The sequence below is a fragment of the Cetorhinus maximus genome, unplaced genomic scaffold (assembly GCF_964194155.1).
Source record: "Cetorhinus maximus unplaced genomic scaffold, sCetMax3.hap1.1 HAP1_SCAFFOLD_193, whole genome shotgun sequence".
Lineage (NCBI taxonomy): Eukaryota > Metazoa > Chordata > Chondrichthyes > Lamniformes > Cetorhinidae > Cetorhinus > Cetorhinus maximus.
In genome coordinates this window covers 494-72,582 of record NW_027596172.1, presented here as the reverse complement: position 1 = coordinate 72,582, position 72,089 = coordinate 494, and positions in this window count along the sequence as shown.

Genomic DNA, 72,089 nt, shown 5'->3' with positions numbered 1-72,089 from the left:
CATTATAGGATGGATGAGATTGAACTTGAGGAGTTGAGAGGACATTCACCAGGATGTTGCCTCAGATTAAACATTTGAGGTATAAAGCGAGGCTGGATAGACTTGGGTTTTGTTATTTGGAGCAGAGAATACTGAGGGGCGACCTGATCAAGGTGTACAAGATCATGCGGGGCATGGGCTGGTTGGATAGGGAGAAGCTGTTCCGCTTAGTTGAAGGGTTAGTCACGAGGGGACAAAAGTTCAAGTTGAAGGGCAGGAGGTTAAGGGGGGATCTGAGGGAAAACTTTTCACCCAGAGAGGAGTGACGGTGTGGAATGCGCTGCCTGGGAGTGTGGTGAAGGCGGGTTGCCTGACATCCTTTAAAAATAATCTGGTTCAGCACTTGGCACGCGATAACATACAAGGCTATGGGCCATGTGCTAGTAAATGGGATTAGGGAGGTAGGTCAGGTATTTGTTACGTGCCGGTGCACGTGCAGACTCGATGGGCAGAATGGCCTCTTCTGCACTTCTGCGTGATCCTGTGACTCGGGCATTTGGCGTTGCCGAAGCATGTTGGATGTATAAACTGTCCAGGATAAACCTCGAATGTCTTATCTTGTGGAAAATGCTGAGAGGTTTCCTGAAATCAAGATGTCAAGTGTACTGCCTGATGATTATAAGGGCTGTTGCAGTCATGGGATTGTGATCTGCTGCTCTCTAAACAAACATTGCTGATGGTTACTGTTGAAATATTCACTCTCCACCATGCCGATTGCTTGTCATTTATGATGATCTCCATGTGGAAATGGAAAGAGAGTTGCAAACCGATTAAGATGCCTGCCCTGCTCTGGGCCGAGCGTTTGGCCAAAAGAGTATCTCTCCATCGGGGACTTAAGCCTGGGTCACCCTCTTGCTTAAAGACTATAGTAACGGGATGCACATTCCGAGGGCTTCCCAGCTTCCAATAGACATTTAGGTCCATCCTTACGCTTCAATAAAAGTTAATCAGATTCGCAGTTTTCTGCTAAAAATGAGAGGGGCGATTTGCAATTAAACACACAGGAAGTATCATCGTCGAATGTTATCGCTGAATCTTTTCATTTTTTTGCCTGTGTCCTGAAAAATATATCATTACATTCCCACAATTTGTACTTTTAATTGACTGGTTTCCATTGAAGACGCCCATTTGTGCAGCAGCCCCATACAATCTAACGACGCGCGAAGGGCTGAATTTCGATTTAAAGCATCAACAATATTCAAGTGGTCAGATTCGACACAACAGATTAAACAGAAAGCTGTGCTTTATTTTTATTCTTCACCTTTCACAAGCATGCTCTAACCAGCATTTATAATTCACGGGTTCTGGAAATATTTGGGCTTTTTCTTCACCCACATTGTTGTGGGCGCATCGAACCCCTTCTTGAAATGGTCATCGAATCAACAGCCTTCAAGTCATTGATGCTTATTTCTTACTTTTTTCTCCTGTGGGAAGTGGGCGTCACTGGTAAGGCCAACACTTGTTGCTCATCCCTAATAGCACTGGTTGGCTTGCTACAACATTTCATTGGGCAGTTCAGAGACAACCAGGTTGCCTTGTCTCTGGCGTAACATGTAAACCAGACCAGATAAGAACGACAGGCTTCGTTCCGCAAACGATATTCGTGAACCTGCTGTTTGTGCGTTATTTTTTCCAACAATTAATCTGACACAACATTTGGTAAAGGACGAGTTGTTTAAAACCAGATGGAAACTTGAAACAACTTTCATAACATTTATTTGATGAGATGTTTCTCTGAATTTTGGACCAAAACCACCAAGCCTGAAGAGACTATATTATGTAAATGAATTTAGATATTTATTGATTTAACTACAAAGTTGAGCACATACACGTTTTCACCAATTACTACGATAATAACTTTGAAAAAAGTCCCCTTGTTAATCGCACCCAGGTTAATCGTCAATAAGGCAACAACATCCGATAGAATTTAAACAGAACCAGGCAAATCAAATCTCACCTTACGAATTCAAAATGAGGTTCCGTTGCAGACAAATTTGCAGGGTTACAGCCTGGTTAGGCCTTAAATGCCTCTGACTGACAAACACAAACTCGTTTCTGTTTAAACCCAGCCCCACTTTGAATTTACTTTTTTGCACTGTATTACCAGGGTTTTGTTTTTAAGTTTACTTCTCCTATCAATAAACGTTTTATTCCACCAATTTTATCAGTTGTATTACCCGCATGGCACGGGTGCGGTGCGTGGTGCTGGGGCACGCAGCCTGGTGCAATGACTAGTGAAGGACGTCATGTCAGGAGCAGAACCAAACAGAGACCACAGACATGTGGTCTCATTCTGGTGAAGTTACAACACAGGATTACTTACATGTAAAACAGAGTCGGCAACATTCAATAGGCACAGACAAAGCGATCCCACAATCAACGGATCAGATATAACCGGTGCAGCCATTCGCTCCCAGTCACTGATAGAGCAGCAGGCAACTCAATATTGCTTATTACAGCATCTCAGTCCAGCAGTTAAAGCTGAGGAATTTGCAACATTCTTCAGACAGAAATGCTTTTCCTGGGATGTGGCAAGCTCGGGAGTTCAAGTCTTCAGCAGTATTGCCGGAATATTGTCAGTGCCCACAGCCTTTGCTGTATCCAGTCCCTTCAGCAGCATCCTGATTTCACCTCTGCTGAATCAAATTGGCTGAAGGTTGGTATCTGTGATGATTTGGACGCCGAATGAGGACGAAATGCTTCCTCCACTCGGGAAGTTTCGCTGAAGATTGCAGAACACATCACACACTGGAAACATTTAGGTGGAGGCACATAATGTAAACTCCATTTGAACCTTTCCAAATATACAGGAGGCGCCGTTGTGAGCAGCGAACACAGTGGCTGAATTTTGAGAAACTACAACAAATCACCGTTTCATCTGGAGTGGGTGTTCTGGATCCTGCTAAGTTGAATGGAGGGACCTAAAGACGCAGATGCTGCAGCTTCTAACCTTGCACATGGAAATAAAATGGGGAAGATGTGGGTGAGACTAAGAAGGGTAAACATGCCAAACTGGTAAATTTTGATTTAGTAGCATTTGGTAAACATGTAGTGCAGCTTTAACTTGGATAGTGATGGGCACTTGAAGCATTGTATTCACTGCAGTTAGTTAAAAGTATACAAATGCAATGTTGCCCTATAATGGAAATAAATGAGAACACTGTTTCTACCAGTTGCACAAGGTACCACTGCAATAACTGTACTAGTCTCTATCATTGTTGCATTAGTTAAAAGGTGTCATTAGATTAACTTAGATGAGTTGATTCCCAAATATGGGACATTTGCAGGATGCATAACCATTCACTTATTTAAAACCTCCGAAAACCTTGTGAACATTGTTGAGTTTTGAGAATTTGCTGAGTGATGATATTTCGAAATATGTTAACAACTCAAGTAATTGAACCTACTCTATACTTTAATACACCTTTAAAGCTCCCAGGATTGGTCAATGGTATATAGATGGGCAGTGCGAAGGGAGGAGCGGAGAATATATGAATGCTGGTGAATTTAGCAGTATGAGGGATAAACATTGTTGGATAATGCGTTGTATGGAGAGTCTGGCAAGATGGAAGGGGAAATTCATCATGATTCAAGCAGGAGGCATGAGGAGTGAAAAGGGTAAGACAGGAATTGAGATGAAAACTGTTGAGGAATGCTGTTAACCACTGTAGAAGGGAATATACACTGAGGAAGAATGAACACAAATTTAGAGGAACCGTTGCTGAAGGCAGCGTCATCCAAAGAAATGGAACAGAGGTGGAGATTTTGGGAAACATTGGAAGAGATATTCCCAGGAAGTAGGGAGGGAAGGAGCAAATTAAACGAGCTGCGGGTGTAAATGAAGTAATAGATATTGGTTCAAATTGAATTTGAATGGAGGGTTGAAGTGACTAGGAAGCGAAGCGAATATTCAGGGACAGTCCAAGCAAAGAGGAAGAGGAAGTTGAATTAAAAAGAATGTTGATGACATTTTAGTTCCAAGCAGAATAAGGAAAGAGCGCTGAAACATGCATTAAAATATCAGAATGCACCGACGCTGTCATAAAAGGCCCCAACAATAAATGCAGGATTTGAATAACGAATGGTCCACCAATCCTACATTGGCGGCAAAGGAAGCACACAGGCACGATTTGGCAGTGGAACAATTTCAATGTGTAATATACCAGAGTTTACACTTGATGTCCAGACAGCTATATTAACAACACGATACCTGCACAAATGTCAGGCTGAGGAAGCTGCGAGGGGTTTCACCCAATGCCAGAGCTGGTGAGGATGTCGGGTTTTCGACGAAAGTCAATAGTCAATGGAACTGAAGGAGCCAATTCCAATAAGGGTACTCGCAATGTCGTAGCAGGGGATGGTTGAGTGATTGTGGCCCAAAAACTACCTCATTGTATCTGCAAGGCAATATCCCACTGACAGTGCGTTCAATAATGAAACTGGGCTATTTTGGAAATGAGAACGACAGGCTGACAATGGCAGAAAAAATGAATGGATTTCCGGCGCAGAGCTCCAATACAAAATGTAACCTCATCGCTCGCTCTGTGGGACAGTCATGTCAGATTAAGCAATGCATGATGCCTCAGAAACTTAGGAAGCGAGAGCGGTCGTTGAGGGAGAGGGGGCGGGCGGGTGAAATGTTGGGGCTGGGGGCTGGCCTTGTTGGGGGTGTCGTGGGGGTGATGGGGAATAAACAGTTAATTAATGGAGATTAAATTCAGTCCATAAAATTCAACACATTGAAGGCAAACGTGTGATAATGTAATCGACGTAAGGGCAAAACCCTTGGTTTGAATGGACAAAATCCAGAAAAATAAAAATAATTATATAAAACGATAGGGAAAGCCAGATGAGGCACTATTATCTTATCATTAATAATCATAAGAGCCTCATCAAAGGTTTAAAATCCAGCTAATGCTTTTACTGAGTTTAAGACGGAAGATAAAATTTGTCAAAAGAACAATATATCAGTCAGTGGTAGGATAAACTATTGAAGTAAAAACAAAATGGAAAAAATATATCCATAAACACAAAACATGATGAGGAGCAGTCGGCACAAAATCATCTTTCAGGATTGTAATTGACCAACTTCATTGATTTTCATGAAATAACATCAGAAATTGTAGATTAGGTTAGTGGGATAGGTAGCAGGTGCATTCATTGCCTCAAATGGTTTCGGCAAATTGTAACGGAGCAGGACACATGACTAATTTCATAGCGAATGGAGTTATGAACAAGCAGCACAAAGGACATCCAGCTGGCTGCAATAAATAAACATGTAAATAAATAATCACAGAAAAAGGTCTAAAGGGATTTTTGAGATTGTTGGAAAATAGGAGGTGGTGTTCCATGAGGACCAAGAGTGTCATAACCCTCCCTCAACATTTACTTAAACAATATCGAATTGGAGGAGGAAAGTTATTTTCAAAAAATGCACACATATCCAAATTGAGAGAAAACAAAGGCTGAATACGACAACACACTTGAACAGGTTAATTATGATTACTAAAATTGCACAATTGACATTAAAATCGTAAATTAAGTTCACTTCAGGTAAGTGTTATGTACTATTTCTTTTTTTTTTGGTCTGAACAATGCGATTCCCAAATGCTGCTTGGAAAAGAAGTGACTGTATAGGGTCCAGGGTTTTAGGGGTTCAGGGGTACCAACTCTCAAATCATTTAACGCATTAACGGAAGTTAACAAAGCCAGTATAAATCGAAGCGAAGGACAGAAGTTCATTTCTACAGGTATGGAAGTGAAAACATACACACACGCTCACACACACACTCACACTCACACTCAGAAGATTAGAATACTAGAAGTGTGCTTTCGGGTTGTTTCAGTGCCAGGCAGTAGGTTGTATCTATTTCTATTTAGGAGTTGAATAGAAAAAATGGAAATATTGAGACATCTCACCTTACAGACTCATTGCCAAATATTTCCAACTAACTGTAAAATTGTTCCTGTTTTCAGTCCATTACATTGATATAAAACCGATGTAGCTCCATGGAATAGGTACATCAGACAATAATTAACATCATGATTTCAAAATACAGCCTAATTATTTCATTCAAGACAGTGAACCGCACTCTATGATACCACACACACATAGTCCGAGTAATACATGGTCACCGGGTTCAGGTATACCCACCTGGTTCGTGACTCACACTCAGCACAATTCTAAACTGTCGGATACTCCTCGTAATAAATGATGGCTGGAATAACGCATTCCACCCCACTTAGAAGTCCACTCTCCGTACCATTCTACACTGACAAGAGCACCCAGTAATACATGGTGACGGGGTCAGATGTTCCACTCTGTTTGGTGACCACACTCAGTGTGCTTTCAGCCTCACTCCCAATGGCTCCTTCCTTGTGAGGAGTTTCCTTTCCTTGCGGTCTGATTCAACATTAGACGGCATTCCACTAAATACCATAACATGATCATTCAGAGAGACTGAGTTATTCATCAGATCTATTATCGGTTCAAAAAAATAGATAACACCCGAAACATTCAGACATTTGCCTTAAGTAAATGATTTCAGCCATCGGTTGTCGGTATAATGGTGACCAAGGGGTAAGCATATAATATTGACATTCACTTTGTGAAACCAGAGGGAAGCTCACACACGGATTTACAAAACTGCAATGGTTACAGTCGCTTATCTGGGTCAGCATCTACAGCAAGATTGACATGGAATATTTTAGCGACCGTTTAATATGTTTCCCTCATTATCAATGTGAATTGCTGCGTCTTTTTGTGCTGACGACTGTCTCTCTGCTTCTAGCTTTGAGGTGATATTTTCACAAAGACATTAATTCACACCCTGTGGGACCTCCTCGGGGATATTGAGGTGGCAACATTGTTCAACATTTCTTTTTAAAGTAGAACAAACAGTTCACGACACCGATTTCTGTGTTGGAATATGTTGCATTTTTGTTTCTGAACGGGAGTTGCAAATTTCCAAAGCCAGGACATTTCTAATCAAATTAATCAACTACTAAGATGAGTATCGGCATTCTCCAACAATGTTGTTGTCCACTCAAACACCATCAGTCTTATCTCTAGATTTCATTCTCTTTCATTGATATCTTTTACGCGGATGCAAGCATTCAGTATGTTTCAGCATTTGGGGTGTTCTACTGCAATCTGGGATGTCGGTACTATCTTTAATGTGGACATCAGTTAAGTGATTAAAATGGGATATTGCTGACTATGCAGTGCAAAACTCAACATTTGAAATAACTAGGTCTAATTAAATACTACTGAAATCTTATCCATCTGATTTTGTGAAGCACCTCAAACAACAAAACACCTCAAAAGATACAGCGCCTAAAACAGATTACAACAATTTCAAACGATGATGCCGCAGGAACTAATAAAGCTTCAAAAGCTAATGCATTCACTTCCACCGATCCTGACCCTCCAATTTAGATAGGCCCACCAACGGATACGGAATCCCAGCTGATAGAAAGTATACAAATAATGCAGGGCCGCCAATTCGAGGTTTGCATGGGGTAATTCCATTGGAAGGGTGAAGTTTCCTCGGTAGTTTGGGGGCTGGGGCCACGGGAGGGGTGAGTGGTGGGGCGGGGCGGGGGGGGGGGTGGGTGGGGGGTGGGGGGGGGATGGGGGTGCGGGGGTGTGTGATTGGGCATATAAACAGAGCTTTCAAGTATTTTAATCAGAACGTCAGGATCACAGGAGTCGAACTGTTGGGATCCGATTTGATGAAGATCTATGATGTTGTCGTGGATTTTTGCTTTCTCTGCGTGTGAAGCAGAACAGAATAGGCCAAATACATTTTGGGGAATGAAGCAGCTGAATTGATCCTTCGGAGAGCCAGTGCAGAAACCTTGAGTAGAACTATCCCAATTCGGCCACAACAATTACATGATTCTGCCATTCAGTCATTTGTTTAAGCAGAGAGGGTTCAGAAGAAAATTCATAGATGTGTTCAAAATTATGATTGATTTTGACAGAGTAAATTTCAGCAGCAAAACAGGGTCTGCGGGATAGAGAACCACTGGAAAATGAGGAAATTTCATTGTTAACGGTGCCATGGGCCGGGTGGGGAGGATATTCGTATATGTACCGCGTTTTTGGGGTGCTGAATACAATAGCAAATACGGCTGTTGTCCTTTTCCTTCAAGTCTGAATATAGGAGTCAATAGAGAAGTGCATCAATAGGATAAAGAAAATGCAATTTGTAGTATAAGGGGAAGGAACGGAGCAATTGGAATAAATGAGGAATTATTTCAACGAGCACCACACATCTTAAACTTACTGAATTTCATCTGTGCTTGAGTGCCTGCAATGCTTATACCGTTCTGCCGTAGACTGTTAATAGTTCCTGAAACTTAATCAACCAAAATTTGACTCATTTGTTCACTTGCAAATATTGAAGCCGTCCATCTGCTTCAGTCAATTTGTGATGGTTTGAAATGCAGCCCACACCAAAGCCGGAGGAGCCGTCGATTCGCTTTCATTATAATCAATGCATCCATCTGCTAATGATTGTCTGCAGAAGACATTTGAGGGCCAAGAGTTAAATGTTAAGCATGGAATCCCCTCCCAGCGATGTACTCTAGATATCCCATTATTTTATTCAAAAAAATGTATTTCATTCAGTTCAAGCATCACTCTGGATGGAGTATGTGAGTGGGTGAGCAGGAGGAGTGTATGGCGTGGGGAATCGTTACTGAGGGTGCATGGGGTCGGATTGTCTTGAACGCATTATTCTGAAATATTTCGGCTGACAAAACAAAAGCCTTCTCCAGACACTTTCTACTGCGCATCAGTTCACCACCAACACCAACCTTCCAGGTCCTGTGGTTGCGTTTATAATTTCCAGGCAGAATGGTGCAAATTTATGTGCAACGACACAGAATGTAGGTCAAGTCACTGACGGAAATGTCATTGCCACAGGAATCCACGGAAAGATTTGGGCAGCGTATGAGTCCCCTCTGGAAGATTAAATGACAAAGACATACATCAGCCATGTGTCCTGTTGGAACATAGAATGGGTCCCGAAACACAAAACAGTGGAGAACATCTGAAATTTCCCCACTACTTTGGCGGTTCATGCGAATTGAGGTTCCTCGAACAATTTTGATCTGAATTAGTAACAATTTGATTCTCAACATCGCTCTGTGGGTCAATCGTTTACCACCGTGACTATCCACTTTGGGATCTACCCGTTGCTCGTTTAAATAAAGCCCCTTCAAATAAATTGACCGCACACATCATTCCAATGTTCGACGTTACACTTTGAAACGGTTCCTTTCACAAGGAGAGCGACTGACGTAGCCTGTTTGTTCAATGACTGAAACTAATTGATTTCTTTAGGGGACATGAATGCGCTCATGGGGATTTATCTGCTGCCTACATAACAGCTTCTCTGAATGTCACATTTCATGTTTTCCAACAGGCTCGGTGTATCTGTTTCAACAGGAGTTAGCGCTTCTCACCGAGGATATAATTTGCTAAACTTCATCAGATACGGGCCATTTACAAACCCATTCTCGAAGCTCTCATTTTCCGATGTACGTTTATTAACATGCTCTCGGACTAACAATATAAATTTCTGTCCTTCTTTCCATTCATGGATGAGGGCAACGCTGGTAAGGCCAGCATTTATTTCCCATCTCTAATTCCCCTTGTAAAGTGGGTGGTGAGCTGCTGCGGTCTTTGTGGTGTAGATACATCCACGCAATTGTTAGCGGGTGGGGTTCCATTATTTTGACACAGAGACAGTGAAGGAACGGCGATATTTTTTCCGAACCAGGGCGAAGAGTGGCTGGGAGAGGAACGTTCAGCTATTGGCGTTCCCATGTTCATGTTGCATTTGTCTTTCTAGATCTTACCGGCCGTGGGGTTGATTAGTTAACTAAAGGGCTTCATGTTAGCCAAAGATAACGGCATTTCGCTGTTCCCTGCTACGAATGTAGTCGTGCGAGTTTTACCCTGGTTCTCCAGATTAATTAACGTGGCATCTCGTTCCGAATCTCCTGTGAATTTAACGTGTTTCTCTTGTTTTCCTGTAATGAATTTAAAGAAGAGGATTTCTACGTTTCAGCTCACACGTTCATTCCATCTTGTGCATCCATCTCAGCAGAAAAGTCGTCTCCTCATAAAGATGGGAGAACTGATACTTCACGAGATAGAAGCCATTTACTACCCTATTCTCGCGGCTATTGGTGTTCCTGGTAAGAGTCCAAATAGAATCATTACCCGTATAAATGGATGTTGACGTTCTTCTCAAACGCTGGTTCCTATAACATGGAATCGTTTCTTTACTGTTGGGGAGTTATCAAAGCAGGAATGTATTTTTAACCATAACGTGAACAGATTTCTTCTTGTTCTGTATCTTTCACTCCGTGGTATCCACTGCTGACACCTTATTCTTGCTTTACGGAATGTCATGTAACAGGGTGGTCTCTGCAATAATTATCATAATCAAGTGCCAACCGAGTTTTAACTTGTAGAAAACACAATCTGTGTAAATCTGTGCAGAGGCAAATTCACATTCTGCAAAATTCTGCTTCATATCCTTGAAGCCTTTGCTAATGGTTTTCATCCATTTTCCAATCTTTAATGGAACGGAATCATTGTCAAATCACAGACTTATTACCACAGTGCTGCTTTTACAAATCTGTATGCAGAGAGGATATCCGGAAGTCTGGGTGAAACAGATTATTGTGCGTGCTGAATAAATTCCGATGTCTTAGTCACTTGTCTATTGGAATACATGCATTTCTAAAGTTTCAGTTATCGACCACCGTAATGTATTTACATGAAGTGTAGTCATTGAAATAACGCAAACGGTGACTGGAAATTTTTGGTCGGGAAGTTGCCACAAGCAGCAAGTTGACAATGACAAGATGATCCTTTAGGTGGGCTTTAGCAGAGGTTTAAATCGTGGTCAGGACGCAAGGGACTCCGACAATGTTGTTCGGCGAAGTAGTGGCATGGATTATTTGACGTTTACCCTGTGAATCGATTTGACAGCTGTTCTGAAAGTTATTACATCCGATAGTGCAGACCTACTTCAATACATCAATGGAGCATTAGCCGAGAATTTTGTTCTCAGGTACAGACGTCGGACGTAAGTAGTCAAACATCTATCTCAGCACGCAGATTACTAACTGAGACATAAGTGGTGAGATTTAGGAATACCTATGCTTCCCGTGTAGTTATCTGGTTCTCATTATTCTGCTCATTTCAATTTCTAACCCTGTACTTCCTGCTGTTGTGAAGCCTGCTTCCAAATGTAACTGGTTTACATTGAGAATTGGAGTGGATTAATATTAAGCATCGTCGGACTCCTCTTTGGCTTTGGGAAAATCATATTTTCACTTTACATGGTGGCGCTGGCAGAGGGACATAGGAACATAGATAATACGAGTAGAAGTTGAACATTTGGCCGCACGAGGGTGCTCCACTACTCAAGTCTATCATGGCTGAAATTATGCCTCCACGAAATTCTATGCACTATCTCATATCTTTGGATGCATTTAATATTGAGAAATCGGTTCATTGGCACTTCCAACAAACTCAATGACTGCCCATCTGCCGAGGGTGCAGTACATATTTTGAAACATTTACCCCTCCCTGAGTGATGGAATTCTTTCTCATCTCAGTTCTAAACGCAGACCTCTTATTCTGATATTGATTTTCCTGGTGTGAGAAACAACCGCCTGGGGAAATATCCATGAAAGGTCTACACCACCGAAACTTATAAGAACGGTGAATGCTTCAGTGAGATCACTTCTCATTTTCCAATGTTCCAGAAAGCAGAGAATGAGTCTCATCAATGTCTCCGCATAGGATAATCCCAATGAAATACCAGTAATCCAACAAGTAATCTGTTGAACATTACTTGTCGCAGAGCTAAAACAACCCCTAATAAAATCTACACCAAAGGAGCAAAGTAGAATGTTTAACCGGCACCACAAACATCACCATAAACACTCCACATGAAAAGTGCAGAGTTGGGGATACGCTGGGCTTGGGGTTACAAATAATGAATGTGCACAAATCAGCTCCAGCTGATAGCCCACAGTGCCTCGTGAATGCGCACTTTTGAGTTCTTGATCAACGTGAAACCTACCCCATTTAGCGCAATGGTTGTCTCACACATTACGATGGAGGGAAGCCCCAATGTGAAGGCGGAATTCGTCAGTACGAGGACCGTGCCCTGGTCAATCCTATCAATCATTGAATGGACAGATGCACATGTTGTGGGTAGGTTGGTGGAGCGAATTCAATTAGGTTTTAGTTCCTGTTGTTTCCCTGACCACCTACCAAAGACCCAGTCTAACATTTATCTTTATGACTCTGCCAGTTCGGCCATTAGTGGATCTACCGACCCTCTGTTGCTCACAGACATCGAGGTCCCCTGCATAAAGCACTTTTTTTTTTCTTGTCACTCCCCAAAACGTCGGCCATTAATGATCATTGATTCATCCGCTGAGGGGAACGGGAGGTGGTCATCAGGAGGGGATATTCATTGCCCATGTATTACGTGATGTCATGAGATTTCATTTAAGTACCACGTGCTCTGAAGGCTATGAAAAATGGTGCACATGAAAGTGTTGCAATATGGTATTTAGGAAAGCAGTAATGCAATTGAGCGATACCAAGAAATCGGATGGATAATTCAATTTTCCAGAAGATTATTTCACTCAGATGTTTGCTGATGATTCATATGAACTTTAAAAGCAGTAAGAGGAATTATTCAGATAAGGATAAACAGCTTGAATCATTAAGTTTACGGAATGATTGCAAATCAAGCAGTCTGATTTGTCCTGGATTAAGTCAATATGCTTCAATTCTATTGGAGCATAAATCATCTAGACAGGTGTAGCGCATCCCATCATCCTCCTGATTTGTGTATTTTAGATGGAGGAATGGTTTTGGAGAGTCAGGGTGTGCGTTGCTCACCACAGCATTCTCAGATTCTGACCTGCCCTTCTAGTCACAGTTCCTTGTCAATGGTTTGGCCAAGGATGTTGAAAATGGGGGCTTAAGGGATGGTAATGGTATTAAATGTCAATGGTATTTTGTTGGATATTCCTTTTGGTGCAGGTGGACATTGCCTGTTAATTGTGTGGGGCGAATATAACTTGTCATTTTGCAGCACAAGTCTGGCTATTGTCCAGGTCTTGATGCACATGGTGACGGATTTCATCAGCATCTGTTGAGTCGTGAATGGTGCTGAACTTTGAACAATGATCCGCGGACACAAGCCCCTCCCACTACCCCACCCCCTAGCCAGCACACCAAACCTACTTCTGTGTTTTAATTGGAGAGACGTTCATTGATGCAGCAGCTTTAGATGGTTGGGCTCAGGACACTGCCCTCAGGCTCTCGTCCAGTTTATCTCATGGGGCTGAGATTATTCACCTGCAAAACAAAAAAAAGTAAATTAAAAAAATATACTTTTTGCTTGGTATGACTCCAAGCAGTGGGGTATTGCCCATTATTCTTACTGACTACAATTCTCATAGCCCTCCTTGATACAATGTGTGACAAATGTTGTCTTGATATAAAACACAGCAGCTCGCTCCTCACCTCATGAGTGCAGCACTTTGACCACGATTAGACCAAGGCGAACCGAGGGCTGCAGCTCGCACGATGCAAAAAGTGAGCGTCAGTGAGCAGTTTGCTGCCGTGTACTTGGCGATTGAAAGCATTGTCCATGATAATTTATAATATGTGTAGGCAGATGGGGCTTTAATTAGATTGGTTGGACTTCCTTCTCATGTTTTTTTGTGGATAGGCATACCTGTGAAAATGCTCACATTTTCGCTTAGATACCATTACTTTAGATGCACCTTACCCGCTTCGATAGGAAGGCGTATTCAGCAGCACTGATCTCCCGTATTATTGGCATTATCTAAAAGTACCCATTGCCTCTGCATCATCCAGTTCCTTCAGCCATTCCTTAAATTCAAGTGCTGAGAATCACATTGTATGAAGACTGGCATCTGTGATGCTTGTCATCTGCAGGAGGAGGCCTGGGTGGTTCATCCACCCGTCACTTCAGGGTGAGTGTGGCTGCAAATTCTTCAGCCATGTATATGCACTGGTGCGCTGCGCTCCAAAATCATTGTCGATGCGGATGTTGGTGGAAGCCGCCCACGAGTGAGGTGCAGAACTTTCCACCACCATTCAAGGCGACTGTGGCTGGACTTCAGAGCTGAGCTATCGTTATTTGGTAGGGGGATCAAAGAGCCCTGTCTTTCTCATGCTGAATACGCTGTTTTGCTGGCAAGTAGCCCTGGAATGCAATTCACCAGGTTAAGCTGCGTTATTAGGTCTGATCGCTGCTGCTGTGGACATATTTGACCTCGAAAGCCTGAAAGGACAAGAGCAGAAGAGGCATGGGAACACTCTTAATTACACAATCCTTTCCAAGTCACACACCAAGCTGACCTGGAGATAGATCACCGTTCCCTGACTGTCACTGGATCAAAAACCTGGAAATCCATCGCTCGTAGCATTGTGTCTGCACCCGCTTCACATGGACAGCAACACTAGAAAACCCTTATTTTCAGGAAGAATTAGTGAAAACGAAAATAAAAGTGCTAATCTTGTCAATATATCCAAAGAAAAGAAAATGTTGCATGATGACGAATCTATGAATATTGATGTTGTTTTTGTATTGAAATGACGTTCCTGGCAGTTTCTTTTGTTCCAACTCAACAAAGATTAACAACAAAATGCGTGTTTAAATGTAAATTATTTCGGAGAAAACTGGCCCCTAACTGAGATCGTATATTTTGATTCACTTCTGAATATCTAAATATTTAACCAAAACGATTGGCTGGAATTTTCGTCCTCAAATCTCAGCCGCCACCCCTCCCCCACCAACCCTCACCCCCAAAACCCCCCTTCACCTCCCAAAACCCCCACTCCGCACCACCCACCCCCCTCAAAAATGCCGAATCCGCAAGAAGATCAATGACGTGCATCGGGTATAATGACGTCACGTACATCAATCTCCCACTTGCAGGTGGAGAACGGGCGGGCACACCTTTTACAAGTTAATAAAGAGCAAGTTATTGAGTTTGTGAACGGCACAATCGTATGTTTTCGTGATTCGTGCTTTGCACTTGCCGTGGCCCAGACGAGAGAAAAATAAAATGTTTCTAGGAAGCTACCATCAAATGACAATCGCGCGGAAGAGAGGTTCTGCCTCCGGGACCATGATTAAATGTAGCAACAGATTGTGCTGGGGATGGTGGCAGCGCCTTCATGTTTGTTTTTCACTTTTTTGTTTCTTGCCTGAGCATTAAACAAAAAGCTTTTTTGGAAAAACAGTTTCTGAGAAGAGGTAGTCTTGAGCTTGCAGCCATACCGACTTTCTGTTCACAGCATTACACTCTGCCGCACGATGTTCAGGGTTTCACTGCCGATTGGACGCGGATCCCATTTTGCATCACTCAATGGCTCCTCCCCGTGGGAATTTAATGAATTGTGGAACGGGAGGTGGTTTAAGGGAAGATGAGTAGGAGAAGGGATAATTTTACATTTCTCCAATCTCACGCTGCCGAAAAACGTAAAATCCAGGCAGCTGTCTACTTATTGTAATGATTTTTTATGATCTTAAATAACGATTAGCGTTTTGAACCTGCACCGGAGGATTTCTGTCACTTCTCTAGTGTAACTGCTGCTATCGAGCCTGCAGCAATGTGTCATAACCACAAACACTATTCAGTGCATCGCACTCGGTGCGTTCGCCACAACATTCACAAATTCGCCGAACTGAATGTACCCTTCAAGATCTGCTTTGCATCCAAAAGATGCCATAGAAAATTGTTATTTTGTACTTACATTGCGAATAGAACTTTGCTGTTAAAGTGATATGGATTTGGGACCGTGGAGGAAACTCCATCGGTCTGTAGTTCTTCAGAGTCGGGTGTTTGCAGTAACGACACCAAGAGGCACATAAAACAAAGTGCACTGCACCTGCTCCATGTTCCTTTTCCCAAAGAGCAAATCAATAACAGGTCAGAAGCAGATTGCAGTTGCAGAGAGCAATGGGTCCTTCTGTAGCATATTTTCATGTTCATTTCTCTAATTTATTTAGCAGGGAATAATGTTGATAATATATTTGTTGACTGTATACTTAATATGCTAACTAAATAGTGGATAATGGTTTGGATAGGTCACTATTTAATTAGGGAGATAATTGGGTGGTTCATTATTGCGGCATTTCAACGCTTAATTCGGAGGAAAATTCTGGCAATATACTGATAATTTATTGGATAATATTTTTGATAGTTAATTTGTTGAAACATTGGCTGTTCATCATATAATTGTTTGAATAACTGTATGTCTTAAACTGTTTCCTTATTTAAAGTACTGGCCAGTACAGTTTCAAGTGCTGATAATTTGGCTAACAGTCTTTGTATGATTTAGAATAGCGCACGGAGAATTATGCCTCTCAGTTTAAATGCATGTCATTGTAGGAATATAAATATTGGGTTTGCTCAAATAATAATAGGTATCGGGTAAATGAAGGTCAATTTTCATTTTTGACATTTATTTTAAGCTGCCATTCTGTCAACATAGCTTTGATTAATAATGCTTCCACTTTTTCCAGTGAATCCTACCTGGTCAACAGAAACTCAAACTTTAATTTTTATCCATTGCCTGGCGTGTTCAAGGCTGTTTTTGATTATCTTTGAGAGCTCCATTAATCAATCGATGTTTGATGCTTGCATTCGAGTTAGAGAATGGTGAATCGGAGACTGCCAACTGGGCTGTGTATGTAACGCGAATAGTTATTTTTTAAGTTTGTGTGGTCAAAGCTTGACAACTTGCATTCTGATCCAAAAATGTAAAAAGCTGTTTATCTTTATCCGACTAAAACGCCTTACTTCTTTCAAAGTTCATTTGAATCATTAACCAACAACTTACTGAAATAATATGATCCAAAATGTTAATTCACCACCACGTTTATAGACGTTCAATGCATTGTTGCTTCCCTGAGTTCAAGTTTGCGAAAAATCTACGTTCAGTCTGCACCATGTTGCATGGCTTTGAAACCAGTTGCTGCTTGAAATAACACTCTATCTGCTCATGCTATTATTTTGAGAATGTGCATCATCCATTCACTAATCTGTGCCTCCCAAATCTGACCGCAGATTTCAGTAGTAAAGTTATTCTGCACCCTTGCCAGAGCCATGACATCCTATCCTGTAGCATCGCCAGCAGAACTACAAACAAAATTTCGGCAGCGAGCCGATTACCTACTTTCAATAATAATTCAATCGAGGGTTATTTAACTTGCTTTGTAATGCCGAAAATAATCTAATAAACGTGCGCATCAAGTTAGTACATATCTGGCATCTACAAATTAGTTCAGTGAGATTCACTCAGAAAATATATTCTTCAAAATTCAAGTGGATGTTTACTACGTACACATCTGAAATCATAATGCAACCGTGATTATCTGAGGCTCACGTCAATTTCGCTTGACTTATATAGATCATTTAATTTCATCAGTAATCAGCATAAATGTCTGAAGTTAATCTTCTGTATAATAATGCAGCATTGAATAACTTCGCTAATTCTCTAAAAAGGTTCCTGCATTTTGAAAAAAAAGAAATATGCATTTTTATAAATAATGCTAAGATTCATGAGTTTTAAGAGCCTGGCCAATCTGAAATGAAATAAGATGAGGATGATGTTAATTTAAACTTCGGTGTGTTAGAAGTTAGGTCTTTATCATCTGGTAAACAAGAATTCGGAATTGCACTTTTCTGAACATATATTAATCTACAGTATCAAATCGATGTGCCCATCATGGTCAATTTTTATCGCAATCTTCTGCATTTGGTGCTCAGCAAAAATCAAATTTCAGCTTCAAATTTCAAATCACTTCGCACGGATGCTGTGCTTGAGTCGCAAGTGACTCCCTTCTGCCCTTTCAGCAACAAAGTGATTTGTTCTGCAGCCGATCAGTTAATGGGAACCCTGTCCTGTCTACTCGGAATCAAAATGCTAGTTATGACCTCACTAGAATCAGATAATCGAATTGTACATTCACTATGCTTTTCAAGAAAGGTGCCCCAAGTCCAATAAATATTGCTCACTTAATCTGATAGCAATGTCACCCTTCCGAGTCAGCCCTTAAACTGCCCTCTTGATCAGCACTGACTGCACCCATTCTGCACAGAAATGTTCAATCAGCGATGCATTCACCTGAAATAATCCTGCACAATGCCCAGCCAGCATATGAATCTCACATTACTCAGTCTGACTTAAAACACGTGACTGATCAGCTCTCATCCCTGAATAAAACTTCTCCATGGGAACCTGCATAAGAATGCAACGTTGTACTGATTGTCATTGTACCGCCATTGTGATAACTCCTCTGTAAACTTGCATTCGGCCTCATCTATGCTGGTCTTTTATGTAGCTCAGTGTCCATTTTCTGTTCCTGTGTTTTTACCATTCCATCTTTACCCTCACAAGCTTTCAGAGTACGTTCGTGCCCCTGGGCAATATTTTACCTTCAACTGTTAGTCCTGTAGCACAGTAATCATTCCCAGTACTTATCGCATCTATAGACCACACAGCACGCATTTCACCACTACCTCTTCCAGATTATAACTCTTTTTGGCCCAGATTATATTTTGCGCATTCATTTACAAATTCAGAATTTACCAACACACATGAATTGACACTTTACACCTCCCATTTACCTTTTAATATTCAGCATGCCCAGCCGTTTGTGAGCATTCAAATTGTCCAGGTCACATTTGCCCTCAGCAATCTCAATCGTTCTGGAACAATAGCTGTCCAGTCTACGGTGAAGATGTTCCTTTCAAAAGGCGAATTATCAACTGATGTTTTTCTTCCCTATCCACTTTGAGTAGGTCCAGTTTACATTTGGAACATATTCTCCTCGGAAAGCAGACTGTGCATATTTGGGTCAAATGCACGATCCTTTGCTGAAACAGGAAGAAAATTAATCATGTTCATCTGTGTCACCAACCTCCTGCTCTCTCTATCCCTCTCTTACAGCTAATGTTGCTGCTATTGTGATTCTTTCCCGAGGAAAGTGTGGCCTCTCCAAATGTGTCACGCACTATATGATCGCCATGGCTGCGGCGGATCTCCTGGTTGTTTGTGCTGAAGTCATGCTGAACAATACGCTGAATATGTATTTCCCTGTTTCATTCTTGACAATGAGCACGGTGTGCCATCTAACTGTGACACTGGCTTATGTAGTTACATCAGCCTCTATCTGGTTAACAGTGATGTTCACATTCGATCGTTTTGTGGTCATATGTTGTAAGAAGCTCCGAAAAAAATATTGCACAGAGATAACAGCGGTAGCTGTCATATCAGTGATGAGTGTGTTGAGTTGTTTGATAAACATTCCCTGGTACTTTGCATTAGAACCTGCGTTTATAATGGACAATGTAAATCGTGGTTGTGTCCTAAAACAGACATTTTTGGTTTCTGCTGAATGGGCCGCATTTGATTTGTTTAGCATTACCATGACCCCATGTGCTCCATTCATTCTAATTTTGTTGCTAAATGTTTTGACGGCTAGACGTATTTTTGCGGCCAGTAAAGTTCGCAGGGGTCTCCGCGGTTGCAGCAATGGAGAACATCTCAAGGATTCTGAAATAGAAAGCCGAAGAAAGTCCATTATTTTACTCTTCAGTATAACCGGCAGCTTTATATTGCTCTGGACAACTCCCGTTATATATTTTATCTCTCTGCGTGTAAAAATCATATTGAATTCTGGCACAATTGAGCTTGAGTCAGTTGGACGCATGCTTGGGGTCCTCAGTTGCTGCACAAATACATTCATTTATGTGCTGACACAGGCTAGGTTTAGGGAGGAGCTGAAGAGCGGAATGCAGTACCTCGTGAAACTGTGCGTAAAATTTGGCAAATTACAGCGGAAAACCCATTGACATTTACAAGAGAACATAAACTTTGTGCCCTGAAAGAACTCATGTTAGCAAAATGCTTGTAACAACGTTTAAGCACTCTGGATAAAATAATATCCTACTAAAAAAGCTCTTTTGTAATATAATGTCAAATTGAACTCCTTTTCACAGTATACTGTAAACAAATGTGAATAGTAAGTCGTAATAATAATAATAAATAATAATAATAAAAGTAATGAACAGACCCTGTTAGCCGTGCAGAGTTTGAAAGGGTGAATTGTGATGCCAGGTTCTGACAGCCTGGTGTTCATTGGAACAGTTGTTCTGATCAATAATAGAACACCCCAAACATCACCAGCTGGATAACGATAACTCGACAAATGTAACATAGACAAACGTCACAAATTTCCTACAACGTCTCTTCTGGGCCAAATAGTACATAGGGGGAATTTTCAGTACAAGTTTCATGAAGCCTGGGACCCTCCAATTATCGGACAGTTGCACAATGAGCTGCTTCTCAGAGTTCCACATACCTCACATGATAAAAACAAGGAAGGCCTGGTCATCACGTGTTTTGTGAAAGGACGGGCATTGGAGCAATTGATCACTCATTCCCACGATCCTTAGGGCTGAGAGACGACTCAAGACATTGGATTCAGAACTTTTAAATCCGATGTCCCTACGATTCATTTGAAAGCACGAATAGCACATACTTGTTTTTTCACACTTAATGGGCTACCGCCTCCCCACATGCTCAGTGACAAATCTCTCTGTTTCATGTTATCTGGTCCTTTCACATACACAGCCACGAAATGGCTGTCATCATAATTCTCGAATGTGTTAAAATGTTTAACTTGATATCCACTCTTCAATATAGCGAGTGACGCTTCAACCAGGTATCAGCACGAATTCCCAGCCAAGAAACTTGTGATCACACATGACCCTACCATCAACTTCCTTCTTCGTATACCTACGCATATTGAATGTGATAAAAATGTAATGCAATTCCTCTCGTCGCATATTCCTATAATTTACTTAACTTAAATACCGTTCGTAGAATGCAACCATAGACGGGCTGCAGCACAGAAGCAGACCATTTGGCCCGTCCTTTCCTTAATGGCGCTTTGAAGGAATTTGCAGCCGGCAGCCACTCCTCCGGCTTCTCGCTGTGATCTGGGTCATTCGCTTTTCTCAGATATTAATCCAAAATCGTCTTGACGATTCCTATTTAACCACCCTAATCACCCGGTAAAATGATTGGCCAGAACAACTGCCAATTAAAGTGGCATTAAACAGAAAACAACAACCTCTGTCCTTGAATAAATTAACATTAAAAACACGACAGGTTCGGTCATGGAATGAGGGGCATAGCTGGCAAGAAAAACAAATATTGCCAATCTTTAATTCCTCTTACAACAAATCATACGTGATCCGTCTTTTCGAGCATCTACAGCGTTTCTGATATCTTGGCATTGGCTGCTTAGGGCCTTATTACTAAATTACTAAATGCCCACACCGCCGGCTCAGCTACAACTCTTTCCTGAATGTTTGTTCCGGCTTTTGAGCGCCTGCACTTTCTAACTATCCACCCCGACTGCTCAGCTCCCAGTCATTTTAGTTACTGAGGGAACCTGAGTTCCTTAGGGTAGCGTCCGAGGCTCAACCATGTTTAGCTCCCTCATCAATGCCCTTCTCTCCATCTTAAGGTCGGAAATGGGGATGTTCGCTGATGATTGTGCAATTTTCAACACATTTCGTGACTCCTGAGGTAATGAGGTTGTCTATGGCCAAATGCACCATGTTCAGGCTCTTGCTAACAATTGGTAAAGGCCATTCACACCATACAAGTACCAGGCAATGACTATCTCCAAAAGAGAAAATCAAACCATCGCCCGTTAACATTCAATGGCATTACCATCGCCGAAAGTCGCACTATCAGCATTGTAACGGTTATCATTGACCAGAAACAGAACTGGGCTGGTCATATAAACACAATGTCTACAACTGCAGTTCAGAGGCAAGGAATCCTGCGGCGAGTAGCACACCTCCTGACTTCCCCAATTCCTTTCCACCATCTACATGGCACAAGATAGGATTGTAATGGTGCACTCTCCACTTGCTTCGGTGCGTTCAGCTCCAATAGCATTCAAGAAGCATGATAGCATCTGGGACAAATCAGCCGTTGTTTGACACCACATCAATAAACGTTGACTCCCTCCACCACCGACGAACAATAGCAGCAGTGTGTACTATCTGCAAGGTGTACTGCACGAATTCTCGAAGTCACCTTAGACATTACAGTCCAAACCCACGACCCCAACCATCTAGAAGGATAATGGGCAGCAGGTGCATGGGAACACAAAGATTTGGAAGTTCCCCTCCTAGCTATTCACCAGCCTGATTTGAAATGATATCCCTGTTGCTTCCTTGTCGTTGGGTTAAATTCCAGGAACTCTCTCCCTAACAGCACAATGGCTGTGGGGTTACCAGAGGGACTGCTGCGATTCAAGAAAGCAGCTCACCACCACCTTCTCAAAGGTACCTACGTCTAGTCAATAAATGCTGTGTAAACGATTGACGCCAACACCCCCTAAATGAATAATGATAAATTATCATTGTCTCTGTGTCCGCACAGCTACTGCGCTTCCCATTTCTCCAGTTTGACAGCTCTGATCAACTATAGCCAAATCACTGTCCTAGCTAATACTTCCTGCTTCTTACAGAACAATGTTCTCGCTATTTAGCTCCTGCACTTTTATAAATCTCTGCTCTGGGGGAAGAGAACATTTACTTTTCAATCTGTGTTTTGATTATCCAGCTCCCTCTATTTTTAACTCTGTTATGGGGGAGAAGTCCCTTTCTAATCTCTGCTTTGGCTATCTACGTCTAGCTCTTGTTAAATCTTTCTTCTGGCAGCTCAGCTCCCGCTCTTTTTGCCTTTCTACCCTGGCGCCTCAACTGACCCTCTTTTCAAAAAATATCACCTGTTCGTGCTCATCTCCCTGCTCTCTCCAAATCTCTGCTCTCACCGTTCAGCTGCAGCACTAAAGGAGTAATTAAACCTGCCCTGACTGCCAAGAGTCTAGCCGGGAATTGGAGACTGTTGAGTTTAATTAAAATGATCACTGGTTTGTAACTTCACGCCTTAAAATAAGAACATGCTTGAACAAACTGGTTGCATTTTGATATCACAACAGAGAAGATTACTGAATAGAATACATGGCGATTTGGATTTTCAGATATTAATTGACAGCTTATCGCAGATAAGGCTGCTTAAGAACATTTAGGATCATTAAAGAGGACAGAGGCGCGGTTTGTGGGAGGGGGAGGGGTCGCTTTCCAATTGCATCAATTTCGGTAATACGCACAAAACAGAAACTGTCTGCATTCGTTTTGTTTCAGTCTGGTTGATGGTAGCCAATTGTTTTCCCCACGGATCCGGGTTTGTTATATTTTTGCTCGATATACTCCAGTTGGATCTTGGAATACAGCACAACGCCTCAAAATGTGTTCGTGATGCACACATGGTGGGGTGGGAGTTAAACAAGTGAGGCTGATATGAATCATCTGCAACTTGAGATGGAGAGACGAGCAAAATAGGCAAGGGATTAGCAGATGCAATTTAATGTATTGCAATGTAAAATAACACAATTTGGCAGAAGGGGTAGTAAGGGGAAATAGAGATGGAATGTCACTGTCCTAAAGAATGTGATAGAATGGAGGGACCAAGGTGCATGTGCTTCGATGTTAGAGTTTGGCAGACAGAGCCGCGCCTCGGGTATGGAAAATTGTGGCGAATGGGCCTGGCACCGCGCTTTGGGGGCGGGATATGGAGTGCGCGGTGGTGACCTGTGATTGCGGGCAAACTTTCCGTTCTGGGTAAATTTGAATGTGTCTGTTTAAGTGACACAAATGAGCGGCGCTATTCGTATTAAGGATTTAATGGCTCGCTCGAGCAGAGACAGAGAAAATGGGGGAAATATTGCTAGGAAGCGGAGAAAATGCAGAAAAAAACGGGAAATGATAAGACCCTGAAATGTTCTCCGGAAAACTAGAAGGCTTTGAAAAGTTTTTCGACAAGTCTGTAAGATATTGAATTAATGCACTCCAGGGAATACACCACCAACTCTGAGGAAGAGGGCAAAATCTACAAAGGTTGATGAAATAGCGAATTCTTCCGACGCGCTTCCCACTGAAGAAGTAATATATGGCCCAGCAAATTCGCGGATTTATTCAACAAGAAGACGATGGACATTCCATTAAGGAGGGGGCCTGTGAAAATAATGGGCAATGCCTTTGTCTTTCCAAACGATGATGAGAACGAAACTTTTCAGGAGACTTAAACTCATTGGAAATGCCAAACGGGGAAAGGGTTGAAACAAATTGCCTGGTGTCCACGAAAAATCGCTTCTGAAGCTTTTTGATTTTGCTGCAAATTGTACGGCTCAGAAACCGCACGCAAATTATGCAAGGAATGCGGCAGTGCCAGGAATCATCTCAATGACAGATTGCAATGTCATCGAATTATCTAAGGAGCTTATTCAAAACGCAACAAAATGGATTGAAACAAAGCGAAGGTTCCCAGAAATGAAGGCACTGGATGAGTAAGCACAGAGATAAATAAACAAGGTGAAGAATAAATGACAAGCAAAGTTGACAGGCATTATAGCTGTCTTTCAGCTCTAGTTGATCATAACTCAGAATTTCGTTGAACACATGCAAGTCTTGATGAACACACTAATGAATCCTTTCTGGGATTAAATGCAATTAGAGCTAAATTCGACCCGACGATGCAAGGATATACGCCATGCATCAAAAACTAATACACTCTTCACCATTTTCTTGGACCTCATATTCAAAATGAGCTACTTTCGATGATGGCGGCGCAGGTGAAGAAAATAAATGTTATTATAAAGGTGAATGCTGCAATACACCTTGTGCTTATTCTTGTCAGTCCCCCTGGTCTGAGTGATGAAGATTCCTGGTGCTTCGTTAGGTTGATCTGACTTCTGAAGATGTGAATCGATTTGATTCGTTTCCTGCTGATTTAATACAAAATTTGGCAAGGCCTGTCTGATTCTCTCAATGATGCGCCAGATGCGCTTGGCCTTCACATCACCGACTGTAAGAGGCAGGGACACCACGAACGGGTAAACATTAAGGATCAGAAACGAGGCGTACAAGCCTGCCCCTTCATCACAACCTTCGAGGCTTGTTAAGTCCATGAGGCTGCCACCAGTTATCTCTGGTATTGGAAGATATGGAAAAGTGTAGTTATAAAACCATGACATTGTATTGGAGTTGTGCAGCGAAATAAAAGAATATTACAATTTTAAAAATAGATGACATATATTGAGAGCGGATGATTCCTGTCTAACGTTAAAGTCGTTGTCAGACTGTTGGTGGAATGTCTAGTGTAGAGTGGGAATGCAATCTGTTACCAAACAGTTGATATCAAGAAGGCATTGATTATAGTTGCTGAAGACAACCCAAACGTTAAAATTGAGGCTTAGTCCACGATCAACTACGAAGTCGAAGCTTTCGAATTTCGCTTTGCAATGGTTGAGTGTCACCACAGCATATTCGCCACAAGCATTGCGACGCAGAATATTCAATCCTTCGAAATGCAGCTTCGTGCGGCTTTAGCATTTCGGAGGGATAGGCGAAAATGAAAAGCAGGCCGCGTAGCGCTCTTAATAAGGGAAGATATTATTGGTAGGAGCGGATCTTTCATCAAACGATGTTGGGCCAATTTCTGAGGAGCTGGGAAACGGCAAGGGGATCAGATAGTTGTGGGAGTTGTTTTTCGGCCAGCAAACAACGGTGCTAAATCGGGGCACGGTATACATCAGGAAATTCGAGCTGAATGTAACATGGTTAAAGGAGGAAAATGGGAAACTTCAGTTTACAAAAAGACCGTGGTTAACCAAATCAGCACTAATAGCCTGGAAGAGAAACTCACTGAATGTATACGAGATTGGTTTCAGAACCAGTACGTTGAGGAGCCAACTAGGGATCGAGCTAGACAGGACTTAGTGCTATGTCAAGCGAAATTCTCAATGCCTTTCCATGCTCTCAAGTAGTCTTTGGGAAATAGTCAGGATAAAGTGATAAAACTTCGCAATATGTATGAGAGCGATATGCTGAATTCTAAAAATCGGTTCTTAAAACTGGAGAAAGAACATTATGAATCTAAGAGAGGGAAGTTGGCTATGATGGATTGCAAAATTATAGGAAAAGATTTGTCAGTGGACAGGCAATGGCGAATATTTAAGGACATAATGCACTGTCTACATCAGCCATGCATTCATCGAAAGCTCAAGCACACACAGGGAAATAAAACTCAATCGTTGTTCCCTAATGAAGTTAAATATTGCATTACATGAAATGAAATGATTTATCGTGGAGCAGGAAAAAAAGGGGTAATTCTGAGGGTTGGGGAAAATTTAGAAAACAGCAAATGAGGACCAAGGAACTGATTTAGAAATGGGAAGAGAATGGAATGCAATCCAGCGAGGAACATAAAGAGCAAATCTGGGCACTTTACATCTGAGTACGGGAATATTTAACGTGGAGAATAGGAAAACAGCACAGAAACGGAACAGTAACTTTTCGCCTGTCGTCACCGAAAAACATACAGAATATTTCCAAGATAAACTAGGCAACCAAAGGACTTGTGAAACGGGGGAGCGAAAAGAAATACATAGTTTTAGTGGAAAAGCTAGTACTTTAAATGTGAACTGGATTGAAGGTTAAATAATTCACTGGAGTAGAATTGCTTCTTCTCAAGAGTGCTGAAGGAGGAGGCTAAAGAAACAATGGATGCATTGGTTGTTTTCTTTCAAAATTCTTTAGCTTCTGGAAAGCCTCCAGCGGATTGCAAAGCATCAGATGTTGCATCACTATTTAAGAATGGAACAAGAGGGACGAGGGAAAACTGCAGAAATGTTAGTTTGACATAAGTGGTATGGGAAATGTCATAATCTATTAGTACGGATGCGGTAACTGGGTACTTAGTGTAGAATGGTTAAATTGCCCAGAGTTAACAAGGGTATATGAAAGGGAAATCATGTCAGAAAGACAATTAAACAACTCACTGCATAAAGAGGCTCCACAAATCTCCACATTTCCAATGCTGCGAGGGCCCAGCACATCAGTGGAAAATGTAAAGTTGAAGCATTCGCAAAAATCTTCCCCTAGAGGTACCGAGTGTATGAGCCATCTTGGCCTCCTCCATAGGTTCCCAAAATCAGAGATGATAGTCTTCAGCCAAGTGTCTTCATTCTCCGTGATAACAGGAAGCCGCTGAACCTCTGGATACTGCAAGACGTTGGGCACCGGGAATATCCCACCAATTGTACTGAGTGCTTGTGAACCCGATAGTGCCTGTGCCATACCCATGCTGCTCCAGTACAGATTCAACACTGCCATCTACCCAAATATGTGATAAATCGCCCAGGTATGTGATATAAAAACACGCAGCACAAACCCAACCCGTTTATTAACAGTCACATCAGCCTACATTTGATGATCAGGAAAGTAATGGAAGGGTGTATCAAGCGGCATCTGATCAGCAGTACTCTGCTCACTAAGGCTCAGTTTGTATTCCACAAGGTTCACTCTGTTCCCAATAGCATCACAGCCATGGTCCAAACATGGAGACAAGAGCAGAACTCCAGATGTGACGTGACAGTGACCACACTTAATATCAAGACAGCATGTAATCCGATGTGGCATCAAGGCGCCCTCAAATAACTGGAGTCAATGCGAATCAATGGGGGAAAACGCTCCGTCGATTGGAGTCATATCTGGCACAAATGAATATGGTTGTGGTAGTTGCAGGTCATTCATCTCAGTTCAAGGATGTCACTGCAGGAGATGCTCAGGATAGTGCCTAGTCCTCAGCACCTTCAGCCGCTTCATCTATCACCTTTCTTCCACCATAAGCTCAGAAGTGGGGATGTTCGATGACGATTGCTCAATGGGCAGAACATTTGCAACTCCTCAAATACTGAGCCGTCCATGCCCAACTCTAGGAATATCTGGACATTATCCAGGCTTGGGGAGAGAAGAGACAAGTAACGTTCCCGCCACATATGTACGAAGAAATGATTATCTCCAAAAATAATCTTACCATCGTCCCTTTTCATTCAATGATATTATGATTTCCGAAACCCCCGCTTTCTTCATCCTAGGAACAACCGTTGATCAGTAACTGAACTGGCCTCACCATACAAAAACTGTGGCAACAAGAGCTGGCCAGAGGCTAGGAAATCTGTGGTGAGTAACTCACGACCTGTCTCCCCAATGCTTTGCCACCATCGACAATGCCCAATTCAGGAGTTCCCGGATGAATGCTGCTCCAACAGCCCTCAGGAACCTCAAAACCATCGAAGAGAATGCTTGATTGGCAGCCCTTCAATAAGCGTGCGCTCCCTCCAGCACCGACAAATAGTGGCGGCAGTGCGCACCAGTTACAATATTTTCCTCAGGGGCACACCACTCTACCTTAGACAGTACATCCTAAATCCAGGAAAGCTGCCATTGAAAAGGAAAAGAACAGCAGGCACACGGGAACACCAGCACTTGCAGGTTTTCCTCCCCGCCACTCGCCATCCTGGCTTCGGACTATCACCGTTAATTCATTGTCGCTTGGTCAGACCCTGCATCTACCTAGCCTGCCTAGCCAGCGATGCCAACATTCTGTAAAAGAATAATAAAGATATAGACATGTTAATGAGGTTAGTATTTATTCTCCATTTTAGTCACTATGTGGCATTCTGTTAGTAAACAATGAAGTCTATGTCATGGAATTTTTTCAATGTAGAGTTAGAAAGATTTTTGGTAGAGCAGGGAATTATGGGTTATGGACCATGTAGGAGGTAGGAGTACAGAGAGCTTGCAGGTCAGTTTTGATTTTAATGAGCGGTGGAGCAGGATAGAAGTGCCTATTGACCTACTCCAGCCGCTAAGCACTATATTCAAATCTTACTTTCTCCCTAATAGTAAACAAAATATGTACTTATTTACTCCGGTGCTCCAAACCTTTTGCAAATAATTTCAACGTGTCATCTGCTCTCTTAATTGATTTCTTTATACGCAAGCCCTCGTGTTTCACACTTTTTAAATATTATACTCTGCTTTCATAATATTAGGGCGGAAGTCAAGGACTTCGCACTACGACACATGACTCTTCATCTTTCATCATATTGACAACTCAATTCATCATTCTATATCTCTCTACAACCTTTCTGTTCTCCCTCTCAGTTTACCTTTCTCCATAGGTCTGTATCATCAGCAAAGGTAGATACATAATTCTTTGTCTCTACTCTCGAGTCATTAAGATTGATTTAAAAGCCATTCAGCAACTTTCAGCCTTTTACACTGGAACAAGAAAAGGCCATTCTGAGCATCTGGTATTTTTGAATTGAAATGGAGTAGGTATTCAATGCCTCGAGCCAGTTACGCAGAAATAGAAGAAGGTTATTCAGTCCTTGTGTTTGTCACAGACGAGCAGGCGGAAGGCATTGAGCCTCTGTCGATCCTATTACACAGGGATCGGAGGGAACACAATTCATTCTATTTTAGACACTGCAAGACAGGAGAAGGGGGATGTCATTTAGCACCCACAGCCGGTTGCCGTGGAACTCTGAGGAACGACTGTATTGGAGCAATAAGCACGTCGTTGGAATGCTCAACACAGCCCCTAATGGAGTACACAAGTTTCAAAAACGATGCTTCTCTTGCAGAATTGCATATGTTGCGGGATATCGCTGTTAATGATTTATTTAAAAGCAAAAAACTGCGGATGCTGGAAATCCAAAACAAAAATAAAAACTAAAAATACCTGTAAAGACTCAGCAGGTCTGGCAGCATCTGCGGAGTGGAACACAGTTAACGTTACGAGTCCGTATGACTCTTCAACAGAACTAAGTAAAAATAGAAGAGACGTGAAATATAAGCTGGTTTTTGCGGGGGGTGGGACAAGTCGAGCTGGATAGAGGGTCTGCAGTGGCTGATAGTTAAGGAGGCATTTCATAATACTCAGAATAATTATATCTCTGCAGTAAAGGAAGATTCTTCAGGGAGGACCCACCATCCGCAGGTAACTAAAAAAGTTAGGGAAAACATCGAGCTGATGGAAAACGGAATAGACCGTGGAAAGTTTGCTGCCAGGTCAGATGATTGGCCAGATTAAAAGCGATATCAAGGAATGACTAAATGGTTAACAGGAATAAGAAATTAGAGTATTAGGGGAAACCAGCTTGAAATGTAAAACGGATAGAAACACTTTCAACAGAATTTTTGGAAACGAAAAGAGTAAGTAAAGAGAGTGATATTCCTATTCTGAGTTTAAAAAAGGGAGTCAATATTAGCTAATAAGGAAATGGCGAATGAAATGAAGCCATATTTTGCTTCTGTATTCAGTAAACCAGGAACACAAATGTTCCACTAATAGCTGTAACGCAAGAGAGGAAAGGGAGAGGGAAACTTGATGAAATTGCAATCACTAGGAAAGAGGTCGTGAACAAACTGATGGAGCTGCAGGCAGGCACGTCTCAGGGTCCTGAGGAACATCATCCTCGGAGCTTAGAAGTGGTGACTAATGAGGTAGTAGATGCGTTGGTGTTAAAATTATAATATTCCCTAGTTTCTGGAAACGTTCCATTCCACTGGGAGCACGAAAAAAACCTCAATATTCAAGAAGGAAGGGACATGGAAAACAGGAAACTATGGGCCAGTTATCTTGACATCTGCCATGCGGACGGAGTTAGAAACGATCAGGCAGGAGGTTATAGCTGGGCAATTAGATTAGATCCATGGTATTTTGAAAGGGAAATTTTGTTTAACCATTTAATTGGAGTTTCTTGAATGATTAACGTGCGTTGTGGATAAAGGGGTGCTTTTGCATGTGCTGTATTTCGGATTCTCGGAAGACATTTAATAAGATGCCGAATCAAAGTTTATTTTAGATGGAAAATGCTCGTGGCCTATGGGTTAACTTATTAGCATGGATAAAAGATTGGTTAGCTGGCAGATAACACAGACGATAACAGAGAGTGTAATGTGGGATAATGGGAAGTTTTCACTTCGGCAGGGACAATGAAAATAAAACTGGGTGATACTTAACCTGAGAAAGGCTGCAGGATTCCGAACTGCACAGGGATCAAGCTGGTCAAGTGCATGAGTCGGAAAAAGTGGCCATGCAGGTAGAGCATGTAATTCAGAAGGGTAAGGAAATGCTATTCTTTTTTTGTGAGGGTAATTGAACATAAAAGTAAGGATGTTATGCTTCATTTAAACAGATAATTGGTGAAATCTGGAATATGGTGTATGCTTTGAATTTCCATTTTTATGGAATGATCTGAATGATTGGAGGTGCTTCAGAGAAGGGTCACTTGGTTGTCACCGGGAATGAATTGGATGTTTTGTGAGGAAAGGTTGGGAAGATCGGACTTGCCTGCACAGCATTTTACAGGAGGGAGGGGTGAAATAATTGAAGTGTATGGGAACCTGAAAGCTTTTGACAAGGCGGTTGGAAATCATCTTTCATGTTTTGGGTGAGCCCTGAATTAGGAGGCATTTATTTATTTAATTTTTAAAAATGGTTGGTCCTTTTAGGACACAGTTTATGAGTTTGTGTTTGTTTTTTGTTTGTTTCTCCTCGAGGTTTATCTTACTTTGGAACTCTCTGCCTTAGAAGGCGGTGGAGGATCGATCAGTGAATCCTGTTAAGGTGGAGGTCAATATATTATTGCAAGGAAAATGAATCTAAGCTTATGGGGTTGGTTGGAAATTTTGCACTCGATACAAACAGATTACCCATGAACTATGTGAATGGTGGAGGAGGCTCGATGGGCCAAATAGCCTACTCTGCTCATATCTTCTGTGTTCGTATGTTCGTAATCGTGACGGCATGGACGAATTTGATCACAACAATATAAACTTTCATTTTTAGTTGTTGCCAGAGCGAAAGCGTTCATTGAGCACAAGGTGGGTGGATGAATGAGGTTTCTTGAGAGTTCGGATATAGGCAGCAGTGTTTGAGATGAGTTTTGATCATACAGATTTGTAACTAGGTGCTGCCAGGAAAATAATTAGAAAAGTTGAGCCTGGATTTCCCAAAAGGACAGGTGAGGCCTTGAGCAGCAGATCATCTGGAGTATATGTTCTGATATAATGTTGGGGATCGAGTGAAAAGCACTGGGTGAGTGTGATGATATGGAGGCCCATGTCAATCAGGGTCAAGTAGATCGCAGATGTTCCGACCTGTCTGGTTCAGCATCAGATAATGGCCAGACACTGGTTCAGGAACCGTTATTGCTGAGAAATGTGGAAAATATCTGGCATCTTCCCAATCTTGAGCATCACGGACCGTTATGCAATGAATCATGGATTTCATGCATAGCGTCTGGGTATAATGGTTAAACAGGAAGTGCGCCAAAGCAATGATGAGAGAGTGAGCTAACGAGATCATCAGTAAGTTAAGAATGGGTTGTGGAGTTAAAAACTGAACGCAGAGATTCAGAAAAAAAAATAAAAAACAGGGCAGATTAAATGGCTACAAGAGTGACAGCGTCAAAGATCGTTCATAAAATTGCTTACTGAGTAGAGTTTCTTACTGGGGCACAAACAATAGCCATGATACCTAAGATTTATGTTAAACCACTAGTCCGAAATGGATCCGTTTGGATTAGGTGTCGACTAATCACCTGCGGAAATAAGGTTCAAAATGTAAGATAATCCAGAGGGTGAGATGAACATTCAACTCTAGTGTTCCCAGATCGACTGCATTGTGGTAACATTCGAAACAATTGATCTCGGATTCAGATCCTTTTTTGCAAATCGATTATTCTCAGATTCAAATGCATTGTTGCATTATTTCATTCTGTTGTTCTCAGATTCAAATCCATTGTTGTAACATCCTAATCTATTGTTCTCAGATTCAGATCTGTACAGGCAAATTGGGTAAATGTTGCTAGAAAATGGAAATCCAACGGCAAAGTGTAGTCTCATTGACTCCCGTGGAATACAGCGGCAGGCCTGTTTTCCTCAGTATAGTGGTGAGTATCCCCACCTTCCACACGGGAGACCGGGGTAAAATTCACCGACGGGGTGAAAAGTCTTTGTTTGAATTGTGCACTGCGGAAGACGCGCTCACGCTTTTGATTAGCAAATCTATTTTCATTCCCGCATGATGATCGACCTAAAGAGCACCTCCTCATCAATTAGGACAGAAGGCAGATTTGCAAATATACATCATGGGTAAAATTCTGGAAGGATAATGATATCAAAATCCCCTGTGGGCAACGGCCCTTCAATCCATCATGCTGCGGGCTTCCATCTTGTAGACGTCGCAAAGTTTACCCAAAATAACACAGCCCAATGTTTACCCAGGCCGCTTTAAATTAAAAAAAAACATGCTTTAGAATAGACAACGGCACAAGTCGTACCAGACTTTACGATAACCGACGAGGTCAACGTAATTCACATCCCGACCACGATTGAGCATCCAGGGCGAACTGACGACAACAGGTTCCAGGCAGGATCACAGCTCCACGTCGCCTGTACCCGAAGCTGTTGAAGCCTGAAGTAAGGTTGAGATGGTCAGAGTGCCAACTGAAATGTACGCAATGCGTTTCGGTGAGGTTCAAATTGGCAAACTCAGTAAAGAAGGAACATTTGAAGGCAGGTAAATTTCCATTACCCACTCCACCCTTCTTTCACGTTATTCCTGTTTTTTTACATTACTTATGGTATGTGAACACTTCCCTTCAGCAAATAAAAATTCAAGCCAAAGGAAATAACAACCTTGCATGCAATCGCCTCAAAAGGCCAAGCTCATCATGAGTATAAACAAAGTTTCGCCAAGAATCCCCTGTTTCTCTCAACAAAGCATCAAATCTTTGCCACCTGTTAACTCGCCCTACTTCAACTAAAGTTCTGACTGCCAACTGAGCCTGGATTTTGAAAGCCGCTCAATAAACTCTTCAGAACACGCTGTGCTTGTAGGTGAGGTAAACTGTTCGATTTAAGCTTTGCCAGCAGCCCGTGTCATGCATGGCCTGTTCCTCCCAACTAAGAGGTTCTGTCCCAGGTGTCACGCCCAGATTTCGAAAATGTCCGCTGCAGAGAAACTCGGTCAATGTTCATGGAAACCCAAATTGTTGAAAAAACTCAGCGGGCCTGAAAGCATCTATGGGAATAAAGATAGTGTTTACTTTACGAGTCTGTGCGGCACTTCTTAAAAACGATCATTTGTAAACATTGTTCGGACGTGTTTGCATAAGTTGCCGTACGCAGGCTATCCTCGCCGCATTTCTGCACTCCTCTTTAGGCAGTTAACATCCAGTCTGAAATGAAAACTGCCTTGTGGAAATCCTATCCAATAGTATCGTAAACGAGTGCATCAAAAACAGGTTTTCCCCATGTAGCCTCTGCTCCCCTGACGTCATCACCCTCTGCTGGTCCTCACTTCTGCAACTACAGGTTTCAAGAATTTCCTGATTTTTAAAGCTTCGATCGAGCGCCTTGTTTTGTTTCTGCGCTGAACGCTGACCATGAGAATTCAAGCTTATTGTTATCCATTTTGCATGGCGACACTTCCGTACATGGATCCTGCCGCTGCACTAATCCTTTATGTCTGAAGAGGGACCAAGAAGGACTTAAAATCCAGAGAGCCACGGCCTGTGATTTGGAAACGTTGCATCTGACAAGTTTGCTTATATTGCTGAGTGTAAATGAATAAAGAAACGTCTTTCTTTACCGGTTACATTTGATGTTTTGTATCCGACACTATGACATGGTTTGTGTGGATTATGGAAATAGAGCAGGGAATTTGGCTGCAGGAGATAGGCGTCTGAAGCACTTGGCCAACTTGAATTCCTTGCGATTTTTTTGCGAGAATTTGCGAGTGACAAAATGAGGGAAACAGTCGAGGAAGAAGCATCTTTGCTTCTGTACAACCGGCAAAACTTTGGCCATGTAGCGATTGTCAAGAAAGAAGATGCCTCCCGTTTAAACCAATGGAAGGTAAATGTCTGCATTGTGCTGTCAAACTGTGTAACCATTGCTTCAAAATGAAAATCACACGGCAAACTCACTGTCTCCCTTGGAAAGCAGGAGCAGGCCTCTCCTCGTTAGTATAGTGATGAGTATCCTCGCCTGTCACGCGGGAGACGGGGGCTCGGTTCCCTGACGGGGAGACAAATCCTTGTTTGATTAGTGTGAGGTGGAACGCGTGCTCAAACTTTTGATTCGCAAACAGGTTTTCATTTCCACAAGGTGATCGACTGAAAGGGCATCTACACAGCAAATCGGACAGAAGGCAGAATGGCAAAAATGCACCATGAGCAAATTTTCTGGACAGTTCTGGTTCTCAATATCACCTGTGATCAATGGCTATTTCCACCATCATTCTGTCTTCTTCCACCATGTCAGCGTCGAAACGGTATCCCAAAATATCGCATCTCCATGTGTATCCAGGGCACTTTCCGAAAAATTCAAACGTAAGAGATGACGATGGCACAAGATTCAAAATATTTTGCGATAATCGCTGAGGCCGACGTACTTCACATCCCGTCCACGATTGAGCATCCAGGGCTAAATGGCGACGACAGCTTCCAGGCAGGTTCACAGCTCCACGTCGCCTGTACGCGATGCTGCTAAAGCCTGAAGTAGGCTTGTGATGGCCAGAGTGTCAACTGAAATGTACGAAATGCGTTTCGGTGAGCTCCACACTGGCAAACTCAGTAAACAAATAACATTTGAAGCCCCGTAAATTTCCATTGCTTGCAATAAATAGGAGAAATAATCTGTTAATTCAAGGGGTACTCATTCAATCGTATTCCACCCTTCTTTATCGTCATTCCTGAATTTGTACGTTACTTATGGTACGTGAGCACTTCCCTTCAGCACGTGAAAAATCAAGTTCAAAAATAGAGCAACATTGCATGCAATCGCCTCAAAAGGCCAAGGTAATCATGCCTAAAATCAAAGGTTCGCAAAAATACTCTGGTTATGTCAGCAACACATCAAATCTTTGCCGCCTGATAACTCGCTCTACTTCAACTGAAGTTCTGACTGCCAAATGAGCCTGGATTTTGAACGCCGCTCTATCACCTCTTCAGAACACGCTGTGCTTAAAGGTGAGATACACTATTCGATTGCAGCATTGGCAGCAGCCCGAGTCATGCATGGCTTGTTCCTGCCAACTAACTGGTTCTGTCGCAAGTGTGTCACGTAGATTTCAAAAATGCCCGCTGGGCTAGAAAAACGGTCAATTTTCAGAGAAACCGAAATTGTTGACAAACTCAGCGGGCCTGAAACCATCCGTGGGAAGAAACAAAGTGTTTACTTTACGAGTCCGTGGGCATTTCTTAAAAAGAATCATTTGTAAACTGTGTTCGGACGTGTTTGCATAAGTTGCCGTACGCAGACTATCCTCACCGCATTTCTGCACTCCTCTTTATGCAGTAAACATCCAGTCTGAAATGATAACAGCCTTGTGGATATCCTATCCAGATGTCTCGTAAACGACTGCATCACAACACGCTTTGCCCATGTAGCCTCTGTTCCCCCGACGACATCACCCTCTGCTGGTCCTCACTTCTGCAACGGCAGGTTTCAATAAATTCCTCATTTTTCACCCTTCGATCGATCGCCTTGTTTCATTTCTGTGCTGAAAGCTGACCATGAGAATTCAAGCTTTTTATTATCCACTTTGCATGGCGACGCTTTCGTACATGGATCCCGCCGCTGCACGAATCCTTTATATCTGAAGAAGGACCAAGAAGGACTTAAAATCCAAAGAACCACAGCCCGTGATTTGGAATCGTTGCAACTGACAAGTTTGCTTATGTTGCTGAGTGGAAATGAATAAAGAAACGTATTCCTATACCGGTTACATGTGATGTTTTGTATCCGACACGATGACATGGTTTGTGTGGATTATGGAAATAGAGCAGGGAGTGTGGCTGCAGGAGATAGGCGTCTGAAGCACTTGGCCAACTTGAGTTCCTTGCGATTTTTTTGCGAGAATTTGCGAATGACAAAATGAGGCAAGTAGCCGAGGAAGAAGCATATTTTCTTCTGTACAACGGGCAAAACTGTGACCATGTAGCGATTGTCCAGAAAGAAGATGCCTCCAGTTTAAACCAATGGTAGGTAAATATCTGCATTGTGCAGTCAAACTGTGTAACCATTGCTTCAAAATGGATATGCCAGGGCAAATTGGAAACTCACTGGCTCCCTTGGAAAGCAGGAGCAGGCCTCTCCTCGTTAGTTTAGTGATGAGTATCCCCGCCTGTCACGCCGGAGACCGGGGTTTAATTCCCCGACGGGGAGACAAATCCTTGTTTGATTAGTACTGGGTGGAACGCGCGCTTAAAATTTTGATTCGCAAACAGGTTTTCATTTCCACAAGGTGATCGACTGAAAGGGCATCTACACAGCAAATCGGACAGAAGGCAGAATGGCAAAAATACACCATGAGCAGATTTTCTTGACAGTTCTGGTTGTCTCTATCACCTGTGATCAACGGCCAATTCCGCCATCATTCTGTCTTCTTCGACCTTGTGAGCGTCGAAACGTTTTCCCAAAATAACTCATCTCCATCTGTATCCAGGGCACTTTACTTAAAAAAAAAACAAACGTTAGAGACGACGATGGCACAAGCTTCAAAAGATTTTGCGATAATCGCTGATACCGACGAACTTCACATCCCGCCCACGATTGAGCTTCCAGGGCTAACTGACGACGACACCTTCCAGGCAGGTTCACAGCTCCACGTCGCCTGTACCCGATGCTGCTAAAGCCTGAAGTAGGCTTGTGATGGCCAGAGTCTCAACCGAAATGTACGCAATGCGTTTCGGTGAGCTCCAAACTGGCAAACTCAATAAAGAAATAACATTTGAAGGCACAAAAATTTCCATTACTTGCAATAATATGAAAAATAACATCTTACTTCAAGAGGTACAAATTTAATCGCATTCCACCCTTCTTTATCGTCATTCCTGAATTTGTACGTTACATATGGTCAGTGAGCTCTTCCCTTCAGCACGTGAAACATCAAGTTCAAAAATAGAGCAACATTGCATGCAGTCGCCTCAAAAGGCCAAGGTAATCATGCGTAAAATCAATGGTTCGCAAAAATACTCTGGTTATGTCAGCAACACATCAAACCTTTGCAGCCAGATAACTCACTCTTCTTCAACTAAATTTCTGACTGCCAAATGAGCCTGGATTTTGAACGCCGCTCTTTCACCTCTTCAGAACACGCTGCACTTAATGGTGAGATATACTATTGGATTTCAGCTTTGCCAGCAGCCCTTGTCATGCATGGCTTGTTCCTCACAACTAAGAGGTTCTGTCTCAAGTGTGACGCGCAGATGTCAAAAATGCCCGCTGGGCTAGAAAACCGGTCAATTTTCACACAAACCCAAATTGTTGGAAAAACTCAGCGGGCCTGAAACCATCCGTGGGAAGAAAGACAGTGTTTTCTTTACTAGTCCGTGGGCACTTCTTAAACACGATCATTTGTAAACATTGTTCGGACGTGTTTGCATAAGTTGCCGTACGCAGGCTGTACTCACCGCATTTCTGCACTGCTCTTTAGGCAGTTAACATCCAGTCTGAAATGAAAACAGCCTTGTGGATATCCTATCCAATAGTCTCGTAAACGACTGCATCAAAACACGCTTTCCCCATGTAGCCTCTGCTTTCCTGACCTCATCACACTCTGCTGGTCTTCACTTCTGCAACTACAGGTTTCAAGAAATTCTTGATTTTTAACCCTTCGATCGAGCTTCTTGTTTTATTTCTGTGCTGTAAGCTGACCATGAGAATTCAAGCTTTATGTTATTCATTTTGCATGGCGCCGCTTTCGTACATGGATCCTGCCGCTGCAACAATCCTTTATCTCTGCAGAGGGACCAAGAAGGACTTAAAATCCAGAGAGCCACAGCCCTTGATTTGGAAACGTTGCATCTGACAAGTTTGCTTGTGTTGCTGAGTGTAAATGAATAAAGAAACGTCTTCCTATACCGGTTACATGTGATGTTTTGTATCCGACTCTATGACATGGTTTGTGTGGATTATGGAAATAGAGCAGGGAGTTTGGCTGCAGGAGATAGGCGTCTGAAGCACTTGGCCAACTTGAGTTCCTTGCGATTTTTTTGCGAGTGACAAAATGAGGGAAATAGCCGAGGAAGAAGCATCTTTGCTTCTGTACAACGGGCAAAGCTGAGGCCATGTAACGATTTTCAAGACAGAAGATGCCTCCCGCTTAAGCCAATGGAAGGTAAATATCTGCATTGTGCAGTCAAACTGTGTAACCATTTCTTCAAAATGACAATCACACGGTAAATTGGAAACTCACTGGCTCCCTTGGAAAGCAGGAGCAGGCCTCTCCTACTTAGTATAGTGATGAGTATCCCTGCCTGTCACGCGGGAGACCGGGGTTTAATTCCCCGACGGGGAGACAAATACTTGTTTGATTAGTATGAGGTGGAACGCGTGCTCAAACTTTTGATTCGCAAACAGGTTTTCATTTCCACAAGGTGATCGACTGAAAGGGCATCTACACAGCAAATCGGACAGAAACAGAATGGCAAAAATGCACCATGAGCAAATTTTCTGGACAGTTCTGGTTATCAATATCACCTGTGATCAACGGCCCTTTTCGCCATCATTCTGTCTTCTTCCACCTTGTGAGCGTCGAAATGTTTTCCCAAAATAACTCATCCCCATGTGTATCCAGGGCACTTTACTAAAAAAACAAACGTTAGAGACGAAGACGGCAGAACCTTCAAAAGATAATCGGCAATCGCTGAGGCCGAGGAACTTCACATCCCGCCCACGGTTGAGCATCCAGGGCTAAATGACGACGACGGTCGCGGAAATTGGAGCGAACACTCAGGCCCAGGAGGTTTGTCTCGGAAGCCTTTATTTAATCGTGATATCACGGAGAGCCCAGTTGCATACAAGGGAGCTAGCTGACACTCTGAGGAAGCATCAGAGTACACACATAGTTATTGTAAAAGTCGTACATATCAAAGAGCATGAAGGTGATAAACCTGCCTAACCTTCAATAATGAATTTCATTGAGAATCATTATATTTGACATGCAACACACAATTATTCTATTCTAGTTTATGACTACACAGGATATTAGGAGGAGTCCATCTTGTGATAAAAAGTGAGACAGAGAATAGATAACCATGCTTGACATATTCCTTAGTGCTGGGGGATGCACATTCGAGAGAACAGATAACCATTGCTTGATCCTGTCTTTGTGTTGAGGGCAGACATCCTAGCCTTGCCTCAAGGATTCTAGGAAATTTGTTTATGATACTCCTTTTCTCCTTTCCTGCTCAATTAGCTGGCAGCTGCAGGTGTGCCTGCTAGAACAAAAGAGGGAACTGTGCTGTAGTATTCCACTATGATTTTAACCGTTTAACCCTTAGTTTTCTTGTAGATGTATTTAATTCTTCCACCATCCCTCCTTGTTAATCTTTTAGATTAATACGAATGATGAATATTATCTTCATCATCATAAGGGGGCTCATAACCATAAGGAAAAGGCCGATCCCTGGCAGGGTAAACTTTTTCTCCCCACCATTGGGTTTCGCTGGGGCCAGTGCGTATCAATTGAGGAACGATTGGTGCTCTTCCTAATCCAGGGGTGCCTCTATTCATAGCTCCATTGACACATTGGACACAACAAATCCTCAAAGTAGCACATGCACAACACCCTATTACACCTATTAAAACTAACCCAATTAAAACATACAGCAGCCAACTTCCCCAACCGGAGAACCACCCCATTACTGTAGCCCACCAGGAATCCTTGTTATAAAAATTGCTCAATCTTTCCCCAGCTTTCTTTATTTCTTGCACTTTATCCATAACATGCTGTCCCAGGTTAGTAATATTCTTGGAAACATCAGGCACATAAGTGCAGCATTCTGAACCTATCATGGCACAAGTGCAACCCTTTTCAGCTAGAAGGAAATCAAGGGCCATTCTATTTTGCAGAGCTGTCAGGCGTAGAGCTATCATTTCAGTAGTGATGGCTGAAACCTGTTCCTGTGTCTCAATTAAAGTGTCAGTTGTTGAATTAGCAAACTTTTCAAGTGCAGCTGCTAGGTTAATAACCTCTCGGGAGTTACGATCTGTCCCGTAAGAGGGGAAGACAATCATCCATAATCGATCGGCTTCCGAGATGTCACAGCGATGCAGACGCAGATGCGGGTTAATATCTACTCTACTTATATAACGGAGGTATGGATTCAAATATGCTAGGTAGCAGCAACCACTCCAGGTGGGAGTGGTAGCGCCTTTGCCCAAATTATCGGCATCTTGATTAAAAAAGGAAGATAATTGCGGCATCCCAGGCAACCAGGGATATGCTTTTTCTCCACAAACCCAGCAAGTACCGTTTAGAGGATTTTGAGGGTCATAACTACCAGGGCTGGTAAATATGGTGGTTTGACAACTACTGTTTCCCAGGTTCTAGGTACCGGTTGCAAGGATCGAACACCAACAGGTTGCATTCATCGGTTCCGCAGGGGGCCTGATTTTTATCCCATGATTTCTGTAGTTCCACCCCTTAGCAGGTGGAGAGCGACGGAACCATCACCTAAATATATTGTGTTCTGCATCATCTGACTGGATATGGAAGATTGTGAGATCCTTTATTTCTTCCTCAGTCAGGGGTTTTGCTTGATAGGTGCTTGACTCACGTCCATGGTAGGGAATCTGGGCACATATCCAACAGGCGTCCTGTCCTACTTGTCCAGTATAGGTGCGGCATAAAGACAAAAATGTGTTGGGGTTGGAATCCTGTGAGTACACTCCATAACAAGCACCAAAAGGATAACATATAGCAAAAAGCAGTATCTGATTCATAATGCAAATTAATACACTATTAGCAATGGTTATAGGAATGCTGGACAGTGTTTCTTGCAACGAGTGGCGTGGATCCAATCTTCCTTCCCTTTTAACATCAGGGCCGTTCGAGTTGTCAGCAGTACCAGATAGGGTCCTTTCCTCCTAGGAGAAAGAATATCTTTGTTTATTTTTTTTTACATACACTTGATCACCCGGCTGAAAGGTGTGTATAGGTGTATCTCCCACGGTTGCCTGAGCCTGCCTGACCCTCTCATGTAGTTCAGCTGCTGTTTTACAAATTGCCTGGGCGTAAGCCAGGGACTGTTCATCATTCCAAATTAAGGCTAATTTCTCAGCACATACAGGAGGTTGGGCTGCGGTCGTCATGGGGCGTCCCATGAGGGCTTCATGGGGTGTTATTCCAGTAAATCTATTCTTTCGGTTTCGCATAGCGAAGACCACTACTGGGAGCGCTTCGGGCCACTAAAGATTAGTATCCTGACAAACCTAAGATAAGGTGTTCTTTAGTTCCCCATTTACCCTTTCAACTTTTCCTGAGGACTGTGGCTGGTAAGGAATATGCTACTTCCACTGAAAACCCATGATCTGCACTAAATCCTTCACTGTTTTCCCAGTGAAGTGAGTCCCTCGATCACTGTTCAATCCCATAGGTAATCCGTGCCTAGGTATCAGTTCTTTCCACAATATTCTCACTACTGTTTCCGCATCATCCCTTCGTGTAGGGTAGGCTTCAACCCATCGGGTCAACATATCTACTATTACCAATAAGTACTTATACCCTGAGGCCGGGGGCATATGTACAAAATCAATTTGCAAGTTTTCAAAAGGCATTTTAGGCATTGCTGCCGCTGTCCCTTTATTATTCTGCTGTCAAATCAGGCAAGATAGTGTGATTTTTTTGTATCGTTGGAGTGATACCAGGTGCAGACCATTGTTGGTTTATTGCATGATGCATCCCCTCTTTACCCATGTGTGCCTGTGCTTGCACTAGGCGACACAGGTACAAACACAGACTTTGAGCACAAAACAGTCGACCATCCGAATGGAACTAAAAAACGTTTTTATAACAGCATTGTGTTTTTTTCCCATGCCCGTGTTTCCTGCTTAGTACAGTTTTGTTGGGTTGCCTGCAACTCGGCAGAATCCAGAGCAGGAAGGGGGGCGCGATTTGGAAGACGGAGCGCTTGCAAAAGAGGGGTCTGCGCAGCTGCGACTTCTTTAGCTGCTTGGTCAGCGCGAGCATTCCCTACAGAGACATCATCAGACAGTTTTGTGTGTGCTTCACATTTAATGACCGCTAGACGTTTAGGCAATTGACTCTCATCTAGGAGGTTTTTGCACGCGCTGGGAATGCTTAATAGACCGACCTGCTGACGTAATAAAACCCCGATTTTTCCATATTTGACCGAAATCATGGACGACGCCAAACGCATATCGGGAATCGGTGTAACTATTGGCTGCTCGATCTCTAGCCAGGATACAAGCTCTGGTTAGGGCAAACAGTTCTGCTGCCTGTGCTGAAGTGCCAGGGGGTAATGCGTAAGCTTCCACGATGTGGTGTTGGCTCACAACAGCGTAACAGGCGCGGAGCAAGTAGTCTCTAGGACGATGAGAGGAGCCGTCGGTGTAAAAAGTAACGTCTGGGTCCTGAAGAGGATCCATCTGCAAATCCATTCTAGGAGAAGTGGATTGCTCGACCATGGCAACACAGTCATGCTCCACCTCTTCAGGGGACTCGGGAACAAAAGTGGCGGGGTTCATGGCCGGCGATCGGCGATAGGTGTAGTTGGGGTGCGATAATAAAATAATTTCATACCCCGTTCGTCGTGAGGCAGTAAAATGTTGTGTAGCAGCAAAATTTAGTAGCAGCATAACGGAATGGGGCACCCGTACCTCACAAGGGTGATCAAGGACTAACGGCAACGACTTTTCAACCATTGTGGCCGCGGTGGCAACAGCACAGATACACGCAGGCATCCCCATCACCACAGCGGGAAGAGCCATAGAATAATAAGCGGTCGGTCGCCTTCCTCCATTATGGACTTGAGTAAGAACTCCGGTGGCGAATCCCTTCTTTTCACAAGCGTGTAGCTGAAAGGGACGCTCATAGTTTGGTAACCCCAGAGCCGGGGCTGTGGTTACAGCTGCTTTGAGAGCTTTAAACGCTGCCTCCTGTATTGAGGTCCACCGGCCAATCGCAGGCGCTTCCTTCATCGTAGCTGCACGGAGCACAGGATCATGTAGACGGTAATTGGGAATCCACTGTCTGCAGTAGCCCACTATACCTAGGAAGGAAAGAATCTCTTTCTTTGTTTTAGGGGCAGGTATCCGCAGGATGGCTTGTACTCGTTCGGGTCCGGTCTGCCGAGTCCCTGTTTCTTAAGTGAATCCCAGGTACTGTACTAGTGGCTGGCAGAACTGCAGTTTACTTCTAGATACTCTACGGCCTCTCGTTGCTAGGAATCGAAGTAAAGTTACTGAGTCTTTCACACAGTCAGTCAGTGTGGGTGAGGCCACTAAAATATCAACGGCATTCTGTATAAGTGTGGAGTTCCCATTTAAATAACATTCGTCCAAGTCCCGTTTTGCTGCAGCAGCGTATACAGCAGGTCTTTCACCCTCGTCCAGGTATATTGTTGCCCTTTATAAGTAAAAGCGAACAAATATTGACTGTCGGGATAGAGGGGGATAGAATAGAAAGCGGAGCATAGGTATATCACGGTATAAGCCACGGCGGTAGTCTTGATAGAGGACAGGATTACATTTACATCGGGTACTACCGGTGCTATGGGGACCACAATGCTATTTACGGCTCGCAAGTCCTGTACAAAACGCCATTCGTTTGGACGTCCAATTTTAGGTATCGGTAATATGGGTGTGTTACAGGGGCTAATGGTGGGTTTAAGAACCCCTTGTTGGAGCAGAGCATTTACGATGGAAGCTATGGCTGCCTCAGCGTCAGGGGTTAACCGGTACTGCCGAACGCAGGGCAGGACAGCATTTGACGCAGCTTAACACAATGGTCTGGGGCGGAGAGCACTCGTCCGACATGATTTTTATGCAACGCCCACAGACCACCCTCAACTACATCAAATGCATAGGGACCGACAAAGTCAGATTGCTCGGGGGGCTGCTGTCGTTGAAATTTGGCTGGGGGGTCAATTACTTTACAGGAGACCCCGGAAATCCCTGGGAGATAGATCCTACCCTCAACAGATCCGAACCATCCCACTGATCCATTGCACACAGAGGTAGGGGTCTGTTGAAGTCTTTTTATCATGGGACCTATATGGTGTGACCAAAAGGGGGGCCGAATAACTCGGGTCAGATGGGGCACAGACTCAGAGTCTGCTTGAAACAGAGGCTGCTGCTCCATTGTCAATGTACCGGTCCGCCCAAGCCCACCTCGCCCAAGTAAAGGTAAGGATCAGGGCAGATGGGAGTAACGGTTCCTATGAGAGTGCTGACCGTTTGATGATATGCGGGGTTATCTTTCACTGTATGCCCTGCGGTACAATGGAGACGAGAGTACTTCAGCACTACCTGTAACCAGCTTTTTAGGGTTTTAACAGGCGGCGCGCTAGCTAATCTATCAAGTTCCTGCCACAATCGGCCCATCCCTGCCATGTAAGGATTATCTTCAAGTTGCCAGCAGTATAGAATTGGTTCAGACTTAGTCTCAGGGGCGTCGTCAGGGGCAAGGCGAAGGGACGTTAACTGGTGAGTTTGGGGTGTGGGCACTTCCAAGTACATGCCTTGTGGCGTGCAGTAAATAGTGGCCCCTAATTTACAGAGTTTGGCGTCCCAGCAAGGGTAAAGGAGTGGTTTTAGAAACTATCATAATCTCTTCCACATGGTTGTGTTCCAGTGACAAGGCAACCGGCTTAGATAAAGATTCCGACAGGGGAACGCCTGCCACTCCTACGGTTACTACGTTATTCCAACTAAGGGGTAATCCCAGGGAGGGAGGTCCAGAGGAAAGGGTAGCGCCAGTGTCCACAAAGGCTCGTAAATGTGTGTCTCCTATTCTAAGGGTTGCCATAGGTTGCGCTTCCGTGTCTTGGGAAAGTGATATAACTGCTCCCTGTACCATAGCCTCCCCTGGGCCCCCCTATTCTTGGGGAAAAGGGTTATTGTAAGTAAAGGGGGGAATCGCCACATTCAGCTGGCCATGGGACCGAACAGGTTTCCTAGGGGGACCCGATTGACATTCTCTAGCCCAGTGTCCCCTCTTTCCGCACTTGCGACAAGTGTCAAGGGATTTATCTCTTCTCTGGCTTCTTACTTTCCCTTACGTTTATTCTGATTCTGACGAAAAAGTTGCGTTCTCTGCTGTTTGGAGCCCTCTCCGTTGTTAACAAATAATCCCTCTCGGTCCATATTAACCAAAGCAGTGGTTATTTCAGTCCATTTCAAAGTTTACCAATTTAAGTTTCACATTTTGAATGACTGGCCATGTTGGGGCAGCATGCAATTCAGCAGTGTTTGTATGGCTAAGGGTCCGTTGCCTTCCAGGGGAACGCCCGCGTGTTCCTCCCAATTATTACAGAATCGGGCCAAAAAATCAGGGGTACTTTCCTCTTTCCTTTGCAGGCTCCGAGTTGCTTCCCCCATGTCCCCGTGTCTTTACGCTGCTGCCATAATAATAGTTATGCCCTTGTCTTGCAGCCAATGTTTTAAACTTTCATTCCCAGCCTCTGCTTGCTCATCGTCTTTCCGCCAGGCCTCGTTCTCCCCAGGCGGCACCGGAATGGTATTTTTTAAAGAGGCCCAGGAGCTACGATGAGCAAATAAGGCTCGCAAATCGCCCGGAAGGGGCTGGTAAATTTCAACCATCTGCTCCAGCCAATTTAAAAACGCAGCTGGGCATTTTATAGGATTGGGCACTTCAACTATCATAGTTCGAGCTTCCGCTGGAGTCCAGGGTTTGAGTAGAGCCGTGTCACCAATCTTTATTTTCGGGTTCTGAAGTACATGAGAGATAGTCTCAGCCGCTACCTTCCTAGAAGGATTTCTTGTGAACCTCAATGGAGGTTCGTCATTGCTCTGACTACCGACACCAGATTCCCTTGTGTGGGGGCTGAGATCAGGTTCGGTACTGTCTGGGACATCATTTGATGGTCCCGCTTCTGCTCCCTCCCCCAAACCGGCAGCGGCAGCCGCGGAAGCCCCATTGGATTGTCTCCAAGCCGCGGCTATTTCTATGAGTTCGTCCGTTAAAAGGTCGGGAAGGGTTGGCCAGTGACCGTTGCCAGATGCCGCGAGTCTTGGAAACAAGGTATCAGGTCCCATTGGGTCGGTGCCGAGGGGATATGGTGGAGGGGCAAATGCTGCAGCTGGAATCGCATCTATCAGCTTTTCACTACCTTCAGTCTGATTTTCCTTTTTATTCCTTACTTTGTGGGGTTGGTGGCATTTCTCCACCTCCATCCATTTACTAAAACAACCCATCATATAGTCCAAATCCCAGTTGGGATCTCCAGCTTAATTAGCTACCCCATCCCACCAGGCCTGGATAAGGGGCATTTTAAAACTTCCCCCATACGGCCATTCTCCCCGCGTCCACCCGTACAGGTCGCTGCTAAAAGGCACCGCAGACCGATCATCGCCCGTTTCTCGTATTATAACGTTGGCTGGCGACCCCGGAGGGACCAGCGCATCTCCTACCTACTGACGAGCTTTGGTTACCATTATCCTTCGTTTTTCCGTTTTCTTACCCATCTTTAAGGGTCCCGCTTTCAGTTCCGGTTTCGGTTTGTTCTTAGTACTTTCAGAGGTAGGGGGAGTGCAGAGCCCGCTCTGCTGCTGAGACCTCCCATTTATCTGAACAGGAAGCACAATTAGCAGCGCGGCGCGTTTCCTACCCTATGGGCTCACCGGTGTTTTATGAATTCCTTAACAAGTCCTCCGATTCTTTGGGTCACTTAAGTCTCTTTGGTCGGTAGCTACCCTTTTACTCACCGTCCCCTTCTCAGCTGGGACGCTGATTCACTGCAATCCCCTTTTCAGCTAGGATGCAGTTCGCACTCTCCCTAACTTAGGAGAGGTATTCCTCTCTTTTTGCCGCGAGGGTTCTTTTTTTTTAGAGATCCGACGGTCCAGGATTTCAATCAACTCTTCAACTTAAGAGGCTACTGGACTTCAGTCGGATCCCATCCTCATCGATAATTTGTCGCTGAAATCGGAGTGAACACTGAGTTCCAGGAGGTTTGTCTCGGAAGCCTTTATTAATCGTGATATCACGGAGAGCCCAGTAGCATACAATGGAGCTAGCTGACCATCTGAGGAAGCATTAGAGTACACACATAGTTATAGTAAAAGTCCTACATATCAAAGAGCTTGAAGGTGATAAAACTGCCTAACTTTCAATAATCAATTACTTTGAGAATCGTTATCTTTGGCATGCAACACATAATTAGTCTATTCTAGTTTATGTCTGCACAGGATATTTGGGGGAGTCCATCTGGTGACAAAATGTGAGAAAGAGAATAGATAACCATGCTTGACCTTATCTTTAGTGCTAGGGGGTGGACACTCTAGAGAACAGATGACCATTGCTTGATCCTGTCTCTTTGTGTTGGGGGCAGACATCCTAGCCTTGTCTCAAGGATTCTAGGAGGCTCTTTTATGATAGTCATTTTCTCCTTTCCTGCTCAATTAGCTGGCAGCTGCAGGTGTGCCTGCTAAAACAAAAGAGCGAACTGTGCTGTAGTATTCCACTGTGGTTTTAACCGTTTAACCCTTAGTTGCCCTATAGATGTATTTTATTCTTCTACAGTAAGTCACTCTTTCCTTCACTCATAACACGCACTCACAAATCCATCACTAATGCACAGGGCCCTCATTCACTGTCAGTGCAAGGGACCACAACATTGACTCTTCCACACACGCTGTTATTGTCCTTATCCCACCCACTGGGCCACTCACCACCCACAAATGTAAGACGCACTTGTCATCTGGCCCGGCAGGAATCGTGATACAGCCTCACATCTCTGTCCATGATGGAGAAACTGGATCACAACAGGGGGGCTAGTTCGCAGACAGGAACGGCTTGCTAGACATCAACATTCTGACAGAATTGGAAAACAGAGTCATCCATCTGCCCAGATATAAGTGGGACCACTCATGTGCTAACGATGAGGTCATTAATGATCTACCAAGTGAGGATCCAACGGTGCAGCATTCATCAGCCAACACTTCCGTGTGTGATGCGTCCTCTATCATATGCCGCTATCATACACTGATTATTTCCCCTTGATTTCACAGGTACACCTGACAAACAGCCGACAGATTGCATGATCCAGTGCCCCCAAACAAGCTCCGATGAAAAGTCTGAAGAGGAATCTGGAGGCAACCTGCCTAAAGTGCCGTCAGAGCGCTCACCCACACCCTCGACCAGCGGAGAGAACACGCCTCCGTGGGACGTGGCTTTAGAGGAGCCACGGGATCATAATCTGGAGATCACCTGCCCACTCCACAGCAAGTGGACGCACGGATTTCCCAGCTCCCCGCACACGAAGGTATTCTGTGTGCCAGAAAGTTGCTGAATATGACTCAGATGTTGAGCACCTGGACCTGGTCATCTCTCAGACGCTGCAGCACTAAAACCAAGCCAGCCAACATCAGAAAGTGATGTCGGCTGCACTCCTCAAATCATAATGCATGATGGAGGAGACCGTCCATCTTCAGGCTGAGATGGGAGCGCCTCCATTGCAGCATACCGAGCCCAACACTGTCATTATGGCGTTTGCCATGGTGACCTTGGTCCAGGTCATCCACTCATGCACTGCTGCATGGGATTAACTCCTTTGCTACTGCCATAGTTGGCCTGCAACAGAACGTACCTAAGATGGATCCTCGGATGCATGATCTCAATCCAGCTGCCGCTTCCACTCACCGAGTCACCCAGGGGCTTCTCGGGCACATATAGGGAGGAAGGTCAGCATGTGCACACTCCGGGGCCATACAACCAATTGAGACAGCGAATAACTGGCCCATGTGGCTTCCCGCTTCCTGTAGCCTACACAGATTCAGCTTCACAGGCCGAGGAGGATGCCACTGCCCCACAGCAGGGCGATGGAAACAGACTGGCGACCAGCAAATTTCGGCCTCTGAGAGGACCCACGCCACAGTCATCACAGGCAGGGCGTCACAGTCAGCAGGCAGCCTTTAACTCCGGTATCCTGCTCCTGATCTTGACTGACCACTCGCTCCTTCCTCCATCTTAAACGGTCTCTAGGCCATCAGGCGTACTGGTAGGTAACCAGGATCCATGATCCTGACATTGTCGTCCTGCACCACGAAAGAGTGCCACACGTGGTAATGATTTTTGGCCCTGTAGTAAAAACCCTTAATGCTTCCCGGAAAGTGCTGGTCACCCGTCGGACTGCCAGAGGAGATTGCTTACCATGGGTGCCGTGTCAACTTGCGGCAAGGGGAACACTGGTACAAACAATGATACTGAAAATGCAAGGAGCTGAGAGCAACTCCAGCAGTGACTACTACATGACCAGTCTTGGCGAAGAGATTATACAACGTGTGCAGTCCAACGGCCGTGCAGTGCAATGAAGTGGTGGCGGATTCGAAGCAAGTGCCGGTTTGTGTGGGGGTCGGCGGGGGGTGGTGGGGGTCGGGGGGCGGGGGGCGGGTGCGGGTAAGACATGGAGCGGTTGATGGCACTTTGGAGCCTCTTGGATGTTTGAAAGCGTGGGTAGGATAGGAACCTGAACCAAATCATATCACAGTCGCTGCACCTGATCTGCCTCAGTTGCAGAGACATGGTAACATTTTGCATGTCCCTTTCATGGTTGGCCATTTCCCTCACTTATCCTGCCCTCCACCTCTATTCACCATAAGTCAGATGCAGCAAATTCGACCCCCGCCCCCGCCAGCGCAGCATGTTACAGCACCACCGCGCCACGTCAGCAGTCGCCCCCTTTGGCTGGCAGCACATGCCCCAGACAACAACCACCACCCCTCAACAGTCACCTTCCTGGCTGGCCAGCACTTGCCCACAGACACATCCACCCCTCAGCCTTCGCCTGAAGAACCAGGCATCAATTTACCCAGACGTTGGCGCCATTGAGGACTGTAAAGAACAGGCGAGTAGTGGAGAACACTGCTGCTCAATCACCGCAGCTCACCCAAAGTGAAGTTGCGCAGTGCACGTCACCTGGGTGCTATTGTGAAACACATCGTTGTGCTATACTGATGAGATGGACAGGCGATACTGTGGGTTCGATACGCCTGGTGGGATGGCCTTTAAATTACATGCTAATCATTGCAATTAGCTTCCCGTGGACCGATGTTGGAAATCGCAGCCCGCTAATGGTGGGCAGGGCAGAAGATCACGACCTGCCTTCATGCCGTCGTGAAGTGGTACCCACCATATTTTCCATGCCCGCCAGATATCACGCCCGCCGCCAGTGGGCTCGGAAGACTACGTCCATAATTTATGATTAATAAATCACTTAGAGAGAGGAGAGGCTGCAGTGGGAGCATTGCATCAAATCACTAGCTAAGGAATTGATTTTATTTTGGGGTTTGACACGGCTGGTTCAAATACATTAGCCTCACCGAGAGTGTTATAACAACCATTGGAACTGAAAGTCGCTGAGGCGCGATTTGAGGAACAAGATGGGATGTTTCTCGACTGCTTCATGGCGAGATCTCAGGCCAAAAAAACGAAGCCATATAAGGAACTGAAGCAAAAGAATGAATGTAAAGAGAATGGGGATGACATTTCAGTCCATCTACTTTAGTAGAAATGCAACAGGCTGATCGTAAGTTGAGAGAATTTGATAAAACAGCCTATTCAGAGACTTAATCAGAATCAATACCTGAGCGTTATTATTTAAAAAGTGAAGTGCTAATGAGGAAAGGGAGTCCACATCAAATACGTGCCGAGCGGCAATGGGCACTAGTTCCTCAGGTGGACGTTCCATCACAAGTGGCTTACGGTGTTCCAATGGCAGTTCATGTGTGCTTTAGGAAAACACAGGTCAATATGCTGAAACATGTTTTATTGCGCATGGTTTCATAAAGATGTTGTTAATTTCTGTCAGATATGACATACATGCCAAGTCGTGGAGAAACCACAATCAGCAATTAAAGCACACCCTTTATTCGTTCCAATACCAGCTTGTACAGAACCGTTTAGCACTTCCTTACCAGATTGCTTTGGACCCCCAGCTGAAACAGAAGTGGGAAACAGTGTATTTCAAAAATTATGGTAGCTCTAACAAAATTTCCAGTGGCAGTGCATTTCTGGAAGACTATGCTGAAAATTGGAGTGGAGAAGCCAGTTATCTTCTTTACACTATATAGGTTGTCTCAGGAAAAACAATCAGATCAAGGCTCAAATTTTATGTCACAGATATTCAAATAAAAAATGAAAAGTTGTTGAAAGGAACAGAAAATATTTTCAGCCTTCAGCGTATTATCCATAATCATAAGGAACTTTAGCAAGATGAACTCAAACTTTAAAGCCCACGATTAAAGTATATTGTCAATGATGTTCCATTTTTGGAATAAAGTCCTTCCATTTGTTTTACTAAGGGTTGGCCAGAAGGAGTCCACAGCATTCAGTGTTTTTTACCTGATATTTGAGGAAGAGGGGGGAGATCCAGTGAAATTAATTAAAGGAAAAGTTATCAACCAAAGTTCGGAGACTTCATTTTTCACCAACGTGTCAAATAGCTGGGAAAGACTAACCACGGGCTGTGGGTCAGCCAAAAAAAATGTTTAAAAGTAGAAATGCTCCACAAACAATGGAAGCAAGAGCAGATATCAATTCCAAAGCTCCAAGTTCTCTTGCTGGAGGAAATGTGAGTATGGAGACCTTTCGCTAGTAAAAAGAGAAAAGCAAGGTTGACGGGCCTTTACCAAATCACAAAGAAACTCAATTCTGTGAATAATATAGTGAGCACTCCAAGCAGGGGGAAAATCAACTGAGAGTGTCGCGTTAATATGTTAAAGACATATAATGGCAGCAAAGGTAACCAGGGGAGGAAAGCATTTGCTTTAGTGAAAGGACAAAGGGGAGAACTTAAATTCTCAAACTATTTCAAGAATGAACCAGAAATCGGAAATTCTAAACTCGACCCTCCAGTAGTTATATTGAACAGTTCAGAGGTGGTTAAAAGTTAGATAAGTGCATAAGAAATAACAACAGGGGTAGAAGACTCGGTCCCTCGAACCTGCTCCGCCATTCAATAAGATAATGATTGATCTCCCAGTGTTTCGATTTCCAGTTACCCATGTAAACCGGATAACCTTTGATTATCCTGCCATATTACGCTAATTTCCAGAAAATAATTTCGAGATGTCTTATGAAAGTTATTACAAACTCATGAAACACAATGTACAGATCAACCAAGGAAAACCCCTTTGGACTTTTATGTTGCAATGTTGGGGATATCACCAAAAAACCAACATGGACTCAGGCTCAATCCAGGGACCTTAATCCAAGCGAGGGAAGCAATTAAGTTTATTATTCGAGGATGACATTATTAAACTGAGTCACAGCACATGGACATCACCTATTCTAAAAGCACCTAAACCAGCTGGGTCACAATGATTGTGTATAGTACATGGCAATGTTAATGCAGTGACATATGCGGATCCATATCTTACTCCACGACTGGAAAACTGTATTGAAAAGATTGGGCAAGCAAATTTCCTGATAAAAAATGATTTATTGTAGGGGCTTTGACAAGTCGCATTGACTTGGCCAAAGAAACACCAGATTTTGTAACCACGAATGGGCTTTTTCAACGTAATGTCATGGCTTTCGGAATGAAGAATGTGAGGAGGATAATCTTAATATAGTGCTGGCTGCACAACATGTGGAAGTCTACTCATCCAACAATTCTGCAGGAATTATTATTTTATAACGACCAGAATCCATTATCCTTCCTAGAAGCTGATACTATTTTGGTGGAGTTTAAGGGCCCTCAATTACCACTTAAAACTCAGCCATGGCGCTGGAAGTTACAATGTAACAGCAGATGCTTTATCAAGAGCAAACATGGAGGACGAAGAACGCCTTGATTAAAATGGACTTATATAGAATATGATTCTTATGGAAAAGACTTGCATATTTGATGTAAGTACATTGTTACAGCTATAGTAAAAGCTGTAAGATAACATAGATTTATTGATGAGAGGAGATGCTGACAGGAAAGGAAAATGCCTCTTAAAGTTACCTTTTCAATTCTGATCCTTGTGCGGGGTAGGTGATGGGAACTAGATTTAATTTTAGGCAAGATACAATTGTATTTGAAATGTGGAGCCTGGGTATCTTTTCATTTTGGGATTTTGTGACATTCAGCGGGCCAGCCTGGGGCACTGTTTGAATGTATACATTTTAATGAATGCTTTACGAATCTTGAAAGAAGAGATTGGTTACCAAAGTGTTTGGTGATTTAGGGAAGTCTAACCAAAAACAAGAAGTAGGAAATAACACAGTGTTGTTGAGCCGCAACTGGTGATCAGTGGGAGATGCAGAGTTACATAAAGACAAGGAGCCTATCAACTTGAAGAATCAGTTGGTATCAGAGTGCCAACGTGTCAAGGCCCGACGAAAAGGCCTCAGTCTCCCTTCATCTGGGCATGATGCCAGATTGTTAAGGAACTCGTGGATAATCCTCTAACACTAAAGGATAGATGAATTTAGTATGAGCGTTCTGGAAATCTCAAGGGAGATACCAATTGTGCAATTCTTTCTAGTGAATATTCAGAAGACCACTGAAAAATCAACTTCTTTATAATTGAACTAGCGTTATCCTTGGTCCATATATAATGGTGGCTGTTCGCTGTGATCCTGTCATAATAAGGGCATTAGTAGGCTGAACGGGGCAGCGTGAGTTTCTTCCACTTATTTCGTGGTCTCTGCATTGAAAACTTACCAAATATTACCTGCAGTAATATAATCATGATGATTTTTTTTTTTTGCGAGTCTTGCAAAGTCAAATCAGAACCTGTTTCAGTAAGGAACCCCACGCTTTAAAAGTAAATGATTTCTTAAAATAGGCCATCAATCTAGGTCAATCTGTTTCGTAACTCTGCTTTTATAAACAACGTGGAACACTGACAATCCTCCTGTCCTCGGATATCACCCCAAGGTGCATTTATATATCACGGTCAGTCGAGCATCTATTCGCAGCCATCCTTCCCTTCGCGACCCCCATACATCCCGTGCAGGCCATGAAAATGTTTTATTATGTTGTGATAAAACATTGTTGGCAAGCAAGGCGTTAACTGAACCGTTTTGTTCAGTCCCTGCAATTAACGTCAATCTCCTTGAATCCTAATTGTGTCACAGGAGGGTTTCACTCTGCTATTTATACGGGGCTCATTTCAAAGTACTTTCCCATATTGTCAGGGGGACAGTCGCATACAGCACTCGCAAGGATCAATGACTCCTGACAGGGGGAGAGAAAATATCAGAATCTGAGAATAATAGATTGGAACGTGACAACAATGAAACAGAATCTAAGAACAATATGTTCGAATTTTACAAAAATGGACAGGGGTTTATCCTCGGGGCTTTACTATCTTTCTCAAGATCGGATATCATTCGCTGATAGGATCGTGGGTGATATTTCGGTAATCCAAGTGGGTTACTATCCCATCCTGGCTCTTTTTGGTGTCACCGGTAAGAACCTATATGCAACAATGTGTTCTTCAAACCGCATCTGACTGCATTACTGTTAATGCCTTTTACATTTCAGGAAGATGGAAGTCATTTGCCACTTTTCCGTTTTAATGATCGTTCCCTATCCAGTCGCTCCACTCGCCTACCGCACCACTATGTAAGCCTCAACCAATGTGTATTCGACCTCCATGCTCCATTTGGCCCTGATCTTATTTCTGAGCCCATATCCTTTCCATCCTTAAGCCTGTCTTCATTCTGCTCTTTAACTTCGCCCACCATTCGCGCTGCATCAGCACAACACCCGAATGGTCCCTCAGCCGTGCATTTGTCAAAGCCAGATTCGGCTATCAAAATGTTAATCTGGCCAGACAATTGCAGTTACAAACCTTCTTAAAATATACTGCATATGGAACTCTTATTTCTGTAAACTAACACATGCCAAGTCTCATTCCACCATCATACCTGCGCTCAAGGGCCAACATTGCTTCCAGGTCATTCAGCTCGTCAATTTCAATATTCACGATCCTGCGATTTGATCACTCTTTAGTGTCACTTCTCCAATTAACCCCAAATGCAGAAACTTACACATGGTGACCCTTCTGTCGTGCAGGGCTTTTCAACATGTTTGAGACATGCCTTTGTAACAGTGTCTGTACCTGTCCACCGAAAGCCTGTGTTAATCAGTCTCAGCTAAATATTTGTTAAACAACACGAGGCGCCCTCTCCAGATTCATTGAAACGGGCCAGACATCTAACTGTCAGCTGAAGGGCTTTTCACTCACTTCAGTTATTGCGAAGTCCATTGAGGAGCTGCAGATGTTTTTCAGGGTGTTGTGCTGTGAGGGGCTGCATACATTGAGAGAGGAAAGAGGATTTATAGGCCCAACCTTGGAAGAGGTTTTGGGGCTGTAGTTACAGTGCATCTGGACCGGTGCCATGACCAGCGAAAGGAGCGGAGTGAAGAGGGAGGGGAACGCCAGTTAACATTTTTTTTTTTGGGGGGGGGGGGGGGGGGGGGGGGCACTGCCCTAAGAACCCCTGGATGTTCTGGAACACTTTACAAACCTATACCTAAAACAGGTGCAGAGACGGATATAACTCTGACAGAACAATGAGGTGTTACAGACCAGTGTCACCTCCTTTAGCAGGTCTGGGGCCGCACACCAGGGTGAGGGAGGTGCTGTCTTTGGACACTAAGTTTACAGGGTCATTGAAACCTCGATCGATTCAGAAGATTCCAGGCAGGAGCAGGTGATATATTCATTATCTCCCAGTCTTTTGTCTAACTATGTATTCACAAGCTGACAGAGTACATTTATGCTGGGTGACACGTTTGTAGTGTTGCTCCCTCAATGGTGAGAAGAAGAATGATCGCTCCCATGGTTTGCCAGGGCAGAGGGATTCTCGATGGCGTACGTGATTCTGCCGTTTCCCCATTAGAACGAGAGAGTTAAAGGCTCTGAACGAATTCTCACTGCATTGATGTGCAGTCGCTGTATGTCTATGCACAGTACATCATGTTGGTGATTATCCAATGACCCGACTAGAGCCACAATAACTTCATTATGAAGCACTCGGACGGTTCCAGCATCTTCGTAGCTCCATAGAGAACCACACAGTGGCTTTTTTGAGTTTAAGGCTGCCCCGTCGGTGCATGGTTCAAAAAAAAAAGACCTTCGCCATTCCCTACCTCCAACCAAGCAGGTGAACAAAGCATTTCAATTCCAAGAGCAATGGAGTCGCATAAAGCATTATTGATAAACATGCCAGAGTGGGAAAGAAACGCTTCTGATTCCTGAGCCGTTCGGAGTGTTCCCTCCAGTACACGCTGAAGCACTGGGTCATGTTCATAGTGTTCTGTTGCATCCTTCATATCATCACCATCATAAGGACACAGGCATTGTCACCAGGAATCTGGAGGACAATGCAGGAGAAGGAATAGGTTGTGGTAAGAAATATCCTGGATGCTTTTGCCCTTGACAGCTTGTCTACATGTGCCCGCTAAGAATCCAGTTTGCACACAGCTTCCTTTTCTGAAGTTGTTCACAACGTAAATTTTCCTGTTTGGACAATGGAAATCCAACACCAAATCAAAGGACTGGGAGACTGTTGCTGATAAAAGGAACACTTCAAAATAAGACTCGTTAAGAGACATTTGTCAAGATTTCAGGCATTAAAAGAGGCTGATAGGCTTTACATGTTAGTACAATTCTTCAATACAGAGGCTCCACCACACTGTAAACTAAAAGCCAGATATTTACAAACTCCATTTGTCTTCAATCACCGAGGAATGAACACTTCAGTCCTGCAACGTTTTCAACCAACACATTAAGCATTTTAAGGAATGACCTTTTCCTGTTCTACACTCGTAATAATTTAAGTATGTGCTACATTTCTACAAATCATCATGTTTTGTGTGAGGGTTTATGAGTGTTTGTGGGGTATGTGATCGTTATGATTTGCATTTCGTATTTTGTAAGAAAAGGACGTTTATCCTTTCATTTGAATTGATAATTGGCAAGAAAGCTCGCTTCGGATTTCTTATAATAACATCAGTGGACGGAGGAAACAGTCCCTCGCATAATTGCATAGCGTTCCTGTCAGAAGATATGTTGAGATCCAGAATAAATTACCCCATTTCTTTTCTTTGCCCTTAACGCAAACATCGCCTCTGGCTCCTCTCACTCAGACGCGTCTCCCCTCTCACTCATGAGTTCCACCATCACCAATGGGTACCTCCAGTAATTTTCACGCTCACCCGCCACTCCATGAGCCTCTATCACCGCTAAGTGTACCTATTGTCCCCCGATTCCTCCTTCGCTCCTTTGTCTCCCAAAATTTCCCGCTCACCCGCAACTCTCATCTCCACCCTATTCACACCTCCATTTTTTAACCATTCAATGTATCCTGCCTTTCACTGTATCACAGACATTTTTTTATATCTTCTTTCAGGACCAATCATTTCAATACACCGGAGGATGCTGTAAGACATCTCCATCACATATCAATCATACTGGCAACTTTGGTACCAGAGTGATATATCGTTTTGACATGTATTACCTTGCTTTGCAGTGAACCTAGTCACGATTGTGATCCTCGTCACGATTGTGATCCTCAGGCGCAGGAGGTGTGGCCTCTCCAATTGTGTTACCCGTTACCTGGTGGCCATGGCAGTGGCTGATCTACTGGTCATTATCCTGGACCTGATACTGAGGCATATTCCAATTGTGTTTGATAGGTATTTTTTTTTCCTGAAATCAGTCAACGTGTGTAATATCCACGCCGTCCTGCTTTATGCAGCCACTGACTGTTCTGTGTGGTACACTGTCACTTTTACCTTCGATCGATTTGTGGCCATGTGTTGCCCGAAGCTGAAAACTAAATATTGCAGCGAGAAAACGGCAGCTGCGATTCTGGGAACCGTGATGGCTCTGAGCTGTTCAAAGAACATTTTATGGTATTTTTTGCTCACAGGTCAGTACAGGCTGGTAAATTTCCCCTGGTTCTGTGGTAACACAGAAGAGGTTTTGGTCTCTCCTGTCTGGGTAACAATCGAGTTCACCCATCACATTCTAACACCTTGTGTCCCATTTGTGCTCATCCTGCTCATCAATATTTTGACCGTCGACTACATTTTATTGCCCAGCAGGGCCCGCAGAAGACTCCGGGCTCACAGGAGTGGGGAAACCCCAAGGACCCAGAGGTGCACAATCGAAAGAAAGCGATCATGTTACTGTTTTAGATTTCAGCCAATTTCATCATTTTATGGGGAATGTTAATGTTTTTTTACATATGGACCCGGATGTATGAATTAGGCTTTAATTCTCTGTATCTACATTTTTTTGTTCTGGAATTGGGCTTCATGCTGCAGCTGCTGAGTTGCTGCACAAACACTTGGATTTATGCTGTGACACAGACCAAGTTCAGGGAGCAGTTGTGGAAACTTTTGAAATATCCCTTCACTTAAATTCTTTAATTAGTTCAATGATTAGAGGAGCTGAATCACTGACATTCCCAGAACATAATTTCACATTTCCAGCAGGGGACATGGGTCTGTCGCTAGGCGGAATGAATCAAAGGGAACTTCCTGACTTTTCACACTTAACTGAAAGTTTTCAGCGGATGGTGGTGGGAGTTGGGTTGTTGTAGGTGTGAGTGGGTTCATTATCTGGGTGGATTAAATTACTGGAAGTTTCCTGAATTCTGTCATTGAATTTCATAACTCCAGCTGGCATGGGGTTGTGGAGGTGCGATGGGGCTGTGTAATGCGTTCAAGGGGTCCTTATGAAGGGAAACGAATCACTCAGCGCTTCCAATATTTTCTCATTTCATTGCTCATTTTCAATGGAGGAGAATTGCTCTCACTGGGGGAACAAAGACACCTAGATTTTCCAGAATTGCAGAATTTTCTCATACTTACAGCGGGGGAGGGGTAGGGGGTGGGGGTGGAGGCCGTGAATGTTCACACACTGAATAACTTCTCCCTTCCCATTTGCCGAGTGCAAAGCCCATCGTCCCCTCCCCGCACACAGGTAGGGCTGAAAACACAGCTCAAGCCATTTGCACACTTCCATTGCCCACAACGCATGTTCTTTAGTCTTCTGTATCGCACTGATTGAACAGAAAACTAAGCCACTGAAACCAATTTCCAAAAACGCTGGTGCAACTTTCCACTGCTTCCCAGTAATTGGACAGGAATCCTACTTCCAACACCGGATTGGAAGCCGAAGTGGAATGCCCAGAGGGAAATGTGGTGCGGTATTGTCAGAGGAGCTACGCTCGCAGCTTGGAATTATGGTAACCCACAACGGAAGTAAGATCACAAAGTGAAAGTGAGGTAGCAGAGGACACCAGTACATGGGCAGCAGACCAGCTCTCACTGGATGCTCGTGTTTCTAAAGGGAGTGGGAGTCAATTGAGATTCAGCCAGGGGGCGGAGTTGCAGGGGAGTTGGGGTGTGTGAGGGGCAAGGTGGCACAACTGCACCACAATCTCCTAAAATAGAGCCAGATTGACATAGTGAGAGATAGAGAGTATCCGGCGGGCTGTTTAACAGGCAGAGGAAGATAAGGAGGAGTTGAGAAAGAGATACAAAGTGTGAGAGAGGGGGAAAGATTGATAGCCTGAGATAGAGAGAGGTGTTGGCACAGTGAGAGATGAACATACTGGGATGGAGAGAGACAGAACGACGGAGAGAGAGAGAAAGAGATACAGAGAGATATAAAGGCTGGAAGAGAATGACAGTGAGAAAGGGAGAGACGGACAATAAGAGAGGGAGAGAGGGAGATATTGAGTGACAGGGGAGGGCGGGGCGAATTGGAGACAGGAGATGGATAGGATGGGAAAAGGACAGAGAGTGTGGGAGTGGCAGACAGACAAGGATGTTGAGAAAGAAACAAAGCCAAAAAGAGAGATAACAGGAAGGCAAGAGCAAGAGAGAGAGGGAGAGGCCGGGAAACATATAAACAGAAATGATCCTTCAGCGCTGACCCTGCAACAGTGCAGCACTCTCGCGGTTTTGAAATTTGACAGTGCAGAATTATTTCGTACTGACCCACCGACAGTGCAGTGCTCCCTCAGTTCGGCCCGCCTTTTTCTCTCACCCTCTCTCTTCCTCTCGCCTTCCTGTCACCTCTCTTTTTGTTTATTTTTTCTCAATACCTCTGCCTGTCACTCTCTCTCTCTCTGTGCCCTTTTGACACCCTGTCTCTCTCTTCAAAATTCCAACACTCTCTCAGTACTGATCCTTCAACAACGCAGCACTCGACCTGTGTCGACCATCCGGCAATTCAGCTCTGCTCCCGCATTGATGCTTCTGACGGTGTCCGGCTCCCTCAATACTGACTCCCAGGCAGCGCCGCAATTCCTCCGTAGTGAAAAAAGACATCACAGTACGATACAGTACTGGCAATCCAACAGCGCAGAAATCCATTCGTGCTGCATTGGAATGCAAATGAGTTACAGTATTCCACATAACTGTATTTTGTCAAAAGATTCATCACACAGTTAAGGTAATATGCCAAGAAACGTGCAATGTCAGAAGGATAAACTGTCTGGAAGTGCTTTAGGAGAAGTCACATGATTCACTGTAGTGAAAATTAAACAAAATACTGACCCTGTGCTGCTATTGTGAGGTTAAACATATTATACTGCTCGATCAGAGAGCTAGCTGGTAAATTTGGAAAGCTACATTGGAGCTGAGGTTTTGCTGTCAGGCGAGTTGGATTCGATTCCTTCATTCAGTCAGTTTAGGACCCTTTTTCACACCGCAATAGTCAGGAGAACAACGACACTCAATCAGACTATTAATCACTGTTACGCAATACAAAAAAACTAGGTTATTCTAGGAAAGGTGATCAACTACGAGAAGTTTGCTGTCCCCATGGCTAACTCAGAAAGGCAAGCGTCTTATACCTGGAAAGAAACGGCGTACAATGAAGCCAAGATGAGTATTAGGCCAGATTACTGAGATAATTTTGGCACATGCAAAACAGTTCCCAAAGACAATTCAGTTGGAGACGTTAGGACATGACTGGCAAGAAATTTGGAAACATACATACAGTCTTCAAACACTCATGAAGCAAAAGAACATCTAAATGTTAGTCACATAGTGGATGAGATTTGGGAATTAAGTAGGGGGTGGGGGTATGGAAATGGCAGCTGAATGTATTTTAAACGGCGCGAAATCCCAATCATTTATCACCAATCTGCTCAATGTATTTTAACCAACACTTATCAACACTCTGCTGAATGTATTTTAACAGGCAATAAATCCCACTCATATATTACTACATTGCTGAATTTAATTTAACCAGCACTAACTTCCCTTAATTTATGAATAACCTGCTGAATGTATTTTAAACAGCGCTAAATCCCATTCAATTATCACCACGCTGTAGAATGTATTTTAGCCAGCGCAAAATCCACTCACATGTTACCACTCTGCTGCATGTATTTTAACCAGCTGTGAATTCCATTCACTTATCAACAATCTGCTGAATGTATATTAACCAACAATAAATCAAATTCCTGGTCGGGGAATCTTATAAAATTCGTAAAGGATAAAATTAGAGAATTAGTTTACTAAACATAACCTGAATATCTGTAAACGTGCCGAATTTATGCTGATGAATTAAAGTCGCTGCACAAACACGTTAATTTATGCGGTGAGTCAGTCCAAGATCAGACAGCAGTTAATGACTTTGGTGAAGTATCTGTTACGCACAGCATTCAGAGACTCAGCCAATCGGGGAGCTCCGCCCGCTGTCTGACAGGCAGCACAACCAATCCGGAGCTTCACCCAGTGACTCAATCAATCACTACCCCAAACCCCCATCTCCACAGCCATTCAATTAATTCACACACCCCGTTATTGAAAGCCACCTCATCCAATCGGAAAGCTTCACCAGGTGACCCACGATTCACTCAGCCTATTAGGTATTTCGTTGATATTCGACTGACATAATCAGAGAAATCCGCCCGGTGACAGACACCTACCTCAGCCAATGAGGGAGCATCATTTGATGGATAAAGGACGCACCAGCCAATCTGGGAATTCATTTGGTAACTCGGGGCCGCCTTCCCCAATCAGGCAGCTGTTTCCAGTGCTTCACGGTCGCTACAGTTGATCAGCAAGTTTGAAATACAGGCAGACATAGATAAGGCACTCTTGGCTGCATGGATGACCTTATCTGCAGATTTTGACACCCGTTTAACGCGCTTGAGAAGCGGGTTTTGGAGCTAAACCGTCGGCTGGATGCACAGTGGTCCTTTTCTGAGGCGGAGATTTATACAGATAGCATATTTTTTTTTTTTAACACGCAGTGCAAGCGAAGTGCAGGCAGAGAAGGATTGGGTAACCACAGTCAGAAGAACGGATACAAGCAGGTATTCAGAAAAGGCATAGAGTACGTCTCATTTATAAACAGTTTCTTATTCTGTGTTGGAAAATGGTGAAAGTGTTTATTCCTATGGGGAATGCAGCCAGACCCCAGCTGCACAATCTGGGGGGGGGTGGAGAAAGCGAGGAACAACAATAATGTAGGAGGCCAAAAGTGTAGGTCAGAGTCAGGCGTATCAGCGGCCATAGGTGTGACTCCAGGACTGTGTGTTGCTTCCCTGGAGCCAGGGTCAAGACAGGGTCATTGACCTGCTGCATGGAATTCTGAATTGGGAGGGCGAGAAGCCAAATGTCGTGGTTCACATTCGTCCTAACGGCATTTGTACAAAGAGTGATGCGGACCTGCAACAAGAATCTGGGGAGCAAGGTAGCAGCTTGAAAGGCAGGTCGTCGAAGATTGTAATTTCTGGCTTAATTCCGATGCCACGTGCTATTGTGAAGAGGAATAGGCGGATAGAGGAAATGCATGTGTGACTGAAGATTTGGTGCAGGAGGACTGCTGTAGGTTCCTGGGTCACTGAGTCTGTTTCTCGTAGAGGTGGAATGTGGGGAAGTCCGGGAAGTTTTATCTGAACCGGAAATGAAGCACAATTATTTTTTGGTGGGGCAGGTACTCGGGGTGGTGAGGGGGTGGGGGCGAGGTGGGGAAGCTGGCTAGTGGAGGTTTACTGTTGCTCTTAGTGCGTGTTTAAACTAATTTGGGAATCGCATAGGATATGCAGTGGAGGTAAAGTAGGATGTGGTTTACAGGCAAGTATAGAAGATAAACCAATTCAGCCGGGAAGACAGAGAGTATATCATCAAGTTAAGGCACAAGGGAGCTTGGCAAGGATGGATGGGACTTATTTTAATAGAAGGAGTCCTGTGAGTCGGGCAGATGAAGTGAGGGTGTTGATTAACACCGGGGAATATGTTACTTTTCCTCCCACAGAGATCTGGTGAAGGAAAGGGCAGGGCTGGCAGCTCAATATTCTGGGTATGGAATCCACAGTTGAGACGAGGCCGGCGTTGGGGGAAGGGAGGCCGGAATAGAGGAGTTGGTAACACAACATGGATCAATGAGTCAATTGCTGCAAAGAGGAAGGATGATACCTTAGAAGGTTCCTCAGATGAGGCCATATTGTTCGCCCTTCGATTCAAAAAGGGGCCAATAACCTTGCCACCCCCAAACAGCCAGAGATATAGAAAGGCAGATATGTAGGCAAATCTCAGGGAAGTGTAAAAATAACAGTTTAAAAATAGTCGGAGGTTTCCAGTTCCCCCTATTAACCAGGATATGCAAAGTGTGGAAGGCTTAGCGGAGGCAGAATTTTCAAAATGTACCCAGGGGAGTTTTTTAGCGCGAAAGTATGAATCCCAGAAGAAAGGGAGCACTGCTGGGCCTATCATTTGGGAACAAAGCTGGGCTAATGTTGGAAGTTTTAACAGGGGAGAATTTCGCTGATTATGTCCATAATTCAGTAAGATTTAAGGTAGATATTCATAAGGATAAAATGTAGCAGATATAAAGCTCCTGAATTTGGGTCAGGCGGTTTTTAATATTTTAATACATGACCCTGGCCAAGTTGAGTGGGAGCATCCACTTGTCCAAAAACCAGCATCAGAGCAGAGGGAGTCTTGCAGAAATGAAATAGTCGGAGTGCGGGGACAAAATATTCCAGAGAGCCCTGGATTTAGAGGAATGTACTGGATTGGATAAGGATAAACAGGAAGCTTCCCGTGGATGCCGAGGGCACAAAATAGCGAAAGTCCTAAAGGAATATGGAAAGTGTGTGTGGTTAGTTAAATAAAAAAAAAATAGGAGAACGAAGCTGGGGCATTGGAAAACATTGGCAGGTAATTCAAATTAATGCTTAAAGGCGTTTTATAAGTATGTTATGGTCCAGAGGATAACCAGGGAAAGAGCAGCGCGCATTAGGGACAAAATTGGTCATTTGGGTGCGGACTTGGGAGACGTGGATTGGAATTTAAATGTGCACGTTGCATCTGTATTTAGTGTAGAGAAGGGTGATATAGGTATAGGAATCAGGGACGGGGACTGTGATGCACTTGAACAAATTACGAGTGTGAGGGAGGAGATATTAGATGTTTTAGCTGGCTTTGAAGTAGATAAACCCCCAGAGGCAGATGAGATGTTTTCCAGGCTGCTGTGGAAGGCAAGGAAGGAGATTGTAGGGGCCCTGGCATTAATTTCAATATCCAGCCTCGCCACAGGAGAGTTCCTGATGACTGAATGCCAGCGAATGTGGTATCATTATTCAAAATAATTGTCGATAAACCAGGGAGCTCTAAGCTAGTGGATCTAAAATCAGTGGTAGGGAAACTTTCGGAAAAAAATTCAGTGGGACAACAGGCTAAACCTCCGCTTGGAGAAGCACTGATTATTCAGGGATAATCTGCATTATTAATCTGGATTGCCATTGACATTTTTCGCAGTTAGTCTAAATATTCTGGTTCAGTGAATCCATACAAGGTCTCTTGTAGAATGTTGATCCAGTTTGTACACTTCATTTCCAAGAATGAGGTCCCGGCAGTGCATCATTTCTCTTGGAACTGGAAACACACTGCAGTAGAAATGTTTCCTCAGCACAATTTAGGAACTGCTACTATCACTGTCTACATTCGAGAAATTGAAATCCCTCATTTTAAGTATTCTACAATCTTTGCAACTCACTTTAATTTCCTTGCCAAATTCTTCCCCCAATTCACTCCCAATGATTGGTGACCTATAGACCACACCAAGAAATGTAATCACACCGATTTTGTTCCTTAGCTCTAGACAAATAGATTGTGCCCTTGCCCCATTGGGTTTTCCTCTCTCTCCTGCAATGCAACACTCTCTTTAAACAGTTCCACCAACCATCCTCCATTTCTTGCTAAACTACTTTTCCTGAATATTTTGAATGCAGGAATATTCCAGACACAGTACAGACCTTCATTCAACCAGGCCCTTGTCATGTCCACAAAATCATACTTCCACATGGAAACCTGCTTTTGTAATTCACCAACCTTAGTTACCACAGCCAGAACATTCACGCTAAAATGCCATAGCCCAGAATTAGACTTTATTACTTTCTGCTTAATGTGGTCATACCTATTAATTTTCTATTCCATACACAGGTGCCATGTATCCCTCACAATTTTCTGTATTCATCGTTTTTAATCTATGACATTGTTTCGTGGTTCCAACTTCACAATTCACGTTAGTTCAAACGCACCCCAGTAGCACAGCTAGAACACCCACAAGAAGCTCTATACAGTTGCAAATATACCGGCCTGTTCTGAACCCTTCTCCTCCAGAGCCAGCCTCAATGACATAAGAATCTAAAGTCCTTTCTCAGTTTGCATCTTCCTCGAAATACATTCAGTTTTTTTGATCCTTCTATTTCGATACTCCCTTGGATGTGACACTTGGATTAATCTAGAGATTAAAATATTTTAGGCCCTGCTTGCGAATTTCCAATCTGGATCCCTAAATTCAGACTGCAGGGCCACAGCGCTCCTCCTACCGACACCATTGGAACAGTTGTATTTTCTGCTGTTGAAAGCTTCCCCTTCAGAATGCATTTGTAGCCGATCACGGACATCGATCTTCGCGCCCGGGAGGGAACACAACAGCCTGGACTGAAAGGGCCACAGCAATGATTAACTACTCCCTAACGTTCGGAACAACTAACACTAATGCTCTTCTGTGCTTCATTTTTAACCCCATTTATAAATAAGACAACAAATGATGCCATTGCCCTCCCTCCTGTTGCGCTCCCCAGTGAAACCAGATTGTCATTATTATTCAGATCTGAATTCTCATTGTGGAATATGTGGCATGCAGACTGCCTGCCACCTACCTTTCCTTATCTGAATGGTTGTTGGACATCTATTCCCAACGTAAACGCAAAGACATAAGCTGCAAGGTGACCACATCTATCAGTGAAAAGCCCACAAATCTGACAAAAACCTGGATTAAGATCATTGATGCCAGCTGCCGATGAAATTCCTAAACCTAGAGCTTAATATGCTGCCTTCGATGGCACTGCATGCAGAAATTATTATCCAGGACACAGGGGACATTTTGGAGTTCCCACAATGCTCATAACGTACACTCCATAGGTTGGAGAAGTCTGCAATTCTTCCGTGTCTTCGTTAAGCTCACTGACGCAAATAAACCTACCCAACACGAATAAAACTTACTAATACTAATAGATCGTTCCGCTATGAATAAAGCTTACTGATACTGCTAAATACAGATGATACTTAACACACCTTACTTGATAATAAAATATTAGCCTCAGAGGTTATTCACTAGTTACTCATTGTTAATGCATAATAGTTTCACCGCTTTGAGGCTGCAAGTTGTTTTGGGTTAAGTCCCTAAACTTCAATACTCATCGGCCTGGCAAATTACTCATGCCCTTCGGTTTCACACCTTGCGATTTTCCTCTGAACATTCGCTCCACGTAATTGCCAGTAAATGACCATCTCCAAGTGGAGAGAACGGCATTATCTCCACTTGGAATACCACGACGTTACTGTCTCTGAATCCCCAACTATCAACATCCTGAAGGTTACATTGACCGGAATTGAACTGAACTAGCCAGATAAATACTATGGAATTCAGGCCAGTAAGGAGGTTGGAATTCTGCAGAGAGTAACTCAGCCCCTCACACCACAAAGCTGTCCACAATTTACAAAGCACAAGTCAGGATTGTCTTGGAATAACCTCCAATTGCCTGCATGACTGCAGCTCCAACAGCACTCAAGAAGCTGTACGCCGTCCAGGAGAAATAATCCCTCTTGATTGGTACCACATCCACTACCTTTAGAATTCGCTCCCTCATACACAGAAGCACAATGTCAGCAGTTTATTCATCAACGATCTGCACGTCATCAACTCACAAAATGTCCTACTACTTCCTCGGCCTCGAATACGCATCAGCACAAGAACAGCAGGTACATGAGAACAGCACCGCCAGAAAGTTCACACCCAAGTCACTCACCATCCATACCTGGAAATACATCGTCGCCTCTGCACTGTCCCTGGGTTGAAGTCATGAAATCCCAACAATACTGAGAGTACACTTGCACCACATGGACTTCGGCCGTTCAAGAAAGCAGCCCCTGTTGGGTAATAAAAATGTTGGTCTAGCTAGCGATTTGCATGTACATGATAGAAAAATTAAACATAATGCCCCAGCCAACACTCTCAGAGAAGCACCAACAATGTATTTTATACAGAACAATTGTTTCTCTCCAGTAGCCACATGCAGGAAAGTTTCATCACGGGGTTACATACACAGAAAACGACCCTGTAAAATTTTTCTGATGAACAATCACAGGAGAAGTAAAGCATTGGGAGAGTCACAGAGCAAAACTCCCCCTGCACTGCCCCCATCAATCATTCCCTGGACGGTAACGCCACAGGCTAAATGCAACCCAAATCTTTCTCTATACTGTCCCAAATACTCACCACCAGGACAGTTGTTGCACTGGGTTTGATGCGGAGTAAAGCTCCCTGTACAATGTCCCCATCAAACAATTCCAGGAGAGGGCAGGGTCCCTGACAAAAGTCTTGCTGTAGCTGCATCTCAGCGCTAGTAGTATAGCATTTTAATGCAGTGATATTTGGCAGTGGAAGAGATGGTGTGTTACTAGAGAATAGTAGCTCCTAGTAATGCCGGTATGATGAATGCTGTCACATTACTTTGGGTTGGAGTCCGGACAGAGTTATTATTAAGGCAGCCCACATGCATGGCAGTATCTCGGGTATGAAAGTAGTTATTAGCAATAAACAGTTCATGTACAAGCATACAAGCCTCTACGGCTCCTCCGGGAGTCGCCTGCTAAGAATTTACAACATCGTGGCAGCTAAATGAATGATGCCAGAATCCCAAATAGCTGGAAAACGTCCAGGTATTGCCGTGGTGTGACCGGAAGTATCTTATCAACATTGCTGGGGGAGTTAGAGATAGTTTTACAAAACGAAAACAGAAGACACAGCAGAAGTTTACTAAGTTATGAAGCTTCCTTTGAGACGTAGTGGGCGAAGGACTGCAATTGGGCATGTGGAAGTCCGTTGCCAGGCTGCTCAAAAGTGCAGAATAGATGAACATGTGCTGTTCAGAAAAATTTCACAAACAAACAGAAGAAATGATAAAGGATGACAGATCTATCCATTTTAGGGGAAATCCACTTTGATGAGGAGAAACACCTGAGTGAGGCAGAATCCCTAGACCTGGCCAAATCACTAAAGGCTGAGCAAGATACAAAATAAAGCTGTAGGTATGATTTAAAGTAGGCGGCAGACTCATGGCTTAGCACATCAAGCGGGCACCTGCAGGAAAGCTGTAACAGCAGCTGGCAGCGTTCAACCAGGTGGCGCAGTTTTATTTATACAATTAATGCACTTAATTTAAACGACAGGCAGAGTAGAGGGAAACCTGAAGCATTTTTTTTTAAATGGTCCTTTCATTAGAACCCTGTGTTCTTGCTTTAAAAAAAATGAACGTTGGTTTAACAGGCCTAACCTTTTGACAAAAATGCAAAGGACACAGAGCAATACCGCCAAATACTAAAAAGTGTGGAAATTCACAGCAGGGTAACTAACAGCTGCAAAGCCATCCTGAAGTGGACAAAAAATTGATGTGGCACGGACAGCCTTAAATGCGCAACGGCATTTAAAATAATGAAATCAGGAAATGAAAACGAAATGGCCTTGGATAGGAAATTCCAACAGAGCCCCATTTTTGCTTCTGCAAGGGCTGAAATGATATTGTTCTTTATGTAAATTATTGGATGGATCAGGTCTAAGCACAATATCTGGAGACGTCCAGGCCAGCACTACCTTTACACTCATTTGCTGAACTTTCACGCCCCGTAATCCCAATGTAGTTCATTGATAAGTTCTCAACCATCATCAAATGAAACATTAAATGCCGCTCACGAATCTTTGAAACATCAAGTTGAGGACTCTGTAGAGCCTTACAAGATGCTTTGAACACCCTTAGTAAATTAACAAACGGCAAAATGACGTCCTTGAACACGATATATGAGGCACCAGAAAGGTCAAAACTTCCTGGAACTCCCAGGCATCTGTCTTCATGGGGAGCCTGAGGCATGATTCCTAATTTATTTCCCGTCCAAAGACACATTATTGCTTCCAGGATTGTACAAAGCAGCTGGTAGTGAGCCACAGGGGAATCACTAAAAATAGCGATGTTGCACGTGGAGGAAAAAGAAGCATCAAAAAAATAAGAAATTCTTGTCTCAAAGCTGATCTGGATGATGGGAAGCGTCAGATTCAGGCTGGGCATGTAGATTTAAAAAAGCACCACACAACGCAGTCTTCAATGAGCCAGACTATTCGAGGCCTGAACAAACAGAAATTTGAGGTGAAGCAAAGGGAGCAGGGGTGTATAAGCACCCTCAGTTCCACACTTGTCAAATCAAACGGAGAGTTAGAAAATCTCATCCATATATACAGCCAGGCAAAACAGTAGGGTGTAAACAGACTCAAAGAAGCTGTGAAATTGAAAGGCTCTCTGCAGGATGAACCTATATTCGTTAAAAAATCATCAAAAAACAAGATGTTGAAAATTATTTGAGGGAAAGAAAGCTGCATTGGAAATATCAGCAGCATCCAAGGAACGTACAGAATCTCAGGGTGAGTTGGCGTTAGTTGGCCAAGAAAATAAATAGTCGGAACACAGTTAATTATCCGGCGTGTTCAAAAACCAAAATTGAGGGCATTAGTCTTCAGCAGCATGAATGCAATAAAATCTCTCCTAAACAGCAGAAGGGAAGAAGAGCAGAGGAAAATCGAGGAGACCCTGCTAAATACAAGGAAAGTGAAGATGAAGCAATACAAGCTTCACATCACGAAGCGGGTGATAGTGCACCAATTCTGGGGAGGCAGAATGTTGTTTGTGTTTTTGGTTTGGATGTGACTCTGCATCTGACATGTTTCTTTTTGTGAGTACTTCGGATTTAACAGACTCTGAATATGAATAGCTGATAGAGCGCCAGTTCATTCAACTCATTGAGCAGTGCCACGTGTTTTTGCTGGACCAATACTGACATTGACATTCTGTGATCTTTGGGTACCAGACGCTACTGCACCAGCCTCAGTAAAAGTGTCCTCGGTGCAACGGATGAGAGAATTTCTCATAGTTGCAAGCATCACAGTAACAGAACAATGACTATTCTGATATAGGGAGAATGCAAAGCAACTAGGCTGTAATTGTTCGCCAAAGCTCGGATACTCTTTGAATTGCATTATCATGATAGCTCCTGTTAACTTCCTTTGTCCCCATCCGCACTGGGAGAATTATTTAACATAAAAGCAAATTTCTGCAGATGCTGAGTAAGACAAAAACAGAAAATGTTGGAAAAACTCAGCAGGTCTAGTAACATCCGTAGAGATAGAAATAAAGTTAGCTTTTCGAGTCGGTATGACTCTTCTTCAGAGGATTATGTAAAGAATGTATTATCATCTATCACAGATAATATATATTTATGTTACAATGATATTTAAATTGGTGTCTGCATAGCGAATCTGATGTTTCACGTTTTCAACTTGCACTAATCAGGATGGTTCACCAGACAAACGAACGGCGAAGTGAACAACAATTTATACCACATGAGAAGAGAGTGAAGATGGGT